The 60,948-nt window shown below is 40.7% G+C and overlaps 3 protein-coding genes, 2 long non-coding RNA genes and 1 other non-coding gene across 10 annotated transcripts in view; 3 read left to right on the forward strand and 3 right to left on the reverse strand.

The window, feature by feature from the left end:
• The window catches only part of LOC127354065 (myosin-10), a 58,437-nt gene extending 35,356 nt beyond the window's left edge, over window positions 1-23,081 (forward strand). For all 3 annotated transcript variants that reach the window (XM_051383679.1, XM_051383680.1, XM_051383681.1), the window contains 28 exons: window positions 1-2; window positions 2,510-2,703; window positions 3,042-3,163; window positions 3,260-3,329; window positions 3,601-3,761; window positions 4,704-4,812; window positions 5,087-5,218; window positions 5,374-5,580; window positions 7,873-8,010; window positions 8,253-8,376; window positions 9,509-9,680; window positions 12,629-12,841; window positions 13,071-13,215; window positions 13,350-13,556; window positions 13,767-13,871; window positions 13,987-14,139; window positions 14,937-15,185; window positions 15,279-15,491; window positions 15,660-15,872; window positions 16,078-16,239; window positions 17,454-17,582; window positions 17,751-17,839; window positions 18,035-18,158; window positions 18,305-18,394; window positions 18,992-19,110; window positions 19,343-19,451; window positions 19,558-19,730; window positions 20,162-23,081. The exon at window positions 1-2 is cut by the window's left edge and continues 113 nt beyond it. In XM_051383679.1, the coding sequence (XP_051239639.1) occupies window positions 1-2; window positions 2,510-2,703; window positions 3,042-3,163; window positions 3,260-3,329; window positions 3,601-3,761; window positions 4,704-4,812; window positions 5,087-5,218; window positions 5,374-5,580; window positions 7,873-8,010; window positions 8,253-8,376; window positions 9,509-9,680; window positions 12,629-12,841; window positions 13,071-13,215; window positions 13,350-13,556; window positions 13,767-13,871; window positions 13,987-14,139; window positions 14,937-15,185; window positions 15,279-15,491; window positions 15,660-15,872; window positions 16,078-16,239; window positions 17,454-17,582; window positions 17,751-17,839; window positions 18,035-18,158; window positions 18,305-18,394; window positions 18,992-19,110; window positions 19,343-19,451; window positions 19,558-19,730; window positions 20,162-20,309 (4,072 nt within the window). In that variant the 3' untranslated portion in view covers window positions 20,310-23,081. The remainder of the gene's footprint in view (window positions 3-2,509; window positions 2,704-3,041; window positions 3,164-3,259; window positions 3,330-3,600; window positions 3,762-4,703; window positions 4,813-5,086; window positions 5,219-5,373; window positions 5,581-7,872; window positions 8,011-8,252; window positions 8,377-9,508; window positions 9,681-12,628; window positions 12,842-13,070; window positions 13,216-13,349; window positions 13,557-13,766; window positions 13,872-13,986; window positions 14,140-14,936; window positions 15,186-15,278; window positions 15,492-15,659; window positions 15,873-16,077; window positions 16,240-17,453; window positions 17,583-17,750; window positions 17,840-18,034; window positions 18,159-18,304; window positions 18,395-18,991; window positions 19,111-19,342; window positions 19,452-19,557; window positions 19,731-20,161) is intronic.
• Window positions 23,082-24,033: 952 nt separating this feature from the next.
• On the reverse strand, window positions 24,034-44,122 carry LOC127354066 (ubinuclein-2). Of its 3 annotated transcripts, XM_051383682.1 has the most exons (17): window positions 43,533-44,122; window positions 42,588-42,704; window positions 40,708-40,809; window positions 39,761-39,871; window positions 38,627-38,730; window positions 36,781-37,342; window positions 35,455-35,525; window positions 34,924-35,053; window positions 33,827-33,933; window positions 33,484-33,594; window positions 32,294-32,437; window positions 31,494-31,544; window positions 31,316-31,358; window positions 29,069-30,652; window positions 28,746-28,953; window positions 27,731-27,799; window positions 24,034-26,533 (listed from the first exon to the last, which is right to left on the reverse strand). In XM_051383682.1, exons 1-17 carry the CDS (start codon window positions 43,833-43,835, stop codon window positions 26,487-26,489), a joined length of 3,864 nt encoding a protein of 1,287 aa, XP_051239642.1. In that variant the 5' UTR covers window positions 43,836-44,122; the 3' UTR covers window positions 24,034-26,486. The 3 variants fall into 3 exon arrangements, with proteins under 3 accessions (XP_051239642.1, XP_051239644.1, XP_051239643.1); XM_051383684.1 differs by lacking the exon at window positions 40,708-40,809; XM_051383683.1 differs by lacking the exon at window positions 27,731-27,799.
• Window positions 44,123-44,149: 27 nt separating this feature from the next.
• LOC127354069 (uncharacterized) lies at window positions 44,150-44,725 on the forward strand. The gene is made up of 2 exons (XR_007881456.1): window positions 44,150-44,343; window positions 44,510-44,725. It is a non-coding gene; the product is annotated as an uncharacterized LOC127354069 (long non-coding RNA).
• A 181-nt stretch (window positions 44,726-44,906) lies between these two features.
• On the reverse strand, window positions 44,907-56,552 carry ttc26 (tetratricopeptide repeat domain 26). The gene is made up of 19 exons (XM_051383685.1): window positions 56,475-56,552; window positions 56,300-56,371; window positions 56,051-56,194; window positions 54,830-54,922; window positions 54,500-54,614; window positions 53,694-53,743; window positions 53,227-53,372; window positions 52,210-52,381; window positions 51,672-51,746; window positions 51,443-51,545; window positions 51,068-51,123; window positions 50,174-50,227; window positions 50,016-50,079; window positions 49,840-49,928; window positions 49,475-49,558; window positions 49,302-49,371; window positions 48,853-48,959; window positions 47,522-47,655; window positions 44,907-46,698 (listed from the first exon to the last, which is right to left on the reverse strand). The coding sequence occupies exons 2-19, from the start codon at window positions 56,300-56,302 to the stop codon at window positions 46,584-46,586; spliced, it is 1,674 nt and encodes a 557-aa protein (XP_051239645.1). The 5' UTR covers window positions 56,303-56,371; window positions 56,475-56,552; the 3' UTR covers window positions 44,907-46,583.
• Window positions 56,553-57,034: 482 nt separating this feature from the next.
• Window positions 57,035-57,107, forward strand: trnar-ccu (transfer RNA arginine (anticodon CCU)). The gene has a single exon. It is a non-coding gene; the product is annotated as a tRNA-Arg (tRNA).
• A 759-nt stretch (window positions 57,108-57,866) lies between these two features.
• Window positions 57,867-59,724, reverse strand: LOC127355100 (uncharacterized). The gene is made up of 3 exons (XR_007881669.1): window positions 59,649-59,724; window positions 58,622-58,743; window positions 57,867-58,002 (listed from the first exon to the last, which is right to left on the reverse strand). It is a non-coding gene; the product is annotated as an uncharacterized LOC127355100 (long non-coding RNA).
• Between the last annotated feature and the right edge of the window lie 1,224 nt (window positions 59,725-60,948).

The following is a 60,948-nucleotide window of genomic DNA, read 5'->3' on the forward strand; positions in this document are numbered from 1 at the left end:
TGGTAAGCTGCTACTTCTGTATCTCTAAACACTTTCTACAGTATTAGATACTAGAAAGAATCAATTTTAGTAGCACATCCTTTAAGTCTCATTGTGTATGTACCTGTAGCTTATTCGGTTAACCAGCATGTCAATATGTCTCTCACACAAGCCTACTAACAGCAACTGTCTGCCTTGTTGACCCAGGCCTACACATTAATGATTTCTAAGAATTATTTTAACATCACCCTCCCCTCCCTGTCTCTTTCTCTGTGTTGTAGAGATTCAGACCATTCAAAGGGCTTCATTCTATGACAATGTCACTAGTCTGGATGAGCCGGCAGGTGAATGACTGGGTCGTGCTGTAGCAGACCTGGGCCAAAATAATTGTAGCTGAAAATGAACAGTTTTGGTTCTCAAGGTGCTTGGTAGGCTAAATATAAGCGCTTCCCAAGCAGGTTAACTTATTGAAAGTGTGCTGGTATATTTTTGCCCAGATCTGGCTGTATGTTTCATGCTTCAGCCGGCGCTGTGTCCGTCATAGCTACAATGGCTCCCATTTGCTTCCCGGCTGCATGGTTCCCTTGTCTCAGGCGAAAGCAGTAGTGCCTAATTCCTAAACAAGTTAAGGTAGAATAAACTGTGTGCTTTAATCATAGTTTTTGTAGGCTGATATGGGTCTTGTGATCTTTGTATGGTCAATAGCTCTGAAGCAAGTGTTTTGGATGTAGTGCAGCTGTTTGGACTTCATAGCTGATTTCTGTTTTTGTCCTTCCTCTGTCAAGTGATACATCCAGAAGCAAATTAAGGATTTGAAGCTTGACTGAAGAAAGCATAATGACATTAATTTCCCGCCTCCCTCCTTCCTATATAGGATCACAGTAGCGGGAAATTGAATCCAGATGTTGGTATTTGCTTTGGCTCTGAGCTCAGACGTCAGTATAAAGGGTCCAGACAGAAAACCATACATCATTTCAGTTTAAATGTTGAAACTCCAGCTGTCTGTGACTCATCAAATACTTCTAACTTTAATTTATTCAGTGGGACATTAATAAGTGACATAATATAGTTGAGTGTAAAGTCATAATAACTTGTGTGCTTTGTCATTTTTTAGAGTAAGTCTACTGATTTACTGACAAATTATAAAAATATCCATTATTTGATGGGTGATTCTGGTTCTTATCGTTCTTATTGTCAAGAATTACCATGAAAAACCAATAATGAATTGATCTCACAAACTATTTGTCTGTGTATCCAAAGCCCCATTTATCTTATTCCTTTGTGCTATAGAGCCCCAGCATATCACTGAGTTAGGCTGTTGCACTTGCTGAAATGGTCCTTTTTCACAGTGAAAATGAGAACTGTGGTTTATTTGGGTTGTAAATACTCACTAGAGCACCAAAAATACACAATTTATTCCTGTTTGAGTAAGAAGTTAATCTTTCAAATTAAATTATTTCTTTTTACAAATGAAACTACGTTGTACACTCGTATAATTGTAACCTGTTTTTGAGAATTGCATCTTTAGTACAAATTTCTTTGGATTTGTTGACAGTAACAAAAATATGACCTTTGAAATGGTACCCCAGTGATTTTTTATTTTACCAATTATTTCTTTATTAATTGTTTGCTCTACAAAACATCAAAAACTGTAAAAATTCCCATGACAATTTCCAAGGTGACATCTTCAAATATTTTGTACAGTCCAAAACCCATAGATATTCAACTAACCATAAAGTAAGACATGGAAAAGCATCAAATTCTCACATTTGAGTAGTTGGAACCAGCAAATTTGGCCAGAAAATTAAATTTTCTGTTGATTGACGTCAATTAAAGGTCAAGAGTGAAAATAAGAATTGTGTTTTCTATATCTTAAAATGAGCCGTTTTATCTATGGACACAGCAGGTCCTCTTGTACAGTTTGTAAGTTGAACTGCTATGTTTCTACAGTAGCCCAGAACAGACAAACCAAGCACTGGCTCTAGATGGGGCCTTTAAGGGTCACAGCCACCATACTTTCTCCTACATGCTTGGGAGGCTGAGCTGTATTCATATGGTTGCAATCTGTAACTTCACCACTAGATGTCCCTTCCTCGTTGATGCAGGTTTTGTGTTTATAAGCAGCAAAATGTTGAAAAGCTTCCATCACCAGCTGCCATCAAGCATCATCCACTTGGACCAGACAAGAGCATTTAAATTTTTGGAATTAAACTTTGTTAATGATTAGTAAGTAAATCATATTGGAAAATGATGCTTCCCTCCAAGGTAACACAACATATAGAGCCCTGAATGCATAGGTATAGATATGCTACGTGCTCCATCTCCATCTGCAGAACCTAGTGGTAGTTCTTGACTTTGAATGCTACTTTGTTAGACTGCTGATGTTGTTAGTGTGTAATGTCTTTTTCATCCATCTGCACTTGGTCATGTAGCTACATTGTTACTGCTACAGCTGTTCCTGCAGTGCTTCTCTGCTCCCCATGAAGTCTTCCCACTCTAACCAGTCTCCCCCCCCCAATCTCCCCACCAGTTGACCGCATCGTGGGCCTGGACCAGGTGGCAGGGATGAATGAGACAGCCTTTGGCGCCACCTACAAAACAAAAAAGGGCATGTTTCGTACAGTGGGGCAGCTTTACAAGGAGTCGCTCACCAAGCTCATGGCCACACTGAGGAACACCAACCCCAACTTTGTCCGCTGCATCATCCCCAACCATGAAAAAAGAGTAAATACATAATCATCCTTATGTATAATCATACATAATCTAAACTTATTTATTAGAAGAAGGACCTGTAACTCATTTTATTATGTTATAATTGTCTACCAGCTGTCACATTGGTCCTAGTCCAGTTTTCATGGAAAAAATAGTTATTTGACTATTTCCAAGGAAATCCATTAATGTTGACCTGTAGACCAAAAAAGTCATTTTGTCTCACATTTCACGCCTCTGGAGGCAATGTCACATTCAGACTCTCTTAGTAGAGCAGACATTGTACAATAGAAATAGAAAAGTATGAATAGTCTTCTTTCTGTTCCTGATGGTGTCTGTGTCTTTTCCTTCAGGCTGGTAAACTGGAGCCTCACTTGGTTCTGGACCAGCTGAGGTGTAATGGAGTCCTAGAGGGGATTCGCATCTGCAGACAGGGCTTCCCCAACCGCATCGTCTTCCAGGAGTTTAGACAGAGGTAACAAACATAAAGAAAGCTTTCTGAACTCTGTAACTTCTTTTTACACAGCGGAAAACTTTCATTTTCACTTTATATTTATGTTTACTTTCACAGATATGAGATCCTGACACCCAACGCTATCCCCAAAGGATTTATGGATGGGAAACAAGCCTGTGAGAGAATGGTAGAGCTTTTTTGCTGTATATCAGTTTTAAAACTGCTACCATGGAAAAGATAACATACTGTGTATTCTGCAGAGGTAAAGAATTTGAAGAACTGGTGTAGGAACTGGGGGGCATAGGACACATTTCTACACCTGGAGTTATTGTACAGGGACTAAATATTTGATAGTAAACTGTTGACACATTTGACAAGAAATATTTCCTTCCCATAATGTAAATTTAACTCTGCCCACAAAGGTGCATTGTCAACAACTCTTCGTGTGTATTTTATAGATCCGAGCCCTGGAGCTGGACCCAAACCTGTTCCGTATTGGCCAGAGTAAGATCTTCTTCAGAACTGGTGTTCTGGCTCACCTGGAGGAGGAGAGAGATCTGAAGATTACTGACATCATCATCTACTTCCAGTCTGTGTGCCGTGGATACTTGGCTCGCAAGTGAGTGTCAGATCTCTGTATTTTCATTCAAACTATTACTTCGGTATATACATATTTCTGCGTTTGGATACCCAAGATGCATTAAAGTACCATGACCACCCCCACAGGTGGTCTGAGAGACAAAGCATCTTAGAGTTGGTAAAGTATAAGTGTCATGTCGAGTCACAGATGTATACCTAAAGCTCCTCATTAAAATAATGTAAAAAGTCAGAGTGCCGTTGTGTTGTGTAGCATTTATAACAGAGCATAAAGCATAAAGCAGTATAATGAGGGAAAAGATTTCTGGATGCTGACTGCAAAAGACATTCTTTGTTTGTCAACATCAATATTTATATATTATTTATATATAAACAATATTTTTACAATGTAAAATGTGAAATGCACAATGTGAAAACAATGTGTCGCTCGTAGCTCACCTTGGCTTTATAGTGTTTTTGCCTCCTTGTCCACAACTTTACTGTTTTTGTATTCTATCAACACTCTGAAAGCTTCATCTTAAGCTGCTGCAGGCAGCTGTTTTCAGTGAGCAGCAAACAGACACAGTTAGCATCTAGCTTGTGAACATAGTGCAGCATTTAGCAGCTAAAGAGACAGATATTTCCCAAAAACATAGCTAATAAGGAGTGACTATTGAAGTTACATGTGTTAGATCAACTGCAAATGAATGATAATGTTTCTCTGTAACAGCTTGATGTGTAATTAACAGTTAACAGTTTGTTAACAAGTTCATCATATCACCTTAAAAGGTGATCATATGTCAGTGTTTCATTCACAACTTGTTTTCACTGGCAAAAAGTAGCAAAAAATCAGTTATTGCAGGTTTAAGTTTAGTGCCTTTATGTCTCATTTGTGCAATAAACGCAGCCCAACCATGGTCTTCAAACACACTGCTGTACTCAGATATTGATCTCTGATTTTCGTCTGTTTTTTTCCCTCCTTTAGGGCCTTTGCTAAGAAGCAGCAGCAGCTGAGTGCCCTAAAGGTCCTCCAGAGGAACTGTGCTGCTTACTTGAAGCTGCGACACTGGCAGTGGTGGAGGCTCTTCACCAAGGTGAGAACCCTGACAGCTACCTACTCCAACAAAGTAGTTCACATGTGTTACACAGATGATACACAGCTCTACAGCTCTGGTTTTCAGTCATTCTTTGATCAGTATGACCATTAAAAAAAGTACTACATTTCATTCTGTGTGGTATTAAAAAGGTCTAAAATAGAGCGTTAAATGTAATTTGGTGAACACTTACAGAAACCTTGTAGAGGTTGATTTTCTCTCTCTCTCTCTCTCTCTCTCTCTCTCTCTCTCTCTCTCTCTCTCTCTCTCTCAGGTGAAGCCTCTGCTGCAGGTCACCAGGCAGGAGGAGGAGATGCAGGCCAAAGACGAGGAGCTGGTAAAGGTGAAGGAGAGACAGCTCAAGGTGGAGAATGAGCTAGTAGATATGGAGAGGAAACACCAACAGGTAAACATGTCCTCTGTTATGGAAAGTAAATATTGTTTACAGTGTAAACCCCCCATTAGTGTATGAACTGTTTTCTATAAATGTTGCTTGACAATTGAACAAATCAACCTGCTGTGAAGGCTGGATACATTGTTTAAACTGTTCCCTCTGTCCAGCTCTTAGAGGAGAAGAATATTCTAGCAGAGCAGCTCCACGCAGAGACAGAGCTGTTTGCTGAGGCCGAAGAGATGAGAGTTCGTCTGCTTTCTAGGAAGCAAGAGTTGGAGGAGATCCTTCACGACCTGGAGTCCAGGGTGGAGGAAGAGGAGGAGAGGAACCAGAGTCTGCAGAATGAGAAGAAAAAGATGCAGTCACACATCCAGGTTTATATTTTACTTAACTTCTACACACACAACTGTCTCTCCTGTTTTCAGCACATATTTAAATGAATGTGATGGATTTGATTTCTGATCTGCACACAGAAAATTATAATTACAATCATAATTTTCCTCATTTGAACTTTTAAAGGAGCCAAGAACTTATTTTCTTGATCAGTTTCTTGCTGTAAGTGACTAGATCCTGCATGAACTCAGTATTTTCTGCTAAAGACTGAGTCAGTCACACACAATGATTTAACACAGTAGAGTGAATGAGGATTGTCTCAGGTTGTTATCATGCAGATACATATTTTGCAGTCAAGAGAGCTATATATAACTGCTTCCAAGATGCAGCAAATTTTACCCTCATTATCATTTCTCACTTCCACACGGATCTGATGTTACCTTTCCCACAAACAGAAATGTCATATTTCCATCCTGTTTGCTGCATTGTTATTTTAAGGTTCCAATGGTGCTCTTTTATATAATTATATATATTGTATGACGATAGAAAAATTTCATATTTTGTTCTAATGTTTATTTCAACTCATCCAGAGACAAAAAATAAACGGTCTGAAGGGGTTGATGAGACAGGGATGCAATGCAAAGCAAGCGTTTCCTCACAAACTACTTTTATCTGCTCACCCTGCTTTCTTCCTCCTCCATACACACACACCAGCAACAGTGCACACACATTGTTTCACGGCAAAAGGCTTAAAGGAGTCGTGATGTTAATATACCAGGGTGACCTGCCCAAGTCTTATGGGGCATTAATACTTTATATTTTGTTACATGCTTAATTGTAAATTTTTGTTGAGTATATAATTCAAAATGTATTTAGATATCCATGTGATCATTATATGTAAACTATTTATGTATTGAAGGAAAATTAGCTATATTGTGTTATATATCGTTATCAGGATATAAAATGACCCATGTCAGGATATGAAATCCTACTGCTTATCTCGATGAACCAACTCCTAATAAACACATAACGGTAGTGGATTTCAGTTGGATGGAAACATGCCTAGTGTTGGTAGCCTTGTTTGTCTGCGTCTACCTGTTGATACCTGTTGATACAGGGCCAGCATATAGCTGCATTATAGGGCCAGAGAACGATTGAGCTTGAGTTGTGTTTTGGTAATTTCATTCTAGTTCATTATAGCTCAAGTAGTTTTTGTTTTGATTGTTTTGATTTGTTGTCCTGATGCTCCTCAGTGTTTGTAATAATGGATAGTAATAATAACTAAGTCACTGAGGCTCAGGACTAGGGCTGAGGGTCTTTCTTGCTAACTGAGGAGACTCCTTTCTGTGAGTGATAGTCACTTCTTTTAATGGTTTTCCGGAATTTGAGGCTCTTTTTTTAATGGTGATGTTCAGAGGGAGCAGACCTAATTCTGCCCACAGGCTGTGTGTGCTGCAGTCCTCTGCGTGGTTTTTTTTACAATTCAAAAAATCATACTGTTTTTTCATACCATATTCCACTACTATAAAGTGCAGCTGGTTTAAAAATGGCTTTGAATATTTTCAGCCAGATTTGGATCAAGATGTTAAGTGCTCCTTTTCCTTTCTTTCACAGCCAATTCCAAATGTTCTGTTTCCAATGTTTCTCTGGGTTTTTGTGCTTTTCTGGGAGACAGTTCTTTGGTTTTATTAAGATTTAGTTTCAAGGCCCACGTGTGGCAGAATATTTCCAAAACAAACTTTGTTGAAGCCCTTCTTTGTGAGGAGAAGAACTAAATCAGCAGCATACAATAAACATTTGATTTCAGTACCACATGATGACAGACCTGGCTGGCACTATAGAAGACAGTAATTTTATGTTATTCCATTTATAAAGAGATCAAAGCACGTAGGACACAGCATTGTCTAGAACAGTGGTTCCCAACCTTTTTTCCTTGAAGCCCCCCTTGCCTGTGTCCAAGACAAGTCAGGCCCCAATTTTTGTAAATAATAATTTTGGTAACCTCACAACCTCAGCAGACAAAGTTGTGCGCACCCCCTGCGACCTCTGGCGCCCCCCTTGCGGGGGCCCGGACCCCAGGTTGGGAACCACTGGTCAAGAACATCTGATCAAACACAGTGACACTGATAAAGCAGATTGGAGTTCTCTAGTGTTTTTAGTGCTTTCTATTGCATTTAAGTAATACCTTAAGATGTTTTTTGATTTTTTTACTTGCTTATTTAGACATAAATATTTAATGTTGTAGAGAAACACTAAAGATTTTAAACTTCCATCCTTTTATAAACCTCAGTGTTCAGACTTAAATCTTTATGCGTGTGTATTCCTCCCCCCAGGACCTGGAGGAGCAGCTCGATGAGGAGGAAGCTGCGAGACAGAAGCTGCAACTGGACAAAGTAACAGCTGAGGCAAAGATAAAGAAAATGGAGGAGGACATTCTCCTGCTGGAGGACCAAAACTCCAAGTTCCTCAAGGTGAGAGGATTATATCTGCACATGATGTTTTAAAGTTGGTATAAGATGATGGATGAGGCACATGATAGAAGAGATATAAAGTCAAACAATAAACTATTTTATTGGACATGACCCATTTTAAACAGTGTATATATGTCACAGAAGCAACATAGAACTTAAATTGTTTTTATAAACTGTTCAAAAATATCAGTTGTGGGTCTTAAAGCCTCCAATCTAACCCACGCTTTGATTTTACCCAACAGGAGAAAAAGCTGCTGGAGGACAGGATCGGCGAGATGACTTCCCAGCTGACAGAGGAGGAGGAGAAAGCAAAGAACCTCGGCAAGGTCAAGAACAAGCAGGAGATGATGATGGTTGACCTGGAGGGTAAGAGACTCCGAGCGAGTTACTATAACTGGCTCCATTGTGTGTCTAAGAATAGGGAACATTTACCAGAACAGACACAAAGTAGGCTGCAAAAAAGATTTTGTGGGCACCATCAGTTGAAAGTATTGACTGGGCTTAAGTGTTTGAATTAACTGTCAGAAAGAGAAAGAAGAGATAGAAGTTCATAGTCATATTGACATTATACCAGAAACATAGACACCTTTCACTACAGTTTCAATGTCTATATCTGTAGAATATGTTACTGAAGTGAAAAGAACTATAAATGTATTTTTTCACCTCCTGTATCTGAGATTAAAAGCTCTCTTGTGTTTCTGTGGAAGAATCCATTTATCTAATCCATTTACCAGGGCTTTTATTGTATTGTATCAAAGGCAAACTTAGTATAGAAAGATAGGGCTGGCAGCAGCAGAAATGCTCTCTCTGTGGTCACTTCAGGTGCGAGCTGCTGGTGTTCAGCGAGGCAGCCGTCATGCACTGCTCAGTTCGGCTGTTAAGGAAAGAGGAGCCACAAATTCAAAAATCTGCTCTAAAAGTCTGATTGGTCCCAATAACAAGTACCTTCAACTGAGGAAACCCCCACGTAAACACTGCAGATGCCACATCTGTCCATTCATGCTCCACCGCAGAACAGTGGAGCTATGTCTGCGGTGCAACAACCATGTTACAATGACACTGTGCTGACCTGTCAATGAGAAATTTAATTAGTGATAGTGAACAAAGTACAGTATAAATATGAAATACAACAGGCAAATCTGAAACATCTGACATGTATAAATCTAAAATAATTTAATAAATGGAAAAAATATGCAATATGACTTTATATGGCTTAATTTTAGTGCCAGGTCACTAAAGACACGAGGTGTGTAGGAACATTCATGCATTTAAGAGTTAATGAGCTGAAAAACAGCTAATCTGATTAGCATTAGTTGTGTCAGGCTGTAAGCAATTATGTGTTTGTGGTTTGTCACTTTCTGTCACCTCTTTGTGCCTCGTATGACCCCTCTGAACTTGTGACTTTCAGCACCCTGAGATGAACTCTGGCCAAATGTTGGTTTTTTTTGGATTTATTGGCTATTTTTTTTATGCTACTTGTGATCATATCACACTTCAGAGCGTTTAAAGAAAGAGGAGAAAACACGGCAGGAGCTGGAGAAAGCCAAACGTAAACTGGACGCTGAGACAACGGACCTGCAGGACCAGATTGTTGAGCTTCAGGCTCAGATAGAGGAGCTGAAGATCCAACTGGCCAAAAAGGAGGAGGAGCTGCAGGCTGCTCTGGCCAGGTCAGTGATGGACTAAAAGTACACACAACTGTCACAACTGAAAGGACTGCATCACACACATTCTGCTAAATATATAATGCTAATAAATAAAATTTTAGCAGTGATAGTTTACCAACAGATGAACTGAGCCTGAAAAGCCATCACTTTCTCATCTATATGTACAAAACACACAATGAGCTGCTGAAATAAACATTGAAATACTCTAATTTGTTCATTCTTGGTACTCTTGTGCAAATCTGATATTTTGTTACTGGACATTAGACTTTAACGGGTTGAAGATATGTTGGTTTTGTTATAAAAACAAACATGAATCCTGACTGGAAGAAGGAATTGACTAAATGCATCCTTCAGTTTGATACTTGAATGTGAGGCACTATATTCCTTTTTGTTGAACTCGAGGTTACACAAATACAGAACAAATATTAATATGGTAAACCCATCAACATACCTCTTTTCTCCATTACCTCTCAACTCATTTTGAACCATAATGATACTGAAAAAGAAAGGAAGGAAGAAAATGAAAAGTAAAAAAAAATCCCTCCACATGCTGTCAAGGAGATTTTTTTACGACCAAAGTATTGGATCATATGACCCCAGCGCAATAAAACTCTCATAAAAACTTAATTTTCATGTCTTCAAGCCAGAAAGAAGCCTTCGAGTGGACTGATGAATTCCAGATAAATATAACTTTTAATTTATTTATTGTTCAGTGGCTGTTACTTGACGGGGAAGATCACAGATTGAAGTGTTTGTCCTTTTTAATTTTCAATACATAAAGAAGTACCTGATGAAGTGCGTTACATCTTATTTTTTTACATTCAAATGCACAAAAGTGTAATATTTTGCTGATTCACTGACTTTAAAAAACATTACACTGAAGGGTGTTTTTACAGCCACTACGAGGCAGATGTACTCTTCTTCACTCTCATCATTACAAACCTTAACCGGTGTGGTGAAATATCACCGTTGGTGTTTATGTCAGTATGTAATGTTAACTTACATCCTCTCACTAGTGCAGTAAATCTCATCTCCATGACAACTGCATTCCACTGTGGTGCTGCCAAGTCGATAGGATAAGACCTGAAATAGACGTTACAACAACGACGACACACAGACAGCACTGAGTCTGAACTCTGAGCAGCTAATGTCCTCTTCAGCTGCTGCAGGCAGTGTTTCAGCGCACATACCCTTTCCCTCTATCTTTCACTCATCTCAGTCCCTCTCTGCTCACTGCTCCCAGCTGCAGTGTTTGCCTTCAGCGACACTGGCTGAGACCTTTCATCTTGGAGGCAGCCGTGTCTGATTACAGGAAAATTGATGTTGATTGATGCTCTCAGTCTTGGGCTTTGCAGTAGTTTTTCCACATGAAGTCATTTGCCAGTGGAGGAGAAACTATTAAGAAGTCTTTTTTTTTTTATCGTCAGAGGATTTTTTTGACTTCTTTTGTGTCCTGATTGTTGGCAGTTATGATTGTAAAAGACCTGCAGCAAAATATTTCTTAATTAAGATCACTCCTCCTCACTTTCCACAGTGGGAAAAATCTTCTGAGCAATACGTGTGGTGTCATATTTAATTATTTTCCCATTTAACAGTCACTAGACAGACATGCATACAGATGAGGTTAAACAGCTGTGGAGGTCTTTGCTCTGAAGGTCAGCTCAGATTATTTTAATGTGGTTTCTCAGCAGTTGCCTCTTTACAGCAGGCCAATAGTTCAGAAAACAGGGGTCGACGGTTTACGTCTGACTAATTTCACAGGCAGAAATCCTCAGTTTAGTCACAGATCCAGTTAATTAAGCTTCCATTAAACTTGATGTGCCTCATTTTGAATGCAGCAGCAGTTCTGAGAACGATTGTATTATCTTTGTTTGGAAAATGGGGAATTACTTTTATATGGATGTCATTAGTGCCTTTAATCAATGCTGTGGCATTGTGTTAATTATATAACTGAATCATTATAACATTGAGTGTGTTCAGTCAGTGGGTTTATATAAGAGGAGTGTTGTAGCCAGCATGAATTTTACTCAGCCTCGCTTCCAGCAGCAAACAAATCCACAGTCTCATTACCATGTTCATCTTCGGAGAACATACAGACTTCATGTGGACAGCTTCAGCGGTGAACAGTTGACCACACTGCCACCCTGTGTGCACTGGTGGCCTCATTTCAGTTACAAAATATGACATCACTGACTTGTCCTGCATTGAAAGTAAATTGTATTACTTTAGACAGACGATAAAACTTAGATAAAACTAGTTGCATGCAGTGCATTCACATCACTGTGTTCTCAAAATGTGTTTGCGCAATAGAAATATTCAGTTGTAGCGTTTAAAATAACTAAGATACAGAACAAAGTAGAAGTTGAAGTGACAGTTGTAAAGTAATTAACTGAAAGAAGTTAAAATGGAACAATACATAATAAACAATGAATGAAGTGCCAGTTTAAGTTTGACTGCTGAGTGAAGTTTAAGTATTGTGCTAAAAGTAGTTGAAGTTTCAGTTCAAATTCGAGCACTGAAAGGAGTTGAAATCTCAGGTGAAGTGTAGGTGATGAATTAATCAGGAAGTGTGAGGTAAAGTGGAAGTCCTTTGCTGAAGTAAATTGTGTATCTATAAAGAAAGTTAGAAGAGCTGACTGTTGTTTGTTTAAAGGTGAATATCTGAGACCTGAGAAATGGTTTGAAGTAAGAACTGAAAGGAACTGAGGTGTTAGTTGAAGTGTACAAGAACATACACACGCCTTATAGATTCTTATGTTTAAATATTAAAATTAAAAAATAGACTATTTTTAAGATATTAATTTGGTATAGAATAAATCTTTGGAAATTCAGATCCTCAGCTGAATGTTTAAACTAAAGATTTTCATTATTTTCATCACGAGGAAGACTCAGTTGGGTGATAAGGGTCTACTCTGAAACACCAACTCATGTACTTTTGTGTCCCCAACCAGAAGTGACGATGAGACCGTCCAGAAGAACAATGCCTTGAAGCAGGTTCGGGAGCTTCAGGCCCACCTCGCAGAGCTTCAGGAGGATCTGGAGTCAGAGAAGATGTGTCGAACTAAAGCTGAAAAACTCAAGAGGGACCTGAGTGAGGAGCTTGAGGCTCTGAAGACGGAACTAGAGGACACGCTGGATACCACCGCTGCCCAGCAAGAGCTCAGGTGTTTGTTTAAAGCTGGTTTTTCAATGACGATAAACCCTGTTTATGAAAGTTGTATAAAGTGTTTAGTGGTTCCAGTGGGAGCTGCTTGAACTGCAGTCACTTGATTATACAAGATTTAAACAATTTTATGAAGACGATAGTAGCAATAAACAATGCGTGTTAAGATGTTTTTGTATTGTCTCTTCTAATGTGTTCTCTTAACCTTCTCACTTGTGTCCAAAATCCAGGTCCAAGCGAGAGCAAGAAGTGGCAGAGCTAAAGAAGGCCATAGATGAAGAGACCAAAAACCACGAGGCTCAGGTCCAGGAAATGAGACAGAGGCATGCCACAGCGCTGGAAGAAGTGTCCGAACAGCTGGAACAAGCCAAGAGGGTGAGTGGGTTCATCAGTTGAATGATATGAAGACATAAAAACAAGTAGTTTATCTTTTTGTATTTGTCCCAGTTTAAATCCAGAGCGTGACACAGAAGCATAGATAAAAGCATTATTTTTTTGTTTCTGTGCAGTTCAAAACCAACCTGGAGAAGAACAAGCAGAGTCTGGAGAGTGATAACAAAGAGATGGCCTGTGAGGTGAAGAGTCTGCAGCAGGCAAAGACTGAGTCAGAGTACAAGAGGAAGAAACTGGAGGCCCAGCTGCAGGAGTTTATGGCCAGAGCCACCGAGGTGGAGAGAACCAAGGGAGAGCTGGCTGAACGCTCCCACAAACTGCAGGTAAATACCTCTACGGCCAGTTACAGACGTCAGAGAAGCACAGACTTGGAGCAGTTTTGCTATAAAATAAAGGGTTATAACCCCAGATTACTCTACAAACAGAATAATTAACCTTTTTTTTGTGTAAATATTTGCCTAGTTTATTGTAAAGGGAATATTCATGGCTCGCTTTGGATTGTGCTTTCCTTATAACCCCTCAACTTTCCTTAGACGGAGTTCGACAATCTGTCGTCCTTGCTGGAGGAGTCAGAGAAGAAGGGCGTCAAACTGGCCAAGGAAGTGGACAAACTGAACAGCAAATTGCAAGATTCAGAGGTATGAAACATCGGCCTTTTCTGAAACTCGATTTAGAATCACTGAGATATCAAATATTTGTTACAGAAATTTAGTTTTTTCTGATCGTCATTTCTGGTTGTGTTCTGTCGTGTAGGAGTTGCGTCAGGAGGAGACGCGTCAGAAGTTGAACCTGAGCGGCCAAATCCGCCAGCTGGAGGTGGAAAAGAACACGTTGCTGGAGCAGCAGGAGGAAGAGGAGGAAGCCCGACGCAACTTGGAGAAACAGTTGCAGACGGCGCATTCTCAGGTACAGTCAGTCGTATAAACGTTAATGAGTCTCATCCATAGAGACACATATACACATTCAAACACACAAACTTATGAGGCCAGCAAACTTGTCAGGTACCACTGATACTCGACTGAGCGCCAAGAGAAGGGCCTGGCAAAGGTTTCCAGCTGTTTACCAGCTGTGAACACCTGCACTTGATGGGCAGAACAGCATGCATACAGCTGTAAAGCAGTGAGGCCTTGCAGCAAACTAAAAACCCTATAAAGTGAGAATCTGAATCTGAAGTGTGGTTCATATTAACAAGGATAAGTAGACAGGAGGGTACTACTGTATAAATCTGTGGTTAAAACTCTAAATATATATATATACACATATGTGTATATATACATACACACATATGTGTGTGTGTATATATATATATATGTAACCTTTAAATAAACATAAGTGAAGTAGCTCTCTGGATTTTTCTTTTCTAATATTTCTTTTCATCCACATCTTCTACTGCCTTTATGAAATGTATTAGTCAGAATCAATAACAAGTCACGTTTAGGTTTGTGATTTTTATTCACACAGAATTGGAACTGGGTAAATAAGTCGCACACAGTGTTTCTCTCAACATTTCTTTCAGCAGCTGTAGGTAAAAGTTTGTCTGGAGGCTGATGGATCTCATTAGTGAACAGAAATATTGGAGATGAACTTCTGTTAAAACAGTGATAAATTCATTATGTCACGTCCCTGTGAACACAAAAAAAGCTAAATGATGATTTTATATTATCGCTATATATTCACTGATTTAAAAAATGTCCTCCCTGTAGCTGTTTGAGACAAAGAAGAAGCTAGAGGAGGATGTGGGGGCGATGGAGGGCCTGGAGGAGGTGAAGAGAAAACTCCAGAAGGATGTGGAGCTGACCAGCCAGCGTCTGGAGGAGAAGACTATGGCCATGGACAAAATGGAGAAGACCAAGAACCGACTGCAGCAGGAGCTGGACGACCTGATGGTGGACCTGGACCACCAGAGACAGATTGTCTCAAACCTCGAAAAGAAACAGAAGAAGTTTGATCAGGTACACTGGACTGGCAAAATGTTTTAGAAATGATAGATTGAGGTCAGATGTATGTGAGTGTACTGAAGATCATTGTTTCTTTGTCTCCGCTAGCTGCTGGCTGAGGAGAAAACCATCTCGGCCCGTTATGCTGAGGAGCGTGACCGTGCGGAGGCTGAAGCCAGAGAGAAGGACACCAAGGCTTTGTCCATGGCCAGAGCTCTGGAGGAGGCTTTGGAGGCCAAAGAGGAGCTGGAGCGGTTTAATAAGCAGCTCCGCGCTGAAATGGAGGACCTGATGAGCTCCAAGGATGATGTGGGGAAGAATGTGAGTGACCTTTGACCTCGTTAATGACACCTCTGTTTGCTCGGTATACAGTACATTCATAAATGATTATTATTATGATTATTATCCACAGAGGGTTGTTGGGAACCTTTCGATCTGGCTTTTGTCCGGCTTGCTTTGCTGATGTTATGGTCTTGTTCCTTCTCTCAGGTCCATGAACTGGAGAAGTCCAAGCGAACGCTGGAGCAACAGGTGGAGGAGATGAGAGTTCAGCTGGAGGAACTGGAGGATGAGCTGCAGGCCACGGAGGACGCCAAACTGCGTCTGGAGGTCAACATGCAGGCCATGAAGGCCCAATTTGATCGAGACCTGCAATCCAGAGACGAGCAGGGAGAGGAGAAGAAGAGAGCGCTTGTCAAACAGGTACACAGAGGACACAGACATCATGAGTTGGCTCTATATTATTTATATTTATCTTGAAATACAAAACAATGAGTTGAGAAATGAAGACATTCCTCTGCACAGCTCATGCAATAGTCACATTTTAGGGTTTTTTTAATTTTAGAATGCCAAGAATTTGCATCGAGTACTGAAACATTTGATGCCGTGTGTTGTTTCTCTCCTCCAGGTGCGCGAGATGGAGGCAGAGCTGGAGGACGAGAGGAAGCAGAGGACTCTGGCTGTTGCTGCCAAGAAGAAGTTGGAGATGGACCTGAACGAGCTGGAGGGACAGATCGAAGCAGCTAACAAAGGCAGAGACGAGGCTATTAAACAACTCCGGAAACTACAGGTACGCACTCTGCAAATGAATGATGATGTTTAAAGGTCCAGTGTTGGGTTGAGCCGGGTACTCGGCTGGAACGAGTGTCCGGTACGGTATTGTACTTCTGAGTAAAATATGTCAATATCTGAAGATTCTCATTGGGTAGCCCTACTGCCTGTTACTAGTTGTGTCTGTCCAGTGTGTGAACACCGTAATTGGCCAGTTACACACAGAGCTCGCCCACACTCACTTTCCCACAGGGATTAACATCAGCCCGTGACTTTTCTGTGTTCTTCTACACCAGCCTTTGGCTCGCTCCTACCTCGGGTTGTAAAATATCTTCAGCTGAGTTATTTGGAGAACTTGGTTCATAACGGACACGGCGCAGTCGCAAGTTACAGCTCGTGACTGCCACTGCTTCTACTGGTTAGATAATCTTCACTCAGCCACCTGCTTACAGTGGAGTCAGTGGCTGAATGTATGTTTGCATGTTGTACCAACAAGGGCTGTGTCTGTTTGCATAAACCACCCGAGAAAATAAGAAAACCAGTAATGTAATCTAACAGACACTTATTTCTCACTATAGCTGATACATTACATACAATATTTTTAGGCTTTAAATATATAAAATATTAGAACATATACATATATAGTATATATGTTTATTATTATTATTATTATTATAATTATTATAATAATTATTATTATAAGCAGAGGATTCAAACATCCCTGATTCTCATACTGATTATTAATCTGAAGCTCATTTCTGAGGCTGTTCTGTAGTTTTCTGATAAACAATATACAGATAATACTATAATACAGATAATGTTGTACTCGCTCATTCCTACTCTAGTGTGTAGTATTTAGGAGGATGTGTTGGCAGAAATTGAAAATAATAGTTCATTAATGTATATAAACCTACAAATAAGAATCGTTCATACTTTCAGAGATAATGATATCCTCAGAAAGACTGAATCTAAAAATGTGTTTTAAATTGACAATTAAATGACCTCTTATCCTTTATGACGGTGTGTTCAGATTTGACTTATAAATACACACTATGGGTTTTAAGTAAAGTGCCTTTATGAGCTGTCAAATCAACGTTCAAACTACACTAAGTTCCTCTTGTTTTTATGCTGGCATGCACCTGCATGCCTCACGGTTTGAAAACCTCCAGCCTGTGTGGTAACTTTTCTGCTGTGTCAGCCTTTAACTTTGTCCACATCGTTTCTGTTCTGTAGGCTCAGATGAAGGACTATCAGAGGGAGCTGGAGGAGGCCAGAGCCTCCAGGGATGAGATCTTCACCCAGTCCAAGGAGAACGAGAAGAAACTGAAGAGCCTAGAAGCTGAAATCCTACAGCTACAGGAGGTGAAACTACAGATTTTATTAGAGATCATCTAACTGTCTGATATGTGCTGTCACAGACTGGTGGAAAAAATGACAATCACACATTTTCCAGTCAGACTTCACTTCCATATTTGATGTCCCAAGAATGAGATAATATTAATCATAATGTGTTGTGTGTTGGTTGTGTAGGACCATGCAGCATCAGAGCGGGCCCGTCGGCATGCCGAACAGGAGAGGGACGAGCTGGCTGATGAGATCTCCAACAGTGCTTCTGGAAAGTCAGTGTCACCTTCTTCTGATTATTTTTAAAATCATTCTGTAAAGCACAAAAGTTGACAGCTTTAGTGAAAACTGGGGAAGTGGTCTCTGTTTTCTGGACCTCTGTGGACTTACTTTAAGTAATCAGTCTAAATCATTAGATTGGAGTTAGAATAAGAGATCTGAATATAAGTGTGTGTGTGTGTGTGTGTCAGGTCGTCACTGCTGGAAGAGAAGAGGAGGCTGGAGGCTCGTATCGCCCAGCTGGAGGAGGAGCTGGAGGAGGAGCAGGGCAACATGGAGCTGCTTAACGACCGCTTCAGAAAGACCACCATGCAGGTAAACTGATTACCCGAGATAATAATCGCTCCACAACACAAACACTCAGACAAACACATACAGTATTACTGCTCATCAGTTTACACCGTGCATCATCACGTTCCTCTCTCATCACCCGTCTTCTCACCTTCATCTCTCTTTCTCAGGTCGACAGCCTGAACGCCGAGTTGGCCGGAGAGCGCAACACTGCACAGAAGAGCGAGAACGCTCGGCAACAGATGGAGCGGCAGAACAAGGTGTTGTATATGTGTTTATGCACATACAGGAGTTTGATAAAACAACAGAAAAGCTGGTTACCCATCAGAATCAGAAATACTATATTGATCCCTGATTGATTGTTAAATCATCAGTCTTTAATGTATACGCGTAAAAATCACCTGAACTATGTGTGAATCTGCGACAGTGAGCTTCATCTTCACACTTGTGTTTGTCAGTGCTTGTTACAGGTTGTCATATGTTTGTGTTCATTTTAATGACAGATTTGTGAGTTGTAGTGCAGGAAACTACATCACCCATCTAAAAAACTGTCAAATTTGGTTTGCACTTTATATTTGTTATTTACCAACTCATTTATTTCGTTCAGGTTTATTTTGTCCTCTGTTTGCTGTTCATTTGTTCAATTGTGAGAGCACTTTAAATTTTGTTTATTTTGGGACAGTTAATGCCAAACATATTTGTCGGGACACCTTACCTGAAAATGAACTTTTCCTAAAAATAACGTTTAAAATTGCAAGGGCAGAGAAAGCAACGTGTAGGGATTACATTAAATGATATCTATCTTATCAATCATATTTAATGCTCACAGTCCTAACAGTAGCATATTATAAATGCAGGATTTGAAAGCCAAGCTGGCAGAGCTGGAGGGGACTGTGAAGTCAAAGTTTAAGGCGTCCATCACCGCGCTGGAGGCCAAGATCCTGCAGCTGGAGGAGCAGCTGGAGCAGGAAGCAAAGTAAGTGACCAAACTCACCTGTTTTCACAAGATGTCACAGAGGACGTTTAACATCCGTTTGAGTAGATAGTCTCACGCACAAACATTGGGCTGTCAGCGTTCATCGTCACTTTAATTATTTTAATACATTAACGGTGGTGGACGTACTGAGAGTGCAGTGTGAAAGATTTAACACCTTTTATGACATTGAGTTAGATAAATACAATCTTGTCTTGTTTTTTTTAACTTCCAGGGAGAGAGCAGCAGCCAACAAAATCGTCCGTCGTACGGAGAAGAAACTGAAGGAGGTGATGATGCAGGTGGAGGATGAGCGTCGCCATGCTGACCAGTACAAGGAGCAGGTATTGACTCATGAGAAGCAAAGTGACACACGTTGAAAGATTTTTTTTCAAGATGGTTAGTCAGCCATCCACCCACAACCTCTCGCTGTCTCCGTCCTCCTGTCAGATGGAGAAAGCCAACTCTCGTATGAAGCAGCTGAAGCGTCAGCTGGAGGAGGCGGAGGAGGAGGCCACCAGGGCCAACGCCTCCCGCAGGAAGCTGCAGAGGGAGCTGGACGACGCCACCGAGGCCAGCGAGGGTCTCACCAGAGAGGTCAACTCCCTCAAGAACCGCCTCAGGTAAAAAACAAACCCCTCAATATTAAATAAAACTAAACAAAGACTGTGAATATGTGTTTGTGTTCACTATTTAAGAAACATCTGATTTGTTTCGTCCGTACACAGAAATGTATAAACAGGAAGTTGTGATTTTACAGGGAGTTAGAGGCTGCCACTAGTCGCCAAGGAATAGTTCCAGCTCATAATTATGCTTTTACATTTATTTCATTGTTTGTTTACAGATTACACAAACAAGAGCTAACAGATTAGTGAACTTTAGAGCTGTTGGTATTTTTGGTTGCCCCTGCTTCTAGGTTTTATGCTAAGCTAAGCTAATTGCCTAGAGCGATATCGATCTTCTCACCTCGGCAAATGAGCGAATTTCCCAAAATGTCAAACTACCTCTTAAAGTACTTAAGGTTCATGTTGTTTTGTTACTCTGTTGTGCGCAGGCGCGGCGGTCCAGTCAGCAGCTTCTCCTCCAGCCGTTCGGGCCGCCGCAACCTCAACCTGGATGGCGCCTCCGTCGATATGTCAGACGACGACGCCGACAGCCGCGCCGGCGACTTCAACGAGACGCAGGCCTCCAACACCGAGTAAACATAGCAACACTCTCATTCCTTCGCTTTGCCCCTCTCCTTCATCTCACCCCCCCCCAAAAAAAGATCCTCTGCGTCACCATCGTCTTTATTCATTTCAAACCACTGACTGGACAGAAGGTTGGAGCGATGAGCTGTTTTTGGGCGGGGTGCCCCTGGCAGCACGCCTCTGCCCTTTTTATATCAGTTAACACTGCAGGGAAAATCCACCGCCCTCCCTTAAAGTGAAGCCTCCAGTCCTGGAGAGTCACAGGGGCAAATGGACAAATCTGCCTTACTCTGCTCTCCTCTGGCAAGCTGCTAGTCCCGGCTCGTCTCTCGGCTACGTATCATCTCAGCGTCATAACGTAACACCGTGCCCCTTCCCATAGGCTGCTCGGCTCATTGAGAAAGTATGCATAGGTGCAAAGTGCTTTTTATACATATGAAACTCTGCGTGTGTGACGTAGGTGGAGGCTGTGAGGTGTACACACACACACACACACACACACACATCAGTTATGTAACGTATGTGATGCACTCTATACTGGAAATGCAGGACTACAAGGAAACGTATTTCACTCTGCTGTTGTTATTAGTGATCTGCTCACTAGTTGTGTAAAAGCCATCTCATACTCGACACACTCCCTACTCCCAGTGCTTACTGTCTTTTTCAAGATGGAAAAACCCAAAAGCCAAGGTCACTGTGGCCTTTGGACGGCCGCGCCGGCTGCTTTTGTTGCATGAGTCTCCCTCTGATGTACAGACTGTTTTGTTCTACACTACAGCACTACAGGAACGACTAACATCTCGGGACATGCAATAGAAAAAACTCTGAATTGAAAGTGTATTACTGTGAAAAAAAAAAAAAGGTATTTTATTTTCTCTGTTGCTTCATCTCAACATTTAGTGAAGGAATGTTTTAACTGGGTTTTAACTGGGAATCTCACAGCTTACAAACCGTATTGTATTGTTGACCATTGGGACACGATAGGCGTACTGGTCCTCGACCGTGGATTAGGGTGAGCTGCGAATGATTCTAGATAATGCGCAGAACTGCACGAAGATGTTTGAATTTTTAACTGGAAGCACTACTGGAAGTGGCGCTCGGTCCACGGTTTCAATGTGACACTAAATGGTTACAGTTTTAGATAAAACATGTAGATTGATTAGAAATGGTGACAGATTGAAAATAGTCCTCTTCTCACTACATTTCAGTGTTTGTGCCAAGCCCCAGTTTGTATTATCGTCACATTTGATTCAGAGATAAAGCATCGTGTTTTTTTAAATGAAAAATGAGACTAATTGCTGTTCTGAAAGCATTTCTAAACTCCTCAAAGACTCTTAACTATCTGGATGAGCTCTTCAGTGTGTTGCATGATTAAAAAAAAATAAATCACTGCAACTCTTAATGGTAGGTGACATGAAAAAGGTTACGTATTGTACTGTTTTGTTATATTAACATGTTTTTATCTCAGCGTCCATAAGCACTGTATAAAAAAAATAAAAAAAAAAAGAGTTAAACCTCTGCAGCCGCTCTCAAATCACACCCAAATCTCTGATCCAAGTGGTCGAGCTGCACTGTGTGTAAGTGCAGGCGGCAGGTTTCAACGAGGAAGAATAATGTGTGGAATAAAAAAAAATAGGGGATCTTCTGCATTGATTTGATTCTTTTGTTTTTTTAAAGTCTTTTAAAAAGGACTTATCGTTCACACTAAAAGTTAAAAATCTTTTTTTGCGCAACAGAATATTTTGTCATCCAGATGTTTGGAAATATCTGTTTGGTTTTAGAAATACCTTCAGGACAGCAGTGAACAGGTTTCAGAGATAGCTCGGTATTCAGTTTGTGACTAGAATGTAATGGTAACACATGATAACAAACTCGGGCTGGTTTGTGCCATGATTATGTGCGTTGAAACCTGACTCTTCAGACTACCGACAGACCTGATCAAGCACTTTGTATTCACAGGTGACAGGTTGTCTGAATAACAGGCTTTTTTTTTTTCTTAGTCTTTCTTTCTTTCTTTGCATTTTTAGACCAAGCTTCTTTAATAGCATTTTTAGCAAGGTGAAGTAAGTATCAGCTTGAAGTACAGCAGCCACCTCAACAGTTAAACCACTACAGTGTGAAACTGCATATATCCATCCATCCATCCAGTCCACGTGTATTCAGTCTCTTCCTTTATTCCCGATGGTTGTCTACGGCAGATTCTTTTGCCCTTCTCCTCAAACGTTAACTGTATGTTTCTTTAAAAGTGCCTTAGACACTATATAAGAACATAAGTGGGCAAAGATTTCATTACAGATGTGAAAATGAAACCCCAGTGAGATGAAACAGGTACACCAAGGAGATACTCAACACTTACTCGTTTTTTCTTTTGTATTTTTGCTGTGCTTCATATCATATCCGCTGTGTACCTCTGTGTTCATAATAACCTGTTTGGATCAGTATTCCTGTATGATTAACCACACGAGAATCGGCAGCTGCGTTTCCCAAAATGACGTTCGTACCGGGATTTTTTTTCCCTCCTGTGACCGCTCACAGGTGAAGGTTTTAGTACTGAAGTTATTTTGGGAAATTGTGTGCAGCACGGGATTTCCTTTGGTTGGAAGCTTTATCATCCACAAGTAACTCATTTTTATTTTATTATTATTATTATCCAGCTGGCTGTTGACAACCAGGCATTCAACTGCAAATACTTCCATCGTATTATTTCTTGTATACCTGTATTTCTAGACAGTAATTTTTGTTTTGTTTGTTTTTGTAAAAGGAAAATAAAGCATATTCATTGTAGCTGCGATGCTGTTCTGCTTCTTTTTTTAAATTTTTATTTATTTAGTCACTTATGATCTGATATTAGAAATTGTTTATAAATGTATCACATAATGCAACATTTAGGCAATTTTAAGCTGTTTACTGTACGATTTTAACAACTTTGTGAAGGACATTTTATAGATGAAACGATTGATTAATCAAACTGGCAGCTTAACAGATAATGAAAATAATCTTTAGTTTCATTCATAATTTCCTGTCCTTGTCAGACTAAAACATTTCTAAATCAAAAGGACTCATGAGTCATGACTCTTTATTTGGGTCTTGACTGAATCTCAAAACTGCTCAAATTTAAAGCAAAATTGTTTGTCCAAAAATTATGAAAAACACACGGATGAGCAACTCTTGCACTGGATGAACCAATCCTCCATTATAATAAACATAGTCGATCTTAGCTGCAGTAAATACTCACTAGAGCACCAAACACGTATTCATCCACTGCTGAAAATAGTCTCTAACAAATGCCCTAGGTCTAGACCTGCTCTATTTGAAAAGTGTCCTGAGATAACTTCTGTTATGAATTGGCGCTATACAAATAAAATTGAATTGAATTGAATTAACTCCAGACTGAGTAATGTTAGTTCAAAACTACAATGCCCAGCCTTTAGTGGGTGAGAGTGCGGCCTTACCTGGTCAGTGACGATACCCAGCGAGAAACTACATCTCCACTTCAGTGTTCAACGTTTATGAGTCTTTTGTTTAGAGTAGCTGGGACCAAACTGACCGTGGGGGGGGGACACAGCCTCCTTCAACACTTTCCTCTCACATCCTCTGACCCACAGGTGTTGAATCGGTCCAGCCAATGAATGAAAATCAGGAATCCAATGCATGCTGGTGTCAGTGGAGGATGCACATGTTGCTCAATCACAACAACAATGTCCAGGAGGAAGAAAGAGGTCTATAGGAGTCATCGTGAAAACCACCTGTTTTGTTTAATTTTCATAATTGACACACAAAAATAATCTACAAAAGACCAAATTAAGTAACCAGCTAACCACGAAATGTCATTTTTATCCTCCCCCACCCCCAAAGAAAGCACAATTTATAAGATGTCACCCACTGCTCCAGTCACATGACTTCACAATGACATCCTGAACAACCACACGTTGACACTCTGGGTTTACATTTTAAGGGAAAATGTCAGCATAATCACACACACACACACTCCCACAGACAGACACAGACCAGCAACACCCCATCTAATATAAATGAGCTACAGAACAATCTTTGGCGCCAATCTCGGTGCAGCTGGTCGGTCAGACACACATGGAGGAGGTCGGGGAACAAGTTGGGGGGAGGACAGCCAGAGACTCAGGAAGAACGGTTTTGTTAACGGAGGTATTCAGCAGAGGGAAGGTTTCTCTAAAAGTGTGTTCAGACAGACAGCGAAGGGAATTTTTTTGCCCCGAACAGTCAATGTACCGACTACACAGACGTTAGCTGTAAGCTAGCTAGCAATGGACGCACCAAGACACGGTTGTTGAACACAAACACGCCGACCCGTCTGTGTGTGTGTGTGTGTTCAGCTCAGCTTCTGAACTCACCAGAAACTCTTCTTTACTTCTAGTCTCCTTATTCTTCTCCCCTCTGTACGTTTATGACGTAGATTCATAAAATGGGAAGAACAGAAAAAAAACACCCGTTATTCCGACTTGAACTTGGGAGTGTTTACGCATTATTCCAAGATGGTGTTCCCCACTAACCTTGGAGCTAGCGTTGTGTCGTTCGCCAACCGTTCGTTCAAAGGAACGAACTGAGTAACTTCCTGAAACAAACGGATTACCTGACCAGAGCTACCTGGAGTCACAACAGATAAACAACCTCAGTGAGCTTGTTTTTGTTGTGTTGTGTGTTTGTAGCGGTTCATTACCAAGTGAAACTAATTACAGTGTGTAACTCCTTTTAAATGAGCTGAATGGACTGTGTTAGTGTTAATATTGGATCTGATTTGAGGTATGAAATTCCTGATATATCTGACGTAAATGTTTTTCTTCACTCTGCTGCTGTAACGGTTTCATTTGGCCTGAATGCAGAGTAAGCACAACTCTTTCCTTCAAGTTCAACATTTTCAACTCGCCGCCATTCGAACTCGGTCCGGTGATCTCGTCTTTTCATTCTTTGTATACAAATGCCCTGCTTCTAAAAATTTGTTTTACGTTCTGTCTGAACACACAGCGGGAAAAGAAGGAGTCTCAGGTGACATAATAACATCTACAAACATTCACAACTCCAGAAATGTACTGACAAGTTGAGTAGAGGTTGAAAGCCAAGCGACGACTTGCACTTTTGCATTGAGCGTTTTACAGTCCTGCATAGATCTTTTTCATACTTTTCGATATAAACTAAGGCGTTGTGTTATATTAAGTTGGTTTGAGTCAATAAGCAGAGAAAGTAAATAAAAAATCTTAACTCACAAAAAAAAGAGAGAAAACAGAATTCAAGTAGGCTACAATCTTGACGTTTCTCCCCTCTCTCACAGGCGGCTCATCTCTCCAGAAGAGGAGCCCAAAACTTTTTCAATTCAAGTCTTTTTTCCAGAAAAGGTCCAGTGTGATTAAACAGCACCAAAAACACACTGAGCAAGAGAGGGGCATCAAACTTACACTCGGTCATTATTGTGAAAAGGGGATACACGTCCTTATCCATTCACACAGAATAATCTGGAAAGAAATTAACAGTATATTGTGTTTTTTTATGTACATACATCTCACTCTCTCTCTCTCTCTCTCTGTCTCTCACTCTCTCACTCACACTCACACTCACTAACATGTTTTTGTCCCTGTGTAAATTACAAATAATTTATCAATATTAATTTAAGCTACTACTTAACAGTCATTTGTGGGAGCAGAGGTGACCAACAATTAAATTTCTACGGACACGACGATTCCCACATTTGAGACAAAAGACAGAAAAATAAAAATTACTCAGTCTGTTTTTCTTTTTTTTTCTTTTTGTACTGCAAGAACAAGAGTCCTGTTATTCCACATAAGCTTAAATACAAATTATATTACGTAGCGTACAACTACTCTCGTCTGTACCACCACCTCGCTCACACTCATTCCACAGTGATCAAGGTCGGTCATATGTAAACATGTTGACAAAAATAAAAATAAGCGGAACAAAAAATAAGTTTTCTCGTCATTCACTCCGTCTTGTTCTCATACCCGGTTCGTTAGAAAATACAGTTAAATTAATTCATCATTGCCACTTGTAGCGAGGATAAACTGATTCTCCTATAGGTCCATTTTGAAAAGAGGCAGTGGAGCCCCGCCCCCTCATACCACATCACTGTGTCAGTCAATCAAAGTGAAGATTCCTATTGGTGGATGTGTCCAGGAGGTTGTGACGTCACCTTGCAGGTATTGGTCAGTGGGATTTCCTCTTCATGTCTCCACCCTGGCTTTGGTTCGCATCTGAGTGGAGAGGAGAGACATTTTAACAACTTTTCACATCTGGGTGAGAGTAAAGTCATCCAACAGCCTGCTGCACCAGGAAGAGGAAGACGGCCGGTTGCTCTAAATACTAAATAATGATCGTAGATCAGAAGATGCATCGGGTGCTCTTGGGCAGATTTTCAAGTGCACAGTCTTGTTAAATAGCTGTTAGCATGTCAACTATACACTATTTGATACAATTAAATGACCTACTTTATAAACTAAAAGCAGCACAATTTACAGCAGAAACAAAAAGTCACTGAACTGGCAGCAAATATTACTACAACTCAAGCTAGCTGACGTGTCTGTGAGACAATCTAATAGCTGCTCCGGCAAATAACGGCTGGATCAATATTTGTTCACAGGTTTAAGACCCGACTTGGATCTTTTTACATACATAGAAGATGAAAATATTTAGGTCTGTTGCAGACAGGTTCTGTTATTTGAGATTATTTCATCCGTATAGAGGTGTAACTGAACAAAGACATGGCTAACGTCTCAAACTAACTTATATTACAGTATATATAATATAGCATAAGTGAGCTTTAAGTATTCAGTGTAGAGTTTCATACAGTGAGCTGGTGCAACAGGCTGCAGGCAACACTGTCAAACAGGATATGAGCTCTGTTTGAGTAACTCCTGGTTCAGATGTTCAGATGGTTCTTTGAGGCACGAACAATCTAGGTGAAACTGGACTGTGAGCTTTAGCTCTCCGATTACAGCTATAAAAACAAGATCAGATAAATCTACACAAATTCTATGGCATCAGCAAGAAAATGTTTTTCATTTTTCAGAATTCAGAGAGCCAAATCTCACACACTGCAGTTTCACATGTTAATTAGACTTCTGCTCTCATATCAAAGAACCATCTGTACGAGTGAATCCTAACTCTGTATTCTGCAAACTACTGAAAAGAATATATATATATATATATATATATATATATATATATATATATATATATATATATCGGACTAACTTCAGTAGCTTCACAACATGCAACTACTGTGCTACAACTACAGAGGACAAACCAGAAGCATGCCAAACACCAAATTTACTGAAGCAAGCAGAAAGTTACAGAGCAAACAACAAAGCAGCTGAACAGAGGACGACAGGTCGACTTGACACAGACAGATGGAGGGGGGGGGGTCGAAGTGGAGGAGGAATGCAGATTACCTGAGAAAGCAAGCTGCAAGTGAGGAGGTAGGGCAGCCTGCGACCCTGACTGGAGACTCTTATACAGATCTGAGGAGAGATGGAGGGAAGATGAGATGGAAGAAGGCAACAACAACAACAACAATAAACAGGAGGAATATGAAAAAGATGACGCAGAGGGGGGGGGGGGTTAAAATGGGATATCAGCAACAAAAGAGAGGATGGGATCAAAGTGAAGTGGCAGCAAGGCACATAAGTACAAAAGGTTGAGATGACAGAGACGGACACAAAAGATAGACAGAGAAACAGACAGAGTACAAAGGAGGGAGACTGTGGTTTATAAAAAAAAAAAAAATGGAGACAGGATGAGAGGGTCACAGCGAGAGATGTGGAGCACAGCAGACACAGTGCTGCTGGTATACTTCAGTATCAGCGCACACACAAACACACACAAGAGGAATTAAAATATAAAGACTATGAATATGTAAATTGATCCAATTTATCATTTATCTGTTAATTCCAGTTCATTCTCCTTCATTTTTAGATCCATCCTGCTTCGCATCGGACTGTCTTACAAATTACATTACAAAATGGAGAGAGAACATCAAATAAACTATTTAAATATTCACAAGCCCAAACAAAGTATATATGTAAACACAAAAGAAGTGATGCCCCGCTTATCAATGAATACATAATTCATGGTGTTATTATAAATACAAGCTGTATGTGTGATTAGAAAGTGCAGAGGAGTTTGTTTCTAATACAAACAGCCAGGCTGGTATTATGTCATATATATACCGATTCTTTTTGAAAGAGAAATGGCAATTAACAATCGACCGGACCAATGGTGTTACCTCATCGTTCGCTCAGTAACTCAGTAAGTGATGGACTATTGCGTTAGTAGCAGCCAGTAAATCCACTGTTCCTTTTCTGTTTCTCTTTATGTTGTTTTGTGTGTTTTGTGAAAGAGCCGCACACGAGCGCTACCCCCTGAATTGTTGTGAGCTGTGAAAGTTTGTGTGGTGTGCCCACTCACCCATTAGGTCGCTCTGTGCTAGGGGATATCCTGAGTTGGAGCTGGGGGCAGAGCCCATGCCAGCGGCCCCTGGGGCTCCGGGAGGGCTGAAATTGAGCAACGGGGGGAACTGGAAGGGCAGCGAGACGGGTACCAGGCCTCCCAACATCCCAAAGCCCAGGGGCAGAGCGGAGGGGTTTCCCAGGAGGGAAGTGCCTGCTGTGGATACCTGCAGAAACAGGATGGAATGAAAATGGAGATCAAAGTTTGTTTTTCCCCCCATTGTCCAAGCTCAATATAAAATATCATTTTTTTGTCAGTGTTCTTGTTCCTAAGAAGCTAACCTGTGAGAGGTGTGGCGTTGTGGAGGACGTGGCCAAAGTTCCTGAGGCCGCCCAACCGTTTCCTGCCTTTGAGCTCTGGTTAGCCCCGCCCACCATCCTCTGCCTCTGCCCGTGATTGGCTGAGATTGAAGGCGCAGAAGACGAAGGAGTTTTGTCTGGGTGACTGCAGACAACTGATGCCACTCCCTTGTTGTTGATGGAGTTGTTGATGCTACTGTTGCTCAGGGTGGACTGAGCTTTCTGGCCTCCCGCGAAGCTGTAGCTTCCCTGGGTCTGCTTTACCTGCCCGCCGCCCGATACGCTGAAGGGGGGCCGAAAGGTTTTGGGGGTTTTGGGGGTATATTGATGTTGTTGCTGTTGGCTGGAGATCATCTGATGGGAGAGCGGGTGCGAGGGTGAGGACGACGGGGAGGGGGAGGAGGAGGGAGGCGGGGTAGGCGCAGGAGGCCGCGGAGTGAGCTTGATGATGGGAGAGGAGGAGGGAGGCGGGGTGGGCGCAGGAGGCCGTGGAGTGAGCTTGATGATGGGAGAGGAGTTGCTGCTGTGGGAGGACTTGGTGAGGGTGGCCTGCATTGGGGTGATGAAGTTGGGCTGGTGGTGGTGTGTGTGGGATTTAACTTGAGAGGAGTGTGAGGTATGGGAGGTGGGGGACGGCGAAGAGGCCACCGGGGAGGGAGGGCAGAAGGACTGCAGGCCAGGGTGGGCGGTGGAGTTGGAGCGGGACTGTGAGGAAGGGGAGGAAGAAGGTGTAATGCTGCTGCTCACCGAGCTGCCGTTGGTGCTGATGCCACCAACTTTGGCACTGCTCTTGATCAGTCCTTCAGGGGCTCCCATAGTTCCCAGCATCCCCACCAAGCTAACAAAGCCCTTCTGATGGGGGGGCAGCAGAGGGGAAGCCGTGGGAGGAGGCCGCTGCTTCGGAGGCGATGGGGAAGGGTGTGGATGCATCTTGCCACTCACGCCTATCACCGAGCTTGGCCTGTGATTGGGTGATGCCATGGTAACTAGTCTCTGAGTCTGGGTTTGGCCCATGGTGCCAGATCCTTTGATCAGGCCGTAGGGACCATTTGCAGTCCTGGACGCCAGCGACAGGCCCGCTGCCTGCACACGAGCCATGGAGGCGACAACAGGAGACGAGGAAGAGGAGGTAGAAGAGGAGGTTGGCAGCGTTGTTGTTGTCGACAAGTTCCCAGCAGACGCAGCCACTAACTGAGCAGTTTCCAGCTTTGACAGGGAATGTTGCTGCGTCGTGGATGCAACTGAGGCAGAGAGCTGAGAGGCCGAGGGGTAGTGAGGGGCAACGGGGGGAGGAGAGGAGGTGGGGATTTGTAGAGGTGGGGGCGACAAGGGGCTGTCTGAGGGGCCCAGGCCCTTGGATGCATTGCTGAGGAGGGCCAGAGCGTGGGAGATTGAGTCCAGAGATGGAGCAGTCAGGTCCTCGTCCAGAGAGTCCGACAGACAGATGGGCTCCGAGGGAGAGGAGGAGGAGACGAGCTGGCGGTTGGAGGTCAGAGCGGATGTGGAAGTGGGCAGAGATTGAGTGGAGGTCATGGTGAGAGGTGGTTTGTGGATCCATAGACCCTCCTAAAAGGACAGAAGACACACGGTCACTGTCAGTAACTCGAAACAAACCGTAGATTCTCAGATTTACCCTCAGAACTTCTCATTTCCTCCATATTTACTCATTTATAGGTTTAAAGGTGGGGAAAAAACATGAGGAATTATTGGGTTTTGTTGACGTTATTTTAACATTGATCGTGAATATGGCAAAAAAAAGAAACAGCTAAAAACGGGTGCTGTAGAAATGTACATAATACTAAATTCACCATGTGAGCTTTTAAGGTAATTTCACCCACCACAATGAGTTTTTTTTTTTTTTTAAACTTGGCTTTTATTTGTTGATGTTGTCCAAGAAACTTTTACACCAGTCACGAAGATTAAAACAAACCTCCAGCGTGGAAATAATAAAATATTGAAACATCTAATACTGTAGATTCATTTCAGTTTCATCAACCCTACAACAGATAAATAATACCAATACTAAATACTAATTCTGTTTTCAGAACTGAGCAAATACAGTACTAGCAGCCAAGACACATCATGAGGCAGTGAGTACAGTCTATTATATTGTTGTTTCAATGTCATTTGGTAAATGGGTTCATTTGAAATTATCATCGTATCAAGTGTAAAAAAATCTCAGTTGGGTATTTTTAGATATAAAAGTACGGGATCAGAGAAGTCACTCACCTTGGCTTTGGCCTTGGGTCCAGGCATCATTCTCCTCTTGACTCTGTGTGGAAAAATGCCAGCAATTATTCAGCCATTTCTATTTACATTTTGTATTCAAGCCCATTCTCAGAGAAATCCCTGAGCAGTTAGTGTTACTGAGCAAACACGAGCGGTGTGAGATAAAGTGAATACTCACAGGTTTCCAGTGAGGTGACTGTGAACGGAAAGACTCTCCTTCAGTAGAATCCTGAGCAGAGGAAACACACGGCGATAAGAAACCGTGTTAATAAATATTAATGGATTAATGTCGGTAGCTGCTGCTATACCCGTCACTGATGTCATAGAAGCAAACATTTTTCAATTATGACTAACGCGTCATTACAAATTTTAAATATCAAATAGGGAATACTTAACACGGAAACACATGCAGAGATCCTAACTGACTCACACAAAATAAAACAGCATGGAAATTAAAGTTGGACATGTTTTTAATGAACTAATGTCCAATCTGATATTATATTGGGGGTTGGTTTTAAAAAATGTGCCTGAGCTCCAGACTTCAAACTCTGGAATAATTTATTTTTGCAAGATGAGAGCAGGGAACCACAGTTTCTACAAAACAAATGACCAAACATGATAACTGTGAGCCAAACGTCCACGCTACAGAGAAGTCGGGAGTGTTTAGATTAACTAGAATGTGTTTCAAATATGTTTGTCAGTGGTTTATTACAGCAAGGTTTTCTTCTTAAACACCCCGTCACTGTCACCTCTGTAAACATACTGACGTTAGTCATATAAAACATTATCTTAGCATTGTGTTGAAGCCTTTTTTTGTTTTCTTCTCTGTTTGAAACACCTTTCAATATATACATACACACAATACTCTATAACTATACTGTAAATGTACAGTTCACTCCATTGCTCTCACCCTCAGTAATTCTCTTATCATTAAGGAATTTGTTCAACTGTTATGTAAGCACAAAAAGACACACAGACCTGGCCTGCATCCAGCCCTTGGGCCATAGTGGTTTGACCTCATTCTCTAAGAAGGCCTTGAGGTAGTCCTCCACAGACAGAGAGCACTGGTTCTCCATCTCATAGCAGCTCAGCTTCACTCGCACCAAGATGCACAGCAGGTTCCTGCACAAACACAAATATTCAATTCAGCACAAATCATTCAACATTAAAATCTAAATTAGGCTGCAGGTTTTGGACACATAAAGACTGAGGAGACAGAGTGAATCAGAGGCAATAAAGAAAACCTTTCCTAAAAATGTTGAAGATGCTATTAAAATAAATTACGATTGAAAGGAAGCTGCGAGTCAGTCTCAAGGTTTTTCTCATTTCATTAGGACTCCAGTTCTTTGAAGTTTCCTCATTCATTCAGGTATAAACATCAGGCCTTTTAACAGAACCCTTCATCACAGTCGAGCTGTGGAGTATCACCGCACGTGAGAAGAAGTTGTATAGTCTACTGTGGCTCCAGAGGGAGCTGTGGCAAATCTGATAAACTACCTCAAGTGATGTCACGTGAGTCAGCGTCAGTTGGGGTTGACAACTGGAGGTGTGAAGTTATAAAGAAGTGAGTTTACCAGACCTCTGTTGTCACTCCTCATCTCTGCATGAGGCTACACTAGCTGCTATTAGCATACAACACCTGAATCTTTAATCAAACTGCAGTTGAGTTGCATTGTGGGTAATGTAAGCACCAGGTTTTGACAAGGAAGAAGATTGCGTGGAATAAAAAAAAAAAAGGACAATATCTGGTTCTGCTGCATTGAGTTTGATCTTATTATTTTGACCTGTGCATTGTGAGCCTGACAATATTATAGGAGAACAATGTTGAATCAGTGCAGCGCTCTTTAATAGGTCTGGTTTGATATTTATGTATGATGAAGTGACAGCTGTCAATCCTGAGTGTTACCAACAGCTGAGGAATATTCATGACCTGGCTGCCATTTTCCTCTTATTCCACTTATCTTAAAAACTTTTGAGGCATTATTTTTCTCCATTTTTCTGTGTCAGCTCTGTTTACTAGATTAGACAGAGAGCAACAGGAAAGATGAACCCTAAAGGGGACAGGGTACGAATAAAAGGAATGTCAGGATATGAAGTCAAATCTGTATCATCACAAACATGCAGAAGACCATCCAGCCACCTATTGCAGGACAGTCCTGGATCATTACCTGAGCTTGTCATCCCAGACAAACTTCTTCCGCGGACCCATGACCCTTTTCCCAGGCTTCTCCTCATCTTCCTCCTCTGAGCCATTCTTATCACCCTCTTCTGACTGCTGCCTGCAGGACACAAACACAGTCAGTAATATATAAATGCACATACACACATTAACAAACAAACTGCAATTTTTTAGATGGGGGTCAGTTTTGGTTGTTTGGTAAAAAATATTTTAACTTCATTCAGCCATTAAAGTCAGACCTGATGAAAGGCGGGGGCAGAAGACGGAGAATTATGTCAAACGGTTTTACTTCGCCTGCTTAGTTTCTTAATGAAAAAAGTGCATTTACTTACTTTGCAACCTTGGCCATGCAGTCCATGTTGTATCTGGCAATCTGCTCTGGCATCACACTGCACACTGCCAGCTTCAGCTTCAACAGCGGCGTCCGTAGTCGATCGTCCTGAGAGAGCAAGAGAAAGAGAGAGAGTAGGTGGGTGTATTAAGGACAGGGGAAGACAGATGGAGGAGAACAGCAGGAATGAAAGGCAGGGAAAATACAAAAGTTGGAGGGAGGCAGGAAATTGAAGTCAGCATGAGGAGAGTGAGAAAAGATGGATGCAGAGCAATGGGGGAGAGAAGAAAAAAGAAAAGGGGAAAGAAGGAAGAAACAGACAAAGAAAGGAGAGAAAGAGATGGTAAAGGAGGGAGAGGGGAACAAGAGAAGAATGGGGGGAGAGAGTGGTCGAGTACTTTAATGGTCCATGACAAAAGACATTCAGAAGCCTGTTTTCAGCCTACACATTAACAACTGAAGCAGTGAAGATGGCTGGGGATTAAAAGCTGTTCAAAAGGGCAGAAATAATGTGGAGAAACTAGAGTATCAGTTTTGGGGTTAAACAACAGGAGCTAAACAAACAGTTTCAATGCTCAGAAATATGCAAATCAGTTTGAATACTCGCTCACAAACTCACTTTTCTTGCTTTCCTGGTTCGATTGTTATGAAAAACTGCCAAATAGCTAAGATTAAATATTAAATAAAAATAAGAACGGGAAGTACTTAGACGAGTAGAAGAAAAAACAATATTAAAGTCAGTTCAGTGTGAAAATGTTGTAAGTACTGTTGATAGAAGATAGAAGTGTAGCTATACTAGTAAAAATGCAAAAATACTAATTTATCTACACAATTGTTTAATATATCAAGAGATTCTTTGAAGTGTCCTAAAGCCTCAAGCTCAGTTACTGTTGTGACTGCAATTTCAGATGGTCAATGGGGGTTTTTAATCTAAGAACAGACAGGATTTACATCATATTGTATGTGAATTATCTGATTAGATTAGATGTGCAGAGGTTTTCGTCCTTCTTGAATTATGAGCACAGAGCAATCAAAAAGGCTGCGGGGTAGGAGGTCGTTTAATTTGAGGTGATTTCTCCACTGATAAGCCCCACTCACCTGGATGTTGAGACTGAGCTTCTTCAGGCGTTTGAGGAGGGCTTCTTTGTTGCATGGCACGAATGCCTCCATGTGCGAGTAGATTTCCGAACGCACCCCAGGGGGCTGCTCCTGAACCTGCAGCTCAATACTGAGAGGATGAAGAGGAAGGAGAAAAAGTCACGAGTGTGAGATACAGAAAGAATAAAAAAAAAATAACAAGGAGCGACAGTCATGGTGGTGGAAGCAGAAAGGGAGAAAAAGATGGTGGGATACAAACAGAAAGAATAAAAGAGATGTGAGATTGAAGTAATGGATAGAATAAAGGGTACTTTAGTAGCAGTAGTTGCACAGAATGAGAGGAGGGTGAGCATAAAGTTGAGGAATGGAAATGAGAAGCATGTAATTAACACAGACAATGAGAGAAAACACCTAAAGAGAACGGGAGAGGTAGTGAGAGAAATCTGCTAAAAATGAGCGAGAAAGACTGAAAAGGAGGAAGAGAGTGAGCTGGTATTTGGCTGACTGCGATGTAAAAGCTGTCCTACTCACTCCAACAGAATGTTATTCATGTCCAAGGTGAAAAATTTCTTCCTGCCCTCTTGATCAAACTGCCGCGAGGCCTGCAGGAGAAACAGGTTGAGTCAGCATACCAGAACTGCTCCATACAGTACAAATACACATACATACAGCATATCTGTGAAGCTGTGCAGCCGAGGACTTGGTACCGACAGGAACACGCGTCCTTACTTCTCCTTTACTGGCCTGACATTGACGTTCACCAACTGATCTGGTCTGTTTTTCTGGTTGTTTCCCACAGGATGTTTTGATTTTAGCACAAATTCAAAAGTTAAATCCAAGGATCAACTGAGCTGTATAAGTGGTATTCAGCAACGCCATGCAGTGACCATGGCAGTAACACAAATGTGCATCAGAAAGTGATTGCACAGTTCTTTAATGATCAATCAGAAATTTTTTTTAAAAAAAAACATCGGTGCTTGTGTCCCGCTCCATATTTGCCCGTTCCAGTAGTAACCACACAGTAACTATCCTCCCGTTATTTTAGGGTACAAAATGTCTTGTTTCCATCTTCGTGTCCATTATTATCAGTGACGTACAAGCTCCAGTTACACTCTCGACAAATAATAGACATTATCAACTATTTACACTGTGCGAGTGTGACGAGTCGACCAGCTAAGAAAAATAAACACATATGAGGCAGAAAAGTGTTACTGGAATTTGATTTCGCCACAAGGGTCCACAAAGATCTGATAAGTGAGTTGCATGTTGTTCTGTATTTGTATAAAAAACAAACTGGAACTAAAAAGGTAACAGCAAGCAGTTTTTCCCTTGGAACAAACTACAAGTCAAACAGTCTGAGTGACACAACAAAAGAAAACAGTTATTTACTTATATTACTTCGGTGTTATGTTTGGAAGCAACAAAGAAAATCCAACAGTTCTTTTATTTATTTCTCTGCCTCACTCCTCCTCACTCTTCTCTTCTTCACCTCTGTATCTTTCACTTGCATCATTCTTTTCAATTGCATCTCTGCCTCGCTTTACATTTTTACCAACATCTAGAAAAATATTTCTGTGCTACGGACTGACTCTGTGGCTCTGAGATACAAGAGCAACAAGAAAATAAGAACTTTTTCAAAGGCAGTGATGCCAACTCTGCTGTTTTAGTTACATAAAGTCCCTCAGGGTTGAGCTTGGAGCCATATTTCTCCAATACTTTAGAAGAGACTACTCTTGTTGGATTAAAAATTAAACATCCTGCGCCACTTCCTGAGCTGATTGGCATGCGTGTTTAACTTCGGTGAAGAGGTTTCGCAGGTATCTGCGGCCACCCACAGACAGGCTAGAGATGACTCACCGCCCACAGGTCCTCGATGCGTTTAGTAAGAGGAGCAGGCAGTCCGTCAGGCAGCGGGGGAGGAGAAAACAGTCCACTGGAAGACCCAAGGCCTCGCCCTTGGCCACCACCTCCTCCGGCGGCTGCTGCTTTAATAGTCGGAACACCGACTCCCAGAATGCCATTCTCCCTGGCCGCCACCATTGCATGCTGCTGGTCAGAGTCTAACAAGCTGAAGTCCAGGTCGCTTAAGAGATCCTGCAGCTCCTTCTCATTGGCCGAGCCCAGCAGTGACATCACAGCGGGGTCCGAGGTGAGGTCTGCCAGTGAGAGGTCGTTGCTGGCTGTGTTGCCCTGCGGATGGGTGGAGTTAGAGGCTAACAGGTGGTTCGTTGAGTTGGTGGAGTGGGGCTTATTAGCCACACCTCCTGCCAGGCCAGAGTGAGCCATGTTTGGGTTTCTTTTCCTCATCTCCTCCTTCTCCCGGGTGAAGCGGCGGAGCATGGCCGCCAGGTACAGCGAGTCTTTCATCAGCTTCTTCCTCTTCTTCTTCTCCGGCCGGTGGAGGCTGATTGCCGTCACTCTGTTTGAGGGAAACACACAATGCCTGGTTCTTAGCAAAACACTTAATGCATTGGCATTTTGTTTCACTTCACTCACTCAGCCTGACACTGAGTACACTTACATACACATACACACATTTGATCTTATTCAGGATACATAAAACATGAGAATCTTCCTTTTTATATGATTCTGACAAAGGATAAAGGTGTATCTCTAGGTAGCATATCCAGGTGTCTGAAACCAGCATAAAAATAAAGATGAAATTAAATAAATAATCTCAATTGAAGAGTTATTCCTGTTAGGGAAAAGGGCAGACCAGAGATAGCTATGTAGGAGAAAGATATCCCCATTCTTAATCCTGCCAACTAAGCTCTGATTGGTTGATTGTTTCTCATACTGGCAGAAATAACTATAAACGAGCTATAATAAAAGGAACAAAGACAGTTTCAGTAACACTTAAGAGGGACAAAAAACAGAGTAGGTGGAGGTAGAAAGCAAAGCAGCATGAAAAATAAATCAAACCCATGCAACCAATGAGACATTTTCACTGGCAAACTGAGGCATCGACAAAGGCGACTCAAACGTGGGAAGAGCGTGGAACCGTGGGGATTCAGTGGGATTAACCTGCAGTCGGCTCTTAAGGATCTGACACACACATGCCCATATATAACATCATCTGTTTCATAATGGCACAATGGCAATAGCTGCTGCTATTTTTGGAAGTAGTCTTCAGAATGGCGGCATGAGAATTCGGCCTATCTGAGCGTAGATAATGGAGGGTTTTCTAGGAGGTGGCTGACTTGTCGCAGCGACTAAGAGCAAGTCACAGTCAGCATCCCTGCCTCATGATAGATGTATGAGAGGATCCGCACAAAAGCACAGGAGTATATCATGTCACACGGGGAGGTGGTGGATTATTAGCACAGTAGAGAAGAGTGGACAAATGCGTCATCACATATCCATGGGTGTCCAAAAGGTCAACTTTTCAACCACAGCAGAAAAACATGTCCATTTACACAACAGTGTGTTTTTGACATTTTAAAGTGACATTTCAATAGGTTTGCTTAATGGTAATGAATCATTTGATAAAGTGGGAGATTATTTTTAACATCTATTTCAAACATGAGTGGAAAGACCTCCTGACCAGAGACAAGGCAGTTTCAGCTTGCTCAGCTACTCATGAACCATTCAATCAGCTTCTTCATTAATATGAACTCAGCAATCTCTTACATGAAGAAGTATAACTTCACGACTGACATAAAACAAAAATAAGTACAGGCAGTTAAACTACACTGGTTCTCACCCTTGTTTAGGTACTCTGTTCTTCTTCGGGTTCTTCTCCTCCAGATTGTTCGCTTCCTTCTTTTTCCTCTTCTTAATCACCTGCTCCTTGTCGTTATTCGGCTTCTGAAACAAGAGAACATACACTCTTTAACTCAAGTAAGCAGATGACGACAGTGCACAGTGGCAAGTGATCAATTCTGTCTGAGGAACACACGCAGTGCTCTGAGTGTGTGTGAAAGAGCGTGAGCATGAACCAGTATGTCCTTCAGAGATATCTCTTGATGTGGTTAAAGATAACGTCTATATCACATCTGACCAAAATCAATGAAAATGAAATTTAAATCATGCTCCACGCCGTGTCAGGACTGTTCAGATTCTGTTGTGTCAAATGTTGCAATAAATGTGGGGCAAACAACATTTTAGTAACCATGTAATTAATTATTACATATTACTCTAAATGAAACCAATCAGTGCCAAAGAGCGTTTGCCAGTATGTCTGTTATAGTTATTGTTATATTTATCGTTGTTGTGTGGACGGCTGTTAGAGGCATGCTGTGTGAGGCTGTGCTAAAGCATCCTAACGTGCTTTCAATGACAAAGCTAACATTCTGATGTTAAGCAGATAAAATGTTCATTATTTTCATCATCTTAGTTTAATATGTTAATATTTGTGTTAAGGCAGGAAAAGTCAGGGGATCATCAGTTATTTCAGGTTTATACTCTGAGGAACATAAATATCTCTACAATCCTTCCAATAGCTTTTCAGATATTTCAGTCTGGACCAAAGTGGTGGACCTTCTGACAAGTAGGGGTGTAAGAAAATATTGAAAAATGTGTTATTTATTCTGTGGTGCAAAATAATTTAAATAAGTTACCCTAATTTATTAGCGTACGTAATTTTAATGGTGATGATATAAGTATTTATTGTGTTCGCTAGTTGGTCATATGACGTTGCATAGTCACATGATTCCTGCATATTCTCTAGTTTTATATCAAGAAGTATAATTTCAGACTTTGTGCCATTTATGTAATTTCATAATTTTTTTTTCAAGTTGTCAAACAAACTTTGACAAAAAAATTTTTTTAAAAACAGAAACACTGTATAACAATGATTTCTTTAAGTTGAATTATGTTCGTGTTAAAGTGGCCTCACCTTGTCCCCCTCTCCCTCGGAGTCGGAGGCCGCTCTGAACTGCAGCGTGCCAGTGTTGATGTAAAATCCCCCCAGCTTTGTGGTCAAAGATGCAGGGACCAGCTCATCATACTGAGAAAAATAACAAAAGAAGACAGTTTGTGGTATAAGATGACGGGAATCTGGAAAACAATAAATCCTCTTACATAACAAAAGCGGATGTCATCTGCGGATTTTCAAACATATTGAGTAACTGAAAATGTTATTTGTTAACATTTCACAAAGCAGCCTGTGCTCCTCTGTTGGTCAGTGAAAATGGATGTTGGGCGCCAAAATTAATAAATCACTAAAAAGAATCACCGTCCCTCGGGGCCACAGATGAGACATTTTTCCATCATAGAGAATATCAAAACAGAAAAAAGGGGTCAAACAGGCGCTGCCAATTTGTGAGTTCAGAGAGGACAGCTATCAAAACAACAAAACAATTATAACAATATAACAATATAATGGCAGAGAATCCACACAAAGAGTACGACAGAGTGTGATATCCCACGAATACTGAGCAACAAACACTGACTGACATAACAAAAACAACAACATATCCCTGTGTGGACGCAGCATACATATTCATGAGTCACAAGGATGATTTTAGACCGTAGTCTCGGGTTGGTTGTAAGAAGGGACAGTCGTCTATCTTTAGCACTTTTTTTTTTGCCACTGAATGCACTGTATTGAAACTTCAAGCCAGGAAATAAACCACAGAGGAATAATATCTACCTCAACACAACAACCAAGGGAACAACAGTTCAGGAATGTGACGAGGACAGCAAATTAATCAGCAGATAATAAGAAAGAAACTATGTGTAATGTTATTATAAAAGACTAAAGGGAGACTAATCTGACTAAATGAAAGTGAAATCCTGGAAGTGAAAAATCTCCTTGTTATTAATGAAGTGAAAGGTACTCACAGCTTCTGAGTTGTCAATAAAGGGGTCTGTCTCATCGTAGCCGAAACCTATATCGATCAAATCTTGCATTCTGTCCTTCTTCTTCTTCTTCCCTGTGTTACCCTGAAAAATAAAATAAATCCCAAATGTAAATATATCCCAAATAATACTGATTTTAATTAACATTTCCTTATTTGTTTTCCAAACTTAATCTTAAAATGGATGTCTCTATGTGGCTGTTGTTTTAGGGGCATGTGGTCCTCTTAAGAACACAAACCTAGACAACTAGAACCTGATGGATAAATCAACCAAGCAGATATGTTGGCTGATAAACTGGCTTCCTACAGATATGTTTTTTTTTTGGTTTTTTTTTTAAACTTCTTCTTTATTTAGTTCTTTCATAATCTGTCCACCAGAGAGCACTGACAAAAAAAATGTCCCAGTCAGTGCATATCTGGATCACAATTCTTTAAAAAAACAAAACACTATTTATTGAAAAATTTTAACGTTTGCATTAATGTAAAAAAATGTAATTGCAGACATTATACTATTATCGGATATATTAAAGAGGTACTGCACCCTAAAATGTGTTTTTTTGAGCTGTAAACTGAATTATTTGACAAAACTGTGCTGAAACACATCAATGCTGGTGTTAAAATGGTCATTTTTAGTTATGAAAATCAGCATTTTGTGGGTTGAAAATGTCTCAACACGAACCGGTTTTAAAAATCACCCTGAACCTTGCAGGATCGATGCTGAGATTAAGTCCAATCAGAGGAGGGCAGCCCACCTGCCCCAGCTTCCACTGTGAGTGGGAGTCTGTGAAACTGCTGCACTCGTTTTCAATTCCATACTGATTGAGACATTAACAGGAGTTTATGGAAGATTTTGCGAACCCTTTACTTAGTATTTTTCTACGTTGGCGCAGTGGTTCTGACTTTAGACACCTGTAGAGACACCATCAGACTGCAGTCTTTACCTTGATCCCACACACCGACAGTCCCCGCACAGACACACACAGACAGTCAGCCTCTCTGAGCTGTTAACTCGGCTACAACACAGCCGCTAGCTCAAAAACACAGGTACCACACAGAAACTTTCACACACAGCCATGAAAGTGCTTCAAGCGACTCTAAAATGTCCAGCAGCACACAGCTGGTTAGCTCTGACTCCCTCACTGTGTCTGCTACACTGCTGTGGTCAGTCTGATAATCACTCCGGTCGGGAGAGGGAAGGAGCAGAACTGAAGGGTTCTCTCAAATATCAATATTGGCCACAAAAGTCCCATCTCAATCGTGCTACAGAAAGAATCAATAAGTGACTCAAGATATCACTAAAGAATAACCATCACTGTTGCTTCTGAGGTTTAGCTGTTCTTCCCTGGTTTGGTTGCAGAGTTGTTGCTTTTATCCAAATTGAGGGTCTTAGGATAAAAGGCTGTAAAACTCTTTGGGTGTCCAAATTTGTGATTTTGGCCAATATATATCAAATTAACTTGATTATAACAAGTTAACTAACACAAACAGTAATTTTATACATCAGCTGGTATTATTGCAGATAGTTGTGCTGATGTATATGTTGGTCAGTGTGTAACAAGAAATTGTAGAACACTATAAAGACATTTACACTATAAAAGACATACACAGTGTATATAGGTCATTTAGAAACAGTTTTACCATAACTCTGTTTGTTTCTATAGAGGACTTACAAGTTGATTTTTCTATTATAAATGCCCCGCTCATGTTTGTTAATGTGTTTAATAATGTGTCATTATTAGACTTCTGAGACAGTCAAATATCAATATTGGTATTGGCCTCACATATCCAGTATCAGTCAGTAAGTTTAAAATGAGCAGATTAACTTAAAATTCTAAGATTAAAAATAAATAAATAATAACTCACATATTTATTTTCAAACTTTTTAGCCATGGCCTCAACCTGGACCCGCTCTCTCTCGTCATCGTTGAAGGGGTCGTTGGGATTGTGGGCTGAAGTCTGACTTGGTGGTTTATTCTTTGCCTGGGGAAAAAAAAATTTAAAAGTTAATATTGAAGATTATAAACAAGGACAGTAAAACCAGTAAAATATCAATAAATTATCACAATATTGCCATCAAACTTAAAATAACCCCACAAACATATGGCAAACACAGTGCGGGCGTGAACACATTTGGATTAAAATAATAAATATTTAATTATCCTGTGGTTTTAAAACTTTTTTTTTCTTTTAAATTTCCCCACTCAAGTAAAAACAACATTACAGCTAAAAACTATAAATTACCCCCCCTAAAAAAAACAGTGTCTCTCCTCTGTGATGCCTCTGACATTTGCCTTGCTCCCAATGCTACATCCTGGTACTTCCATCAGCAATGCTCTCTCATCTATCTATCACCCGCAGCCAGAGGGCCAAACTGCATGTGGCATTTCCAAGTGCTGTAATGGCTGTGTGACTGGGCTGTTGCTGGGCAAGTCTGAGTGAACAGGACACAGGTAGCAGCAGCAGCAGCACAAGATAGGCTTCATCTCTACATGTGCACAAAAATAAATAAATAATAAAATAAATAAAAGAGGACTTTTTTTTAATTTTTAAAACAGCTCCAATCTGTGAGAGAGCAGCTGAAGTTGTAAAGCAGCAGAGTGGGACTGAAGGCTGATGTCTTTTGTGTTACTAATGGTCAGTTTCAACCACGCTAGAAGGACAAGGTGCACTTCCCCCCAACATCCAGCCCCTCTCCATTACTTAGCAATGACAAGTCCACACACACACAACACTTCCAAGAGCCATAAAATGAACTCCAGCTCCAGTCTCAGTCGGCCTGGTGCTGTGGGATAAAGTGAGGGATCCTACCTGGAGGTTGTGGATGAGTTCGCCGTAATTAAACTCGACGGAGGAGCGGTCGTCGGGCTCGGAGAGAGACAGGTTGAGCCGCACCGTCGCCCTCTTCTCGGCTCCAGCCTTGTCCCCGTCGCCGGTTTTACCGAGACGATCGTTGCTGGCAGCTCCTCCTGCCCCGGTCGCTGCCTCGACCTCCCCGGCTCTGCCGAAGTTGAACTCGGCCTCATCCTCCAGCCGGCGTTTCCTGGACTCCGCGGCGGCTCCAGCTGCGAAGGCCGAGAGGGTGACAAATTGCACTTTTCTCGGTTCGGCCATTTGGATGAGCTCGCCTTGCCTGTCTGAACCCTCCGCTCCGGACAGACAGCGACAGCGAGGAGAAGAGCTACTTCGCGAAAACTACTCCAAATTGGTGGATTGAAGAAGGTTTCGCGGAGCTCCGACGGCTGCTCAGTGCCTAGACGGGTGTCCGGGCCTCCTCCGCACCATACGAATTGAACTCCAGGGGATGCGACGGTCGGGGAAAAGTTGTTTTTTCGGCAGCTACTTGCATCCTCAATTTGCTATGGGACCGAGACATTCACAGGAGCCATCTTGGGTTTCGGGAGTAAATAAAATATCAGAAGAGAGGGGTCGCTGCGCCTGCGCGTACGCACGAAACGGAAGCACCGTGACACGGAGGAGGAGGACGGGGGGAGAAAGGAGGAGGGAGGGGGGAGGTCATCACGTCCAATCAGCGCCTGCCCTGATCCTAAACCCGCCTCTGTCACAACAACAGGCGATAATAACAACACTATCAGTACTATTATGACCTTTTATAAAGAGTGTGAGTGAAGGACAGGCTGTGTGTGTGTGTGTGTGTGTGTGTGTGTGTGTGTGTGTGTGTGTGAGGGGGGGGGACTCATACTGTGTGTATCCAGAAAACCAACAGCTTCCTCTCGGTTTGTAGAGCCTGTCTTTATGGTGCCTTTTCTTTCTCTCTGTCTATTCAGGGAAAAAATGCTGAATTGTGCGTTTTTCCTTACAATGGCAGCAGCACACACTCAAAACATCAAATCCCGAACGGAAGAAAGCAAGCCAGAGGATTGGCTGTCTCAGTGAACCACACAGTGGGTTTAGTTACAGCCACTAATGGACACTTGTTGATGTATAGTTAACACATGCTCCTAATTAGAATAAACTGAGTGAATAAATACACATTTGACACACATGCTTGTATTTGCTGTACTTCTGTGGTAGAAACCAAGGCTGGATTAACCTGTTAACCAAGCCCCTGGGGTATAATCTTGCTGATAGGCCCCTATTAACCCTCCACTTACCCCCTCCTCCCTGCAATGTGGTTAGTCCTGCCAAGCTGCTAAATTTGCAAGTGAAAGAACTCTTCATAGATTTTACACGAGGATCAGTTTAATCATTATGAGGAGTACAACTTAGGTCTACAATAAGTATTTAGTTTCATGTGAAAACTATTCGCGTCCACATTCCAGGTCCACTTTTTGTTGGGGACCTGTCAACAAAGCTGCAGGTTAAATCTCTTCGTCCTCTTTTCAGTTGGCAAACAACAAAACTGCATCACAGCTGACATCTGGTCAACAGTGGGACGGACAGCCTGGTTGACCAAATCATTATTTCATGGTCTGGACACTGAGAATAAATAAATACAGCTTTGCTTTATGATTGGTTACAACCAGGTTTAACATGTATGTCAGGAGATAAAATGTTGCCTTCTTCTTCACTCTGTAGCCAGACATCCCTCGCCTGTGACTGGCTGCACACAGCCTCTGCAGAGTGTGACAGCCTGTTAGACGTCTGTTCAGTGTCCTCCTGCTCTCTGTGAAAAGGGTAGTTTATACATTTAACTGGCTTAATGCAGACACCCTCTCTGCCTGTGAAAACACTTTTAGAACGTCTTCTGTGGATCTGGAGGAGCTCTGTCATGTCTGGCTTTTTTAATTTTTTTTAACATAAAATCTGCATCACAAAAGGCCTAAAAAGTTAAAGGTGACAACATTCAAACAGACAGGAAGGTGTAATTAAAGGTGCTATTGAATTTCATTATAGGATCCAGCAGGGTTTTTTTTAACTTGACTTACTCTCATGACTAAAGTTCAGGATTTATCTGCCTCTGCTGCTTTGACTGAGACCTTTCTTTTGTTTAAATTGTCTTTTAACAAACCCTCGTCTATATGGAAGTGCAACATTAAATCAATTACATAGTTCTTTAACCTTGTTGTATGACCGGAAAATAGTATAATTCATCCACCAGCTGTATGTTTGTCAAACATGAAATTGCCAAATGCATTTTACAAAGAAAAAAGCTGGTTTTCCAGATTATTAATATACTTTTCAACAGTCATCACACAACATACTCAATGAAGTATACAGAACAGCTCAAGTGTAGCAGCTGTGCTCCCAATTATATTAAACTATGTTATGAATGTGTCCTTATATTGTTTGTTATTCTGCAATATAAACTATTGAGCACCTTCAGTACTTACTGATACATTTCTGAAAGACCTTAATACATTACATATCTGTTCACTTAGACTTTTTCTGGATTGTCACTCGTTGGAAATTTTACTGTTTAACATTCACATTCAGATATACAAGTGGACAGATTCTTATATCTAAATATCTTTAATCTTAGTTACCTCTTAGAAATATAATTGTAAATACATATATATTTATTTTTGTCTTGCCTTTGATCCACTTTGGCCTGATTTCTTTAATTGTTCGGTTCTTCTTTATTTTTGCATTGCTTAAAAAAGATGAAAAAAAAACTGCATAAAGTCAGTTTTCACATTGATATTCATACAAATTAATCTCTCAACGTATTTTTTTAAAATACAGTCACATTTTAATACAAATATAAATACACAGAGAAATTCAATCTTAATAGAAAACACTACGGAGTAGCAGAGATAATAGCCCCATATTTCTTTGCTTCATGTGGCATAGATATCATTCATACAATTCATTCAATGGAAACGACTGCTGATGTCTGCATAATGTGGCTACTCTTAATGTAGACCTGTAGTGAGCTCTTCAGTTCAGTTCTGAAGGTTGTCAAGAGAGGAGGACTCTGTTGTCTTTGGCCCACTTCCTCAGAGCTCGGATTATGTATTCAACCTGGGGGTTTCCTGAATTTTGCAGCAGGGGCACCACCTCTTTAAGTGTCTCCCTAGAACACAAACAGGATATGTGAGGAAACAAGATTAGATCAAGAATGTATCATCTCCTCATGTTTCTTTTATTCAGACATCACACCCATACAAACAGACCACAGAAGTTTGATGTGCGAGTCCTGATCTTATTCAGTTTTTACTGGCTAACAATCTCAGAACCCATCGGCTATCGTCTGATGACCATTTAGCCTCTGGGGGCTTTGGCCAATATTTTGGGGCTTCCGGTGTGGCCAGCAGATATCTGGACAACGGATATCCGGGCCAAGACTTCCTCTGCAATCCAGTCAACAACTTGATAAACGAGAATGACGAGAAAGACACAGTTCGGCTGATCTTTACAATCAGATATCTGCATATGAATGCATATACATTTTGGGTGCCTGGTTAGCTCAGTCGGTAGAGCTGGCGACCCATGTAAGGAGTTGCTGCAGTGGCCCGTGTTCGCATCCGACCTGCGGCCCTTTGCTGCGTGTCAACCCCTCTCTCTGCCCCCCTCTCCTGTCCATCTTCGGCTGTCACTATAATAAAAGGCCAAAAAAATTAATGCATATACATTTTTAAAAAAAAGACTGAATCATCAGACGATAGCTGATGGGTTCCAAGATTGTCTTTTGACCGATGCATTCTGTCTCTTTTGCTCTCCACACAGACTGTTTACCTGCAAGCTTGCTCAAACATGATTGGTCAACAGTACTTGGGGCCACACACAGAAACCAAAATGCCCAAAACTTGGTCTCTTGCCTCCAGATTTTGCATATGAAATGTTAAATGATACAATCAACACCCACATTATTGTACAGGAAAAGGAGACAAACATACTTGGACTCCTTGTTTGCCAGTATGAGCTGGAAGATGCCGACACATGCCCCTCTCTTTCCTTCCCAGTAGTTGGAGCCTGGGTCCAGTTTCTCCAGTGCATCAAACGCTTTGGCTGCATAGTAGAACTGGCCCATCTGAAACAACAGACTGTGATCATGAGCACCGGTATGCAACATATTGAATTTCTAATAATAAAGCGAAAATTGATGAAAAATATTACAAAGCAGGCAAGTAGAGAATCAATCAAATGTGCATTTTCTCTTAAGGTGACATTCGGGAATCAAGCTTATACATTTGACAGATATAAGGAAACAAGTGTATTTGGAAATTTACAGCATGAGATTGAAGGACCTGCTCTTAGCAATAAATTACTGCATGTTAACAAAGAAACAGCCAGATAGAGACATTGGTGCAGTTATACTGAAACAATTACTCGATTGACTGAAAACTGATCTGTAACTATTTCAATAATCAACTAACTGTTTCAGTCACTTCTCAAGCAAAAATGCCCTAAATGTTTTATATCATTAACAACTGAATAACTTTTTTGGACTGTTGGTCAGACAAAACAAGACATCTGTCGGGCGCCCGGTTAGCTCAGTTGGTAGAGCTGGCGACCCATGTACCGAGGCTGAGTCCTCGCTGCAGTGGCCCAGAGTTTGAATCCGACCTGCGGCCCTTTGCTGCTGGCATCTCCTCTCTCTGCCCCCCTTTCCTGTCTGTCTTCAGCTGTCCTATCAAATAAAGGCAATAAAAGCCCCCCAAAAAAAACAAGACATCTGTGGATGTCACCTCGGGGTCTGGGAAATTGTGGCGGAGAGTTTTATAGATCAAACAATAATCGACTGATTGAGAAAATAATCTGTAAATTCACCAAAATTTCACATAATCATTAGTTGCAGCCTTAAATTCACAGCACAAAGACAAATTGTATTTTCATTAAATTAATCATTTAGTCTAATCTTTAAAAACAATCATAGTTTTCCAGAACCACAGGTGATGTTTTCAAATGACTTCTTCTGTCTGACCAGGTGTCCAAAACTGAAAGATTTTCAATATGAAACTTGCATTAGAGAGAAGATATAGATTAGATTAGATTAGATTAGATTAGATTATACTTTACTCATCCCACAACGGGGAAATTCACTCTGACTGAACTGGTGATGACTGTATATACAAATGAATCAAAATTGTCTTTAATTTTCTGTCGATAAGAGATTAATTCACTGGTTGTTTCAGCTGCAATTCATGCATTTACGCATGCATTCCCATTTAAGTGGTCACCACAGATGATATTTGTGGCAGAGGAAACAAAACAAAAAGGATGTCACCTTGTAGCAGTCGTTGGCAATGAGCTGCAGCAGACTGAAGGAATCAGAGGAAGTACCCATCTTCAGATAGAGCTCCCAGGCAAGCCGGCCCTTCTGGTTCATTATGTCTGACAAGAACAAGATGAGTGTTCAATAATCCATTGTTCGCAGGCAGTTTCAGCAACCTTTATCCATTCAGATTTGGAAAATATTAAACGCCTGTGGGCAGGTATTATTGATGTGGATTAAGCCAAGAAAGGAGGAATCTTTTAATGGAGATATCCATTTCTTAGAGCTGTTGAGCGTAACACTAGTTGAGGGAAAGAGTGACCCTAAATTCCCAATAAGCCTGAGGCCAAAATCTGACTCCTCCTAGAAAATGTGTGAATGAATTGTGCTACATGAATGAATAAGCCTTGCATCAACATTTTGTATTTAAATTCTATCATCAGTGGGACTTCTATACATACAGCATCGTGCCAGCCAGCTGAGGTATACATAGTCATTCTTGATCTTTTCATTCTGAATCAGCAGAAAAACCTGAAAGAAATATTAAAACAAGTCAGAAAAATGGTCAACAATGTGTCAGACTTAATTAAAGTGTGTAAAAAGCAGTTGCTATATGTATGCTGAAGTAAGTCACCTCTTCTGCTTCTTTGTAGTTGCCAAGAGCTGCTTTAGCCTGAGCATAGTTGAAGTTGAATGTATCGTCATTATAGAAGTAACCCTACAAAAAGAAAAGCACAAATGTGACTAAACTGGTTGAGTGTCCACGTGTCCAAACAAAAGTGCATACAAAGTTTCAGTCTTTTGTTGGTCGTGAAAATCACAGGAAAGAAAGAAAAACACACCTGAATAACTACTGCGTCTGTAAAGCACCTATCACCCAGTGTGTGGGAGTCTTTTTTTCAACTCCCACTTACATACTGATAGCACAGTGAAGTAATATCGCAGTGATTCTTCACTGGAAGATACCATATAATGTGCCTTTTACTGAACAACACTAACCTTGACTGAGTTTAGATATATGAGAACATCTTCAAACTGTCTCAAGAGGAAGAAGCAGGAGGCCATGCATTGTCTGCCAGGAATAGTGTCTGAAAGAAACAAATATGTTACACACACACACTCTCACACAGTGCTGCTTTAAAGGATTATATTGATCAAATATCTATCCAGTGTACCGCATTCGCTAGCCGAGCCTCCGACCAACTGAAAGAACTGTTGAGCAATTTTCAAATGATCCCTCTGAAAGATGAAAGCACAATAACAAATATTTGTCTTGGACTCACTGGTATTACATTTGTTTCTGTGTAACGATTTATTTTACAGAAATACTCACTGATCCAATTTCTTGTCCCAATGCTGCATTTACCACTCCCTTCAAAATATATTCCTGAGAAAATAAATGATCAAAGTAAAAAAACATCATAAGCACTCTTCTGTAGAATTTAAAATGAGAGAAAGGCAACCCTCATTATTTTGACAGACAAACCCATTTAAAGACCAGTGTGTAGGATTTATTTACAACCAGTGGTAAAGTTGCAGATTGCAACCGTTTGAATACAGCTCAGCCTTTTAAGCTTGTAGGAGAAACTGTGGTGGCTGCAAAACAAGCAAAAAACATCCCAGGCCCCATCTAGAGCCAGTGTTTGGTTTGTCTGATCTGGGCTACTGTAGAAACATGGTGGTTCAACATGGCAGCGTCTGTAAAAGAGGACCCGCTCCCTCTGTAGATAAAAACGTCTCATTCTAAGGTAACGAGAGCAAAACAATTCTTATTTTCAGGTGATTAAACACTAATGACAACATAACCATGAATATTATATTCCATTAGATCATCCTACATGTTACACACTGGACCTTTAAAAGCAAAACATAATTTAAGAGTAAAAGTGAGTCAGGACTTTATCAATAATTTGAAACATTTTTCATTGCTGCTTCAAACCGCATCAGGAGAAGATAAAAACTGTTCACAAAAAGGAAAAAGAATTCTCCAGGAACTCTTAAGTAGAGCGAGGAGAAGCGTTTATTAACAGGCCTGATGTTATCTGGCGTGATGCTGGTTTTTGTTAAACATGTTCTTTCTTGTAAAAAGAGCATGACAGCAATTAATTGCATAATTGTAACTAAACATAGCTTCTGTATTGTTCTTCATGTGACCAGATAGTTCCATGGTGCTTCAAAGAACAAGCGTAATATCATGTTAACACTCAATGTCTCTTTGAGTCATTACCTGAGGTGTCGTAGGCACCAAATCTTGGATTAGGCTGTATGCTTCCTGGACATCATCTGTGTGTAAAATGGAACATGTGAATCACTGAGCTAGCAACTATACATCAGGGTGTGATTTCATTGTGTCATGTACTATTTCATCAGTTTTAGTTTACTTTAAACTAATTATACAGTATGTTCATGATAAATATTTTGTTTTTGTACAACTTATCTCAGATGAGTATAGTTAATTGCATTTGTAAGTAAATGATAAAAGATCTGAATCTTTAATGCTTTACTCCTCATTTTACAGTTAAATCCTGCGTGCTGGCACCGTAATAAAAGTATGTTCTTTGTTTTGCTTGTTTCAGAAAACTGCAATGTCATGGCTGCGCACCCTGTCTGAGATAGTATATGACCAGGTTGAGTCTGGCCTCAGGGATCACATCGATCAGAGGAGGCAGCACCTGCAACGCCCCCTCCCCACCACGAAACACCACCTGCAGTACACAGGAGAAATATTCAGAGTGTGGAAAAGTAGCATTTAAGTCACTAGTATACACACACGCACACACACGCACACACACACACACCTACACACACCTTGGAGCTTGTGAAGAGCTTACCAGGTTGTGTCGGATAAGCTCCTTAGCAAACTCAAAGGAGCAGGAGGAGATGTCGATTAAGTTCTTCAACTCAGCCTAAGAGTGGGAGAGCGCACACATGAGTCAAACCACGAGTAACTCTCACCAAAGATATGAAAAAAACAAGTAGTTACTGACTCAACTGTAATGTGCATGCATGGTTTATTAATAAATAATATTAAAATAACACATATCCTTTAAAAGCACAAATACTATGCACCCTAACTACAGAAAACACCCTTAAAAGTTACAGTACTGTGAGCTGTTCATTTCAAACATTGCCATTGAGACACAAACATGGATGGAGATTTAAAAATAAAAATGCAGTCAAGATTTTGTTTTTTCTTTTTACTTCTTTATTTCATTATTAAAGTAACATAGCCTCTGACCTTTGACCTTTGGGTGATAAATTCTTACATAGATGTCAACTGGCCTCGCACAAAACAAAAAAAATATGAAAACACATCCGTGTGAAAAACTACCAAAATATAAGCCAGGATATGCAGCAAACACTGAGTACCTCAGCTTCTTTGCCATTGTAGAGTCTAAAGTGGTTGCAGGCCTTGAGGTTGAGGGCAATAGTGGATTCAGGCATGCTCTGCAGGTACACAGCCAACACCTCCTGGGACACATCATAGTAGTCCAGCTTGTAGTAACACAGAGCCACATAAACTTTCAGGGCCAGGAAATCTCTGAAGACAATGAGGGTGTGAAACATAAGTAGTTTAAGTAAAAAGAAACTTCTTCATATTACTTAAATCAGACAAGAAAATCAAGAAAATAATTCCATTAATTATATATAATATTATTATTGTATATAATGAGAACATATATCTTCAGATATGGACAAACTGATGATTGATTCTTGAAATAATGAAGACTGAAATCCAACATAGTGCAAAAAAGCCAGAGACTCTTATTACAGGAATAAACAGACACAAACAAGCCAACATGTGAAAGCCAGAAAGGAGTATTAAAAGGGAATATCTGCAGGCTGGCTAACACGAAACAACATTTCCAGTCAAGGAACATCAAGCCCTGTTAAAATATGCATTTGCACAGCCATATTTGGATATTTTTTGCATTTTTCTGTTAGCATTCAGAGGAAGTAGTAGTAATTTGCATGCCCACAAAAATGCACTCAGAGCTGCTGTAGATGCCTGAAAGTAAAGCTGCTTTCAACGCTGTGAAAAAAACCTCAGATGCACCTCGGCCCACAAATGCAACAAAGCCGTGAATAGATCTCTGAGAGAAGTGACACAGGATATCTATCTAGTGAAATCAAAGTCTTTCATTTTCTTATCCTTGCTACTACAGATACCGTATATCAGTGTTAGTGGAAGCTAGCTCAGCAGGTCTGCTGCACTGCCACTTGAATTATCTTTATGGTTCCACAAGGCGTGAAGCACATGAAATCTAACACTCCTCCATTATCAACTCACACCTGTCAAGGTGGTGCTAGGGTGGCACATGCACCCAAGTGCAGCAGGACTGTGAAACTAATTTAAGAGAGTAAAAGGCAGGAGAAAGCACAGACCTGTTCTGCAGTAGAAGGCGTTTATAGATGTCTATTGCCTCCTGGTAGTGGGAGCGCATGTAGTGGATGGATGCCAGGCTTAGCTGGTCCTCTGTCACATCCTCCAGGTTCTGGTGGAAACCCATCAGCTTCTTCTCATCGTTGAACTGAGACACAATATGAAGACAACAGACAATGAAGCAATACAACATTAAGAAATGTGATCATGATAACAATAAAGGTTAAAAAGAATGGGGTGGGGGGAGGCAAGGAGACAAAGAAACAAATACTCATAAATCTCAAGACACAAAGGAAGAAAAGGATAGTTTAAGGGTTTTTATCAGGTCTGTGTTGAGATTAAAAGAACAGAAAATCTATGACACAAACACTAGAGATACCACAAAATTGCCTTGATAATAACAGTATTCCTACTACTACTACTACTAGTCATAATAATAATAATAATAATAATAATATAGTTTTCCAACCTTGTGAGCCAAGTGGAAGAGTAGGCGGTTTTGCAGGGGGGACATTGGCGCTACAGAGAGCAAGAGATACCAAATGTAGTACAAACATGATAATAACAGGCACACTAATTATCATTAACATCATAACTGAACAGCATTGTATGTGAGCTGGCAAAAAATGTATACAGTAACTGAGGAGCAGTACAGCAATCCATTTAGCAAAATCGGCTAAATTCACTGATTTCCTTTGTGTACTTTAAGCAGCAAAAAGTCTTAACAACAACAACTGATCACAATAAAAGCCTGTAAGTAATTATTAGACTTCTTGAATAAAACCTGGTGTACAATTACTGTTTTAATTGAAGGTTGTCCAAAAATACACTATATGAACAGAGTGTGTGGACAACACCCGGCACAAAAAGTAGTGGGCTTCTGGATATATAATATACATGGCACAAGTTAAATCAACAAGTTGTCAGTTAGATGCATGTGATTTTTAACTGAAAAAAACATAACTGAAAAATAAACCCATAATTATTGATATTTAGAAACCACTAAACACCAAGTTCAATTGCAAAATATGTTTCATTATATCTTTAAAAAAGGGGAAGACATTTATTTATAAGTCTACTGGTTGGCATAGTAGATGTGAATACCATATTCCTCCACATTTTGAAAATGTATTGATAAGCTACAGACAATAAAATGCCTAATAGTGCCACAGTGTACTGGTGACCAAGAGGATTGTTTCCCAAACAACACAGAACAAAATGTCCAGTGGTCAGCATACAGGACAGAGGAGTAATGTCCTCAGTTTGAAAGCCTACCCTTAGATGCAGCCTCCTCAGCCTCTTTATAAAGCCCCAGAAAAAACAGGACACAGGCCAGATAGACCCACACGTCAGCAGGACATTCAGGCTTCATGGTCAGAGACTTGTACTCCTGTCAGAACATAATGAAGAAGTACAACAAATGTGATAGGAGCCTATAAAAACAGTCCTTCCACCCACTTAGTATTTAGAATTACATATTTAAATACTGCAATTAGCAATTAACTTTATGAGAAATGATGTGTATCCAGCTACACATACTCACACACACACACACACACACACACACACACACACACACACACAAACACACCATAAAATAAATACCTCCATAGCTCTCTTGTAATCCCCCAAGTGAAAGGCACAGTAGCCAATCCAGAGGTCTGCATGCTCCTCTTTCTCTCCAATGCTTCTCTGAAACTAGAGGTGACACAGCAACACATCAGCAGCAGAGCAGCAGCATCCAGTAATATAGTGCTTCCTGTAGCATAGATTTGGGAGCGATTCTATTTCTGAAACTTTAATTCCAGGGCATGACACAGGATAATCTGCAGGAGGCACTGCAGTCTAAAAAAAATAATTACCCCTCTATGAAAGAAATTATTTATTCATCCACAGGGGCAAGTTAACCCAGCAGCTCCATCTAAGTTAACTGAACTATTCAAACTGAACTATCATATCTGGATATTTTTTATTATAGGAAATTACTGCTTCATTCCTGAAATTACAGTCTAATCAATCACAGGGAGGCAGAAGACGGTAACTAACAGACCACTTAATTAATTGGTCTTAAGAGGGGGATTCATCTCCCAAGAGCCTACAGTACAGATGAGTATTAGTCATTGTAACCGTGGAATCATTAGAAATTAGAAATACAGAATATATCCCAATAAATATTGGACATTTGAGGCTGATACCAATATCAATAATAAATAAATAAATACATATTTGGGGGTTTATAAAATCTAATTACGATGGCAGATAGTAATTTTCTTAAAACATAAACAATCCTGATGTTTTGATAGATACATACTAGGCTGGTCATTTTACAATTAAAAAATAAACTTCTCAGTGCTCTCTGGTGGACAAACTATATAATGGAAACATTGTTTTTAAATGACCTCAGACCAACTTTGGTATTTCTCTTCAGCAATATTGGATTAATTAATTAATTGGATTAATTCCATTGAACCATTTTCTCTTACTTCTGCAAACAGTATGTAGTGTTTACTACACTGGTATTGAAGCTAGTGGAGTTATTTTAAACTATAATCACATCGTTGTGTTTGTGTGTGTGTGTGTGTGTGTGTGTGTGTGTGTGTGTGTGTGTGTGTTGTGTTGTGTTTTTTAGCCTCTTGTGCATTTTGTATAAGTCTGCAAATAGCTCAGGAGTCGGTCAGCAGCAGTAGAGTAGTGCACACAGAGCTGGTGAGGAAGGATTCAGTGACTTCAGATCCATTAATGCATGTTAGCATGAGATCTCTAAACCTTCTAGTGAACTTTATTAAACCCTGATTTGGACTAAGTTTCACATATGTGTGTAAGTACCTCTAACAGTGTCAGGGCCCCAAGGTAGTCTCTCTGTTGCAGGTATTCCTCCAGACGGGGAACCTTGGTCTTGTTCTTCTTCTTCTTCTCACTGATGCTCGTCGGTGTCTCTGCTCCCACGGCGGGCTTCACGCGAGACAGGATCTACCAAATGTACAATAAATGTGATGTTTTCATCAGGTTTTCACACCAGTATGAGACTGCTATAGCAGTATAATGGTCCTGGCGTCGGGTATGCGTAAGACTCACCATGTTTGTTGAAGAGGTAAGTTAGTTGACGTTAGCTAACTGTTGTTTATCACTAGGTAACGCTGGGTGTTCCTATCAGTGGAAGAACTAACGGTTAGTTTAACTACTTACTAAAGTCAACTCACACGACTACCGTGGTCGTGGTAAAATCACAGTTTAACAAGTTTTTTCTTACAATATCTGAAGGCGAATGTTGCTATGTGCGGTCTTGGTAACGTTAGCTAGCTAACAGTTCACCAGCAGCATAGACTCGTTCTTCCGCTCTCATATTTTCAAATTAAAAGCACACGCAAATGTGCTAAAGAAACCTAGCGAGTCAGTTAACGTCATTTTTCGGGGTGAAGTGTTCATGTAACCCCTTCTGAAAACCTGTGAGTGAGCCGAACCACAGGTTGGAGATTGCAATTGACGGAGATGCTCCGACATTGCAACCGTTTTGGAATAATGATCTCGAGTGACATTTATTTTTTAGTCAAAAAGAGTTTGGGGCTGGACCGGAAACACCTCGACTGTTCTGTGCTGAACTTGACTCAATGATGTGCTCTTTGTTGCCTAGCAACGGAACAGAGAGACATGGCTGCAGCACGCAATAAAGGACTGAATATATTTCTAATATAAAACGCAACCAGGACATACGTCCGTACATCAATTGTATTCATCAATACATATGTAACAACTTCGTCGTCATACAGTTTTTATATAAATACTATAATCTTCATTTTTGCACTCATAATTGCCCCAGTGGCCTAATGGATAAGGCACTGGCCTCCTAAGCCAGGGATTGTGGGTTCGAGTCCCATCTGGGGTGGAACATTTTAAAGCACAATGATCAATGCCAATAATAATCGAAGCCCTGTTACAGAAATTGCTGCATAAGTCTCAATTACAGTAATTCCCCAACAGTACAACATGCTATGAATTTATAATTTGCTACACATCAGCACTTTGTACACACATTTTAATTTCTCTGACCTGTCTGGTTAAAATGGGTGTTGCTGCTTTGGTGCAATTTTACAGGTACAAATAAATACCTAAGTTGTTTGTCAACTTTTGGGCATTAGTAAACAGAAATGTTTACACATAAGAGTGATAAAACATATTGTAGAGGCCATTTTGCACAGATAAGACATGTGATTTTAGTACAATAAGTTTGACCAACTATAAATGGTATACTCTAACTTATGTACTTTGTGGACATTAACAATAGCACTGTTTCCTTATAAAGGTGTGTGCATGACTTCGTCACTATGCTGCACATAAAATTAGCAATCAAGTGGGTCAGTTCTGTCCTTACACAGCCCTCAACATGGATCACAACACAGGTCACTGAAAATTAAATTTAAAAGGCTCACAGGTGTAGTAATTTTCATTAAGTTCATATTTTTACACCCATTATATTTTCTAGAATGCATTTTAAACTTATTAAAAGGAGGTGTGGACTGTTGTTGCAGACTAGCTGAGGATATTAATGCTGCAGTATGTTCCACTGAACCTATGACACATTTGATATCTTAACTATTACACACTTGTACATACATGATTTATATCAAAAAGAAATGTGAAACAGTTTTAAGGAAACCATCCAACTTTATTGATTTCTTGGCTTATTGTGTTGTGCATTTCTGCACAGTAGCCAACTTCAGAGAGCACCAGCCAGCGGGAGCTGGAGACCAGTCTTGAGCGGCAGTCTGGGCACTCCAGTTCTGTGGGAACAAGAGGAAACAGAAATTGTTGTTTTCTTCATTAAATCACACAGCTGCTTCAAAAACCCCAACTATTTTCTATACCTACAACTCGAAAGCAGCAACCGTTTATGTACTGAGGAAGTGAATCAGATGATCCAAGAAGGTTTGTTTTCCTGTGTCTTTTTTAGCTGTAGTGGCAAAGATTGCTATCAAAATAACAAATTATGAATCATTAATTTGATATTTTTGGTGCTCATGGTTTCTGTAAAATGAATTGGAGAATATAACTAAATGTGCAGCGTCCATACTGACAAAAGTTTAAACATTTATATTTGTAGGCAATCCAAGATCTTAGAACCTCTAAAGAACTTCTGTAGAATTCACACCAGCTGTCTAATTGAGACCTGAATTTGTCAAAACATGAAGCCACACCAGGCTAGTAAAGAGGAACTGCATCTAATGGGACACTGCTTTTAAAAGGGAAGTTTTACAGTATTTTGCATACTTAAACTGATCATATTTTCCTGTATTAAATCTAATAGGAGTATACTAGTCAAACAAAAAAAAAAAAAACCCATTTCAGACTTTTTAATGAGTCTGAAACATTTGTGCTTGCATGTTATTTTGCACAACTCACCTCCTCTGGGTCTTTAGAAATACACATCAGGCTCGGCTTTACAGGGTTGTTCCCTGGACATCGTTCCCCCTCATTCTCGACACCTCTGACCAACATCCACCACATGTGACCCACAGATAACCCTAATCAGAAGAGACAAATAGGTGTTTTTACTTTCCTACACAGCATCAAATTGAGTCATGGGACAGTAAAAAAAAAAAAGGCAGGTAGGAGCTGACATGTAATACTTATGAGAGATGGCACCTGGTCTCCCTGGTTTATAAACAAGTGAGCCAATGTTCCTGTGTGTCTGACACTGGAAATGTGTCACAGTTCACAGAGCATGGACAAGAACTGTGCTATAAACAGGCTGAAGCTCAAATGATATTGACCAGGTGCTATTTAGTTGGGCCATCCCGAGCTCAACACAGCAATTATGCCACATGAAGAGGCTTTTAATCAGCTGATCTAAAATTTAATTACCAGCCACAGGGGACTCAATCTTCAGCTGTAATATCCACCTCCCTTATCTTTTTTTCCCCCTACAAAACACCAGCAAAGCTCGCAGCGCGCCTGCACATGGGTTTAATCCCGGCACTGAAGAATCTGCCGATTCACTGACTTCAATACAAATTGAAGCAACCCGGGGCAGTACTTTGAGAGTTTCTACACACGCAAACCTGCTGCCATTTGCTTTGAAGGAACACATACGGCTAAGAAAAAGGTCATAGCATTTAGTGCAACTGAGCATGCAGAAGGCACTGAATTAGTGTAGTATGAGAGAAACAAGGCACATCAGTATTTAATGTTAAAGTGTGGCTCAGGTTGCTATCAAACCCCAGTCATGGGACAGAAGTCCTAATGGTGTTAGCGAAAACCAGGCCGGATCACTCTGGCACACTTCCGACACCTAAACACCGACAAGAACAGTGCCAGGCTTTAATGGTGTGCTGCATGTTTAGTGCAATATGCTTAATATTAATACACAGGAGATATTCTGAGAGGGTGTAGCCCTTCACATGTGGACCAACTTCTTCCATTAACAGACCTGTTTCCGCTCCTGGAGGAGATGACAAACGCGGTGCTGGCTGCCAGCAGTTAGGTTCGTAGTTTAGACACCTGGAGAAGGAAAGATAGAAGTCAAATTACTTGCCGCACAGAGTTGTAACAGACATCTGTATTAATGTAGTTGGTAATGGAGTGATTGAGCTGTCCAAGGCCAAGCTTTTTCTAATATAATGAACAGTGTCCATCTGCAGCAGGAACTTTAAAGCTACTAAAATAGTGTAAAATTGTTGTATTTTTTAAAGCGTATGAAGAAATCAATTAAATTCTTGCTTATTTATTCTGGCACTTGTAAAGATGAAGGAACAGATGAAATGTAAGAAAAAAACATCCAACTCGCCATCAAGGCTTCCTCTCTGTAGACGTACTGCTCCATCTGGAAGTCCAGATCCTTCACAAGTTGGTTCCTGCTTTAAGGAACTTCAGCACATCATCCTCCATCATCATCTGCAGCACATCCACACCACTTTCTCTGCATCACAAGTTGAGTTGAAGAGCTGAAAGAGAATTTACAGTCAGATATCAGTGAACACACAGAGGCTCCTAATGTGAGCAATAGTTCAATACTGAACAGACACTTTTCTTTAACCAGAACTGGATATACATTCTCTATTTCAATACAGACTGGCCAAAATGGGAACAGAGAGTTTACACATACTGTACAGTAGTCACAATTTAAAACATTCACTTATAGCTCAATAAGACCTGAGAGGTTTGAATGTTTGAACACAGTCCTGTGCTACAGTTGAAGGAAGCTACCTGATGTTAAAATATCTCACATTTCTGACCCCTCTCAATAATTTAAAGAGTCAGGCTTCAAGTAAAACAAGCCGTGGAGAACGGTATGATTGTATAAACTGTGTAGAAAAGCTAGTTTATTGTGTCATTCATTTCACTTAAAATGTTACCTCCTCCCCCTCCCCTACCTCAACCGGACATTTTAAATCTTTAACGACAACAAACTTCTCAGCAATTTACAAAAATACACTTTTTTTTCCCTCGTGTAAGCATGGCGTTTTATTACTATTTAACTTAAATACACTAACCTCCTTAATACAATTATAAGTATGCACAGACCACCAAGGAGCATGTTCTCTATTCCAATAATGAGGCTCGTCTCAATCATGTACCCCGCAGCATATTGATAGCGTTACTCACAGTATTCATTATTAAAATATCACATTTATTTCTCACCACGAGGCACCGTCGTGTAGAAGTCCGCGGGTCTGCAGCGCGTCTCAAAGTCTGCACCTCATGGTGTAAAGGGGACACTGGAGGAAGTG

Source organism: Dicentrarchus labrax, unplaced genomic scaffold (assembly GCF_905237075.1).
Source record: "Dicentrarchus labrax unplaced genomic scaffold, dlabrax2021, whole genome shotgun sequence".
Classification (NCBI taxonomy): domain Eukaryota; kingdom Metazoa; phylum Chordata; class Actinopteri; family Moronidae; genus Dicentrarchus; species Dicentrarchus labrax.

Excerpts from the sequence above, each read along its gene's own strand:
- ttc26 (XM_051383685.1), bottom strand. Across the intron at positions 50,080-50,173 it reads TGGGACAAGAAATTGGATCA|AGGGATCATTTGAAAATTGC; the intron begins GTGAGTATTTCT and ends TTCATCTTTCAG. Across the intron at positions 46,699-47,521 it reads CTGGCAAACAAGGAGTCCAA|GGAGACACTTAAAGAGGTGG; the intron begins GTATGTTTGTCT and ends TTTGTGTTCTAG.
- LOC127354066 (XM_051383682.1), bottom strand. The coding sequence starts at position 43,835 with ATGGCCGAACCGAGAAAAGTGCAATTTGTCACCCTCTCGGCCTTCGCA. Across the intron at positions 42,705-43,532 it reads AACTCATCCACAACCTCCAG|GCAAAGAATAAACCACCAAG; the intron begins GTAGGATCCCTC and ends TTTTTTCCCCAG. Across the intron at positions 35,054-35,454 it reads ATGAATAACATTCTGTTGGA|TATTGAGCTGCAGGTTCAGG; the intron begins GTGAGTAGGACA and ends TCATCCTCTCAG.